Consider the following 72,089-nt stretch of genomic DNA (forward strand, 5'->3'; position numbering starts at 1 on the left):
ATACTACTACAAATATTTTTTTTTTCTCTAAACCCTTCTCCATTCTCCTTTCCAAAGCAAAATCTCAGAAAATTACCCATAATGTACTTTGGGTCAACAAGAGTGTATCATGCTACATTAGTTGCCAGCGATTAAACTGACACCATCTGGTCTGAAACAAATTATCTTTGATGTCAAAAGAGCAAAGACAGCAGAAATCATATTTAGTGTGCTGGAAACTTCTATGTGTCCATCCACAGAAGGCTGCTGAGGTTGAGAAAGCAGAATCCTAATAGAGTCACAAACAACTCACAGTCCTAGGATTATCTGGGAAGCCCAATCAATGAAGGGGAACACAGCTTGCCCTCTCAGGAGAAATCCCTGCCCTCTAGGTGAGAAGGGGGAAAGCTGCATCTCTCCTCTGACCCTTTGCACAGACAGCCCTCAAAGTGGGATTTGTGCCACACGGAGCTAAGTGGAGGCCTTAATCTCGAGAGTTAAAATGTGAGGCCTCCAGGATTTACATTGGGATTATGGTCAGGCTCTAACACCTCCGAGGCCCACTGGCTTTAGAGCAGTCTGGAGCAGGCTTTGTTTCCCTGTTTTGGGTGGTTGAAATGGTTTCAAACATCATTTAGTTGAATTTTTTTTTAAGTTGTTTTTTTTTTTTTTTTCTAGAGGGAGAGAGAGAAAGTGAGAGTACAAGCAGAGGGAGTGGCAGGCAGAGGGAGAAGCAGGCTCCCCACCGAGCAAGGAGCCTAATGTGGGACTCGGTTCCAGGACCCTGGGATCATGACCTGAGCCGAAGGCAGACGCTTAACCGACTGAGCCACGCAGGCGCCCCTGAATTTTTAATAAGTAACCACTTCTGCTGTTTATTGTGCATGTGCAGTGTCCCACTTTTGCATCAGAAATCTGACTTCCAAGAATTTCACTTTTGAGTGACCAGAATCATGTCTCACTCTGAGCAGTTGGTCAAACATGCTTGAACTCCCCGGTGGGACTCTGATGGCCTATGCCCCATCATTCACACTTAGGAGAGTGTCTGAGTCTTGTACATGGGCAGAAGTATACACCAAATCATAGATGAATGTGAAGTCCACAGATGGAGGTGAAGTACATATTAGACATTGCTCCTCCCAGTAGCCCATTTCATTTATTTATTTATTCATTCATTCATTCATTCATTCATTATTTTCAAAACATTTTTTTAATTTAAATTTTAGGTAGTTAACATACAGTGCAGTATTGTTTTCTGGAGTAGAATTCAGGGATCATTATTTACATACAACACGCAGCGCTTATCATAACAAGTGCCCTTCTTTTTTTTTTTTAAGATTTTATTTATTTGTTTGTCTCAGAGAAAGCGAGAGAGAGAGAGCGAGTACAGGCAGGGGTAGTGGCAGGCAGAGGGAGAAGCAGGCTCCCCGCTTAGCAGGGAGCTCGACACAGGACTCAATCCCAGAACCTTGGGATCATGACCTGAGCCAAAGGCAGACACTTAACAAGCCACCCAGGTGTCCCAAAAAGTGCCCTTCTTAATACCCATCATCCACCTAGCTCATCCCCCACCCTCCTCCCTCCATCAACCCTCAATTTGTTCTCTGTTGTTAAGAATCTCTTATGGTTGTTTCCCTCTCTCCTTTTTTTCTTTTCCCCCTTCTCATATGTTCATCTCTTTTCTTTCTTAAATTCCATATATGAGTAAGATCCTACAGTATTTGTCTTTCTAAGTGAAATAAGTTGGTCAGAGAAAGACAAACACCTCCAAGTAGCCCATCTTTAAAGGTCTTAGGACTGAACAGTCAATTTTAGCTATTGGTAATCACATTCCTCTCTTGTCTCACACTTAGCACAGTAGGAAATAACTGAGTTTTGATGATCAGCTACCCTCTTGACAATTATTTTATCTCTGTCTTAGGTATAGGTCCTTCTCCTGGTTAGTACTTGGATGGGAGACTTTTCTAAATTTTTATACACTTGGCTATACCAATTAAGACTGTCACAATAATCCTATGTAAGAACCTTTGCAAAACTTAATACCTCAAAAAAACAAGCATTACTATTTCTCACAAGTGTATGGGTTATCTGGGAAATTTTCCTCTCTGGGTTTGGATGACGTTGGTTGGCCTCACAGCTGACTCTGCAGTTAGCTGGTGGGTTGGCTGGGAAACATTGGTCTAGAATAGTCTTTCTCACATGACTAGTGAGTGCTTCATCTGAGATGACTAGGTTGACTGCTCTGCTCCATGTGTCTCATTCTAAGAAGACTAGCCTACAAAAAGGAGGAAGAAAGAGAGCAGAAATCTACAAGACCTAAACTTGGAGCTAGCCTTCCTTCATTTCCACTGCCTTCTGTTGACTAAGGCAAGCCACAAATTAGTTCAGTTTCAAGAGTTGGAGGGAAAGACTCCACCTTGTCGTAGAAGATATGGAACAAATTCATCGTAAAGGGTGTGGTTACCATACACCATATATGCTACTATTGGTAAAGTTATTCTCTCGTGTACTGGAAACCTTTACAATTATCTTTTATTTAGAGATTAAAAATATTTTTCAATACTGAACTTTTAGCTTATTTTGACTTTCAAGGTGACTCTCAAGAATGGGACTTACAAATTCCCAAGGCTCACAGTTTGTTAGACCCCAGAGTGGAGCATCCTGATACTGCTAAATAAGATTCAGATTATGCACAGTGGATCAGACTGCCAGGGCCTTAAGAGAGATAACTGCTAACCCAACCAACAGCTTCTAGCCTTCAGCTCCTCCATTTGAGCAGGAGTGCTCATAGTGATTTAAAGAAACAATACAACCTAACTTGGCCTTTTCTTCGTTCTTGGTCTTCTCTTTCAATGTTTGTATATATAAAATACAAATATAAAGTGTATTTAAATATACTTAATTATATATATTTAAATGTATTTATATATAAATAAACATAAGTATGAAATTATATTTATATTATAAATATTTACAATAAATATATATGTAAATTTTGAATGTTTAGGTGCCGTATTAAGGGGTGTTTGTGGAAGACTGCCTCCCATCTCTGACCTAGTTGAGAAGAGATGTAGAAATATTGTTTGTGAGTTATAAAATTTATAAGGCAAGTTTACAAAAACTGTATAAATGTATTTATATTAGACATCCTATATATCGATTCAGCTACACACACACAACACATGCATGTATACGTGTTTTGTTTGTATATATATGTTATATTTGCCATATATGTATGTGTGTATATATCCGTGTACATATATATTTACATGTATCATAAACACACCTCAGGAAATTACCTACAATGGTGGCAGATACTGCTAAATATAAGTTTTTGGCTGAGATTTTGCTGAGATAAAAGATTATCTGGGGGTCCCTGTTAGATGTCTGCCTTCGGCTCAGGTCACGATCCCGGAGTCCTGGGAATGAGCCCTGCATCGGGCTCCCTGCTCATCTGGGAGCCTGCTTCTCTCTCTCTCTCTCCTCCCTGCTCTTGCTCCCTCTTTCTCTCTCTCCCAAATAAATAAATAAAATCTTAAAAAAAAAGATTATTTGTAAGATTAAGTAAAAGTCAGCATGACAGTGGGTCCCAAGTCCTGAGAAGGTGAGCAGGGAAGCCCTATAAGCAAATAAGGCAAATATGACCCTAATCTGAATCTGGTACCTGGAATAGGTATTCAAGACTTGGGTCAATCCCTTTATCATCATACCCTTGCCCAATTAAGTAGATTAAAATTCCAAAGAGCAAAAAATAAAATAAGATTCCAAACAAGCCATCCAAGATGAAAAACATGTGTATGTCCCTCTACCTGGAAATTTCACAGGAAAGACCCTTTTTGCCTGTGAACCTGAAGCTGCTTTGATCTGTCCTGTCATCAGGAGGAAGGGCCTCCTCTTGATAGCTACAAGTAGGTTTTGTCAGAGGGCGGGGTAACAACCATCTCATAAAAATGTTCGTCATACCTCTGTCTTTGTTCTCCCCTATCCCCAGTAGCCATGGGTCAAAATTGGTGCAAAGAAATGGTAATTTTGGAAATCAGACTCCAAACAGGAGCCTTTGTGTTTCTCCATAGAGATCTATTATATGTGTGTTTATGTACTTTATGAAATGAAGAATTGAGAGCATGCAGTGTAATATGAGAAACTCACAAAATTTTGCTTCCTGCTGACTTGCTAGTTGGTGAAGCTGAGCTTTTTGGAAATTTAAAAAGCAAACTAATTTGCAAAATAGATAGCGAGGGCTTCTATCTGATTCTCAAGTATAATTTTCAATTTACAAGTCTTTCGTCAGTCCTCACTTTTCATCCGCCCTCTTCCCTTCAATGTTATTTGAACCACCGTGTTTCCATCAGCATGAAGATGCTAAAGAATTGCCAGAAGTCTTCCCTATGGGGTACAGAATCATCTATTCAGATATTTTAATGAACTTTTAATTGTCAGACAGCAGTCCCTGGCACCTGCCCTATGTCGTGTGGATTGGGGAAGTTCAATCAACTCAGGGTTGACTTGAAATAAGAATAGTAGCACCAGCAGTAGTAATGATACTAGTGCATAGTAGCCACCATGTTGATCACTTTATAGACATTGTCTCACTAAATCCTGTGACAGTCTGTAAGTCAGTCCTTTTAAAAGCTAAAGAAACTGAATCCAATTTTCAAAACCACACCTAACACATGGCAGAGGTAGGAATGAACTCAGAGCCATCTGACTCCAAAGTTCCTGCTCTTAGCTACTTCTCTGTATTGTTCCTAGAGAAACTGAAATCATGCTGACTTCCATATTGCACAAGGGCTAGGCTGAAGCCACTGGGCCAAGATGATCGGTGGCTTTACCTACAGATGCTCAAGCCTGGCTCATGAGGAACCCACAGTTCACAGGACAGGCCAAACGCTGATAAAGGAGATCCACACAGCCAACTTGCAGCAACATAATGCAGCCTAGTCCCTTTCTCAGCAGAAAGACACACGGGTGTGTCTGGTAACTCAAGATAGGCTGACCCTGAGCAGAAAGCATTTTAACAGCTCCCGGGGCAAAGGAGCAGAACAGAGTGACAGATGACACACAGCAGCTGGCATAGCTGCTTATCAGGAATGTGGCACAGAGAGGTCAGGTACTGCACTCCTAGCCTTGGGCAGTATCAGCACTTGATAATTATAAGTCACAACACCCCTGAGGTGTCAACTTCTAGTCGAGTTCATACATATTACCCATACATTTGTAAGAGTGAATCCTTGTTCTTTTACAGAATAACCGATCTTTTTTATTATTTTCAATTAAATGATTTCTGCATGCTTTCTGTTAGATTCAATATGTTTCAGCCACTGGCTTCTGTCTTTGAAGACTGTAGAATTTCGTGGGGAGATAGGCACATGAACAGCTACTGGACTCTATTTAAAAAACAATTGAGAAGTAACATAATTGAGTATTTTTTAAAAACCACATTGCTGAGTTATGATTTTCATGCAAATAGCTGTATATATTTAATGGGTACGACTCAATGAGTTTGGAGATAAGTAAACACCCAGAAAACCAGCGATCTATGCCATAAACTTATCCATTACCTCAAAAAGTTTCTACAAAGACTCATGAAATCAGGTCCATATTGATAAACTGCTGACCAAGTTTATTATTGTGTAACACGAGGTACCAACCATTACCCATGGTAGGCTTGCCTTTATTCATTTATCCAATATTTCTTCAGCCTCTATTAAATGTCACTGATTGCGTTCATCACTGGCAAATACTTACAGTCAATATAGGGTGGAGGAAGAGACATTTTAAAAATGCAGAAAATCTATGTTTAATTATAAATGTGATTGGTGCTACAAAGGAGGAGTTCAGGATGCTTATAGGGGAGTGCAATATAGGTGATCTAAGCCAGGCCTAACTGTGTGTCATTTAAATCAAGATTGAATGCGAATTTAGCCCTTATTCTGCAAGGAAGAAGGTGGGAATTTTTCAAGCAGAGGATTAGAATATGCCAAGTCCCTGAAGGAGAAAGTTGGGACGTCTGATGAGTGGGAATGTGGCTGGAGTAAGAACAGGAAGAAGGAAGAGAGGTGCCGCATGAGACGGTAGAGATGGGTCAGGGAAGACCTTGTCAACTGTAGTTTGCATTTCAGATTTTATTCTTTTTTTGTTTTTTTTTTTTGTTTTTTTTTTTGTTTTTTTTTTTCAGATTTTATTCTAAGAGCACTTAGAAGTTACGTGACAAATTTTAAGGTGGGATGTGACATAATAGCAACAAGCCAGGAATTCTTCTAAGTACTTTATATGTGTTAACTCTACAACCCTACCAGGTGGATAATTTTCTATCTTCCCCCTCTTTTATAGATGTTCAGCCTTACAAAATTTCAGTAACTGATGTTAGACAACCAGCATAAAGCTGAACTGGGATTAACACCGGGGGCAGTCTGGCTCCAGATTCCCAGAACCGTTACCTGACGCTGCCTCTAATGATTAGCTTTGTGTTTCGGAGGAGAGCGGATTGATAAGCGTGTTCCATACATCAGTTATATCAGTTGGCTACATGAGTGAATGAAAGTAGACTACGATTCCAAGAAGAAATCACTAGTCATCTATCTGCCTTGAGTATGTACTGCTGGAGGAGGCCTTTTGACAAATGTGAACATCTCTGGCAGAAGTACTTTCTGCACCTGTAAGACATTTTGCACTTATGAGGCTCTGCAAAAATAGGAAGCAGTCCATATTTCAGCAACTTCCATTAAGCTGTCATATACCTTCCCTGCATTTCTGGCCTTATAGCAAGCCTTGGATTAATATCTTCTTTACTTAGTGGAAGTTTCCCCACACCCGCCCAGCCATCCTGTAGTCTGCTCCTGATGGCACAGTCTAATTACCTTAATGTGAGATGCACAAGGTCAAACCCAGATCTTGGGCTCTTGGGTGGTTGTGAATCATTTAGCAGCTACAACCAACCTTTAATGATGGCTAGAGGGTATTGAAAGTTTGGACTTTTTCTTTCCCTCAAATGACATGTACAAGAGAGCAGTGATTACCTTCATATGCAAAGGTGTCTTTTTTGAAGTTCTAAAGAAAAGTCTGCCTCACCCAAATCCACAGTATGAGAAACAAGGGGAATACAGTGGAAAAAGCTATTCATAAATTTTGTTTTGTGTATTTTTTGCATATGGAAAATTCAGAGACTATAGATGTAGAACTCTACATTAAGTATATATTAATTAAGCGTTTTAAGCCATTGAAGGTGATTGTTTTTCAAAGTTTATTTTTTAAAATAAGTAATAGAGGGGCTCCTGGGTGGCTCAGTTGGTTGAGCTCCCAACTCTTGACTTCAGCTCAGGTCATGATCTCAGAGCATTGGGCTCTGCATTCAGTGGAGAGTTGGCTTGTCCCTCTCCCTCCTACTTTTCCCCTTCCCCTCTGCCCTCCCCCCTTGCATACCCTTAAGCTTGCTCTCTCTCAAATAAATAAATAAAATCTTAAAATAAAGTTATATTTTCATGTTATGCATGTAGCCATGATGAGAAATAAGGAATATAGAATAAAGTTTCAGAGCATGTGTTTGGTAATGACACAAACCTGGGTTTGAATCTATGCTCTCTTACAAGCTTTGGACCAGTCATTTCACCCGCCTGAGCTGTTTCCCATCTGCAACATGGGGGATATCATATGTACATCATGAAGTTTGTTGAGGGTTAAATAGGAAAATGTATTTAATTTCTTATGCCAGTACCTGACACCTGGCTAGCTACTGTTATCATTATTATTGATATTATATCAACAGTATATTGCTGTCATGATTATCATTTATAATGAGGAAACGTTTGGACCCTGTTCTCTCCCTCTAGCAGCCAGTTCAAGACAGTACCTGACCCCTGTCCAAGACTTTGGAAGGGATATGCCAAGCTTGAGCTATTAATGGTATTTGGTTATTTAATATTCACTGAGCACTGAGAAGGTACAGCATTCATGGGGGCAAATCTCTCCAGCTCTCAATAGAGCTGGGAGCTGAGAGCCGGCTGGGTATGTGGCTGGGAACAGCACAGCCAAAAAAGACCATCTGGCCCAGTGCATTCAGGGCTCCCAGGAAACCCATGGGGCCTCTGACTAAACCAAATAATTTGGCTTCTAATCAGTTTAACGTTAAAATTCTCCAAGCCCTCCTGTCTAAGATGCTAATTTCTCATAAAGAGGCCTGTGTTGTATAGGAGCCCGCATCAATCAGGCTGCTGCTTTTTCTTCTGCCCCATCTCACTCCTGGCAGCTGGATTGATCCACTGGAAAACAGAGACTTTTCCCTTATAATAAATCAAAATCCTAATTTGAATAAACACCACTGCCAAACCCTCACTTTAAGAGGCCTAAACACATTTGGTAGTTTATGGCTTTGCCACTCCAGTAATATTCCTAGAAGAGATACCAGATTTCCTTTTTTGTTAGGAAAGTGGGCTGGCTTTCTCTGGCCAACCGTTCCTTCTAGAACCACCCAGTCCTCGACGTCCAACCCTTCCAAAAATTGTTTGAAGGCCGAGGGTGTCCTGGATTCCAACATAACATCAGTGCAGAAGCTGTGTCCTCCAACATATTAATTAGTAACAGGATTCTATTCTAAGTCACAAAATGCATCCCGTAATTGCTTTCTTGAATACCTGCTTCAGCCAGGTAAATGGCATTCCAAGAAGTCTGATTGTGTCCACTTTCCCACAGCCAGTTAAGCAACACTTCCTGTTAAAATCCTGTGTTATAAATGTGACTTACAGTGCCTGGGGGAAACTTCAGATCAGACCCTCTGCCTCATTTTCCACTGAACTACTTTGAGTTCCTCAAGTATAGTGTTGGGTGTGTAAAAGCTGCTCAGTCAATGTTTGCTGAACAGAGTGCAATAATTACTACCTAAAGAATTATTTCTCGGTTTAAATGGATTTCTATTTGCAACCTCATGGTCAAGTGGTCTTACAGGAAGACCTCAAGAAGCAATTCTTCACAATTCAGAGAAGCAAATAGTCATTGTGTATACGACTGTGTGTGTTTTAGATATGTTGAAGGTTGGGGAGCAATACTCCCATGAAAAGAGGCAAATCTATATAATACAATTTCTATAAGATGGCGCCATGCAGTAATCATTACAGTTAGTAATAATAATAATAATAATAATAGCCACTGATTATATGATAGTTTACAGTCTACAAAGTGCTTTTGCCTGTGATTTCCCATTTGACCTCCATACCAAGTGCAGGGGGTTAAAAAAGGTCAAGAAGACTCTTATCCCCATTTTACTTGTAGGGAGACAGCTCCAGAGTTGGCTGTGAATGATTTACAATGACGGAATTGGCTCTGTGGACACCTGTCTTGTTACACTTGCTACCCTCTATTCCCATCTGCTCCCCGCACGCCACTTCCCAGAGGCTCAGGCAGGGACCCATGAGCCACTCCTACATTTTAAATCTTAATATATTGCAGGGCGCCTGGGTGGCTCAATTGATTGAGCATCTGGCTCTTGGTTCTGGCTCAGGTTATGATCTCATGGGTCAGGGGACGCAGTCGAGCCTCGAGTCGGTCTCTGAGCTCAGTGGGGAGTCTGCTTGCCTCCCTCCCCAGTTCTCTCTCTCTCAAATAAATAAATCTTTTAAAAAAATTAATACATTCCATAATTATTTGTTCAATAAACAGTCCTGTGAGTACTTAGATGCTAGGCATAAGGATGGGTTCTAGGGGAGGATAAAAAGCTAAATAAGAGAAAGATCACTGCTTTCTTTTTTTTTTTTAAAGATTTTATTTATTTGAGAGAGAAAGAATGAGACAGAGAGAGAGAGCATGAGAGGGGGGAGGGTCAGAGGGAGAAGCAGACTCCCTGCTGAGCAGGGAGCCTTATGCGGGACTCGATCCAGGGACTCCAGGATCATGACCTGAGCCGAAGGCAGTCGCTTAACCAACTGAGCCACCCAGGCACCCAAGATCACTGCTTTCTTGATACTTGAAACCTAACTGGGAAAGTCAAATTTGTAAATAAATATTTTTTTTGTGGAATGTGATAAATGCCTACAAAGTGTTGAATAAGCAAAGAAGGTAGAGGATCTAACTCTTCTGAGGGTGGAAGTCAGAGAAGCTTTGGAGAGAGGTGATCTTTGGCAAGGCCTTAGAGGATGAATAGGAGTTTGTATTTTCTTTCAGTTTTGTTGAGATACAACTGACATATAATATTGTATAAATTTAAGGTGTATAGCATAATGATTGGTATATATATATATATATACATATATATATATATATATATAGTGAAATGATCATCACAGTAAGTTAAGATAGACGCAAATTTTTTCTTATGATGAGAACTTTTAAGATCTACTGTCTTAGCAGCTTTCGAATTTACAATACAGGATTGTTAACTATGGTCACCATGCTGTATATCACATCCCTGGAATGTGTTTATCTTATAACTTGAAGTTTGTGGGATATGAGTTTTTAAGGAGGAGGAGAAGGGAAGGAAGGTATTTCAGATAGGGGAAGTGAGTCCTAGTGCAGAGCCATGAACCAGGATGGCCATCTGTGAACAGATGAGGAGCTTAGTGTGCTACGAGTATAGGATGCTTGGGAAGAGTGACAGTGGATGAAACTGGAAAATGAAATCAAGTCAGGTGACCCCATACTGAGAAGTCTGGTTTTTAATCCTGTGTGTAATGTATTTTCTCAGAACTAAATTTTTGGAAAGGCACAAGGTTTATGCACAAGTATTATACCTGTGTACTTGCTTAGTAAACTTTAAAATCCCTCCTCAGGACAGAGGCCAAGATTGTCCCAGATCAGGTGTGGTTAGGAAATGGGCCTTGAAGTTCATGGTGGGGATTGTCTGGGTACCATGGCTTTTCCCAGGTGGCTGCCTGAAGGAAAAGAACAGCTTCTGCAGACCCATTGGAGGAAAACATACCATCATAGCCAAAAAGGGGAAAGATAGCCAAGGATGGGTTTATTTATTATTATCTTGTTTAAACGGTGGTGATAGCAGATAGCAGAAGGGCTCCAAAGAAGAGCTGCATCTCAGGAGCATGAAGATGAGATTAGCTAGTTATCTTGTCCCCCACCTCTACCTGGTGATTCTCCTGACACCGATCATGGGTTGCATCGCCCTGAGAGTAGTGCTTCACTGTGTGTGTGTGTGTGTGTGTGTGTGTGTTAAAAGCAAAGAATTTCTTTACAAGGGGTTTTGGGGTGCTTGGTCAATCTTTGATCAATTTGTTTGAAAATGTGTTTTGCCAAAACATACAAACCTGCCAAAGGGCAGCATGCCACGCTTCTGCAGCAGTTTCCCCTTCTACTCTGTGGAGAGCTTTGCACTTACTAACATTCCAGTTCCTCACCACGGCCTACAAGACTTTGAGCCATGCCAGCCCAGCTTGTCCCTCTTCCCCCAGGCTTGCTCACAATGCTCAGGCACAGCGACTTCCTTTCTCTTCCTCAAGCACGTCAAGTTCTTCCTACCTCAGGCCTTTGCTCATGCTGGCCTCCCTTCACCTCTGCCCCTTTGCACGGCTGGCTCCTTCTTGACGTTCAGCCTCAGCCCGTAAGTCATCTACGCATAAAGGACCTATGTGACCAAGCTGTATGCCACACTGTGACCTCCCTCTAATGCAACCCCACTCAATACCATATCCTCTGGTTTGATTTTCTTCTTACCACTGCTAACTTTAAACAGAATGAAGAGCAATCTTATTTTAGTTAAAATATGAGTTTATTTGGGCATAACAGAGGAGTTGTAATTTGGGAAAAGCAAGCTATGGTGAACCATAGGAAAGTCCAAAGAGACAGACAATGGGAAAGTCAGCTTTTACTAGGTTGTAGGAGAAAATTAGGGAGGGTTATTCTGAACAAAAGTTCATTGGAGAGCAAGAGTTTGAGGTTGTGTGGCTTCTGGTTGGCCGCTGGTGGCAGGTCCTGCATTGTTGCTGGGGCAGGGAGGGATCTTTCTGCCCTTTTGTAAAGGCAAGAGAGGAAGTCCTATGTGAAAAGGGCCCTCCCTTGTTGAAATATTTCTCATCTTCCTCCTTCCTGTTGGTTTTGCAGGCCACGTGCATGAGGTCTCCCACTTCAGGGCTTTTTGACTCCATTTTAATTCTTAATTTATTTTAGTACCATTTATAGATATCTGAAAATTTCTCATTTAAGTCTTCATTTATTGGTCTGTTGCCTATATTCCCCATTAGAGAGTGCGTGTCATGGTCACTCTTGGATGCCCATGCCTACCACAGAGCCTAGCACATACTCGGCAGCCACTAAACGCTCATTAAATAAACTAGTGGATGAAAAAGCAAAGACAGTTTTAGGGTGACTTAAATTCTGCCCTACCTTAGCATTAGTATTTCAAATACCTAATTTCTATTTTACATCACTAAGCATGGAGGGAAATGCCATCTCTTCTTATGCTTACATCACGTTATTTCAATGTCCCCCAGCCAGGATGTGTGTAACTTGTAAATCAGTTTTCCTTTATTATCCCCAACCTCCTACCCTTCTTTCTCACCCCATACCCCATTCTCCACCCCATATCTCTCCAGTCTCTCAGTCTAGTCTGTTTTGGTACATGAAAGGAGAGGGATTTATACTTATCTTATGTACACTTATTTATGTTGGGCATTTTATATGCATTATCTCAACGCAATTTGCTGTAAATACCTTACAAATACTGTCAGACCCTACAAATTTGCATTATAACCTCCTCTTTTTTTGGAAGCTTCTTTTTCCCTTCTATTTTTCCATTTCCTGTTTATTTCCACCAACTCCTTAAAATACTTGTATACTCAACAGAACGAATCTAATTTTTAAAGGTCCCCTGATATGGGCCAGATATCTTTTCCTGGCATATTTTGATCATTGAATACTCCAAGTGAGTCCATTAACTTTTCATTTAAAATACAGAACCCATACCTTCTATGACACTGCATCAAAAGCAGAGATCTAGTTCATAGAAAGAGGAAACTTTTATGTTCTCAGTCTGTGCTATGTGCAGGCCGCAATGAGGATGTCACATTAGTTACCTAAACAATCGCAACAACCTTGTGATATAGGTGGCGGTATTCAGTATCCTCGTTTTATTATTAGAAATTTAACTCTACTTCATGATGTAGCCCAAGTCATGCAACTAGAAAAACATACTGGATTAGAACCAGGAGTGAATGAATCCAAGGCTAGAATTTAAATGTGCATATCTAGTGTTTAAAACAAAGCATATGAAAGAGTTAAATGCTTCATCATCTTATTAATGATTATTAAAGTCTGCTGGACAAGAGTACATTACTCTGGATAAGGTAATTCACTGAATACTGTTCTGTGCTAGGCCGTGCGCTAGCTGATATTATTCATAAATATGATAAATAGGGAGGGAAACAGACATAATACAAAGAGACAAAAGCAAAAGCACAAGCACATATCTGGTTGAAAGGGTAGCACTGAAGATGGAATAACTGGCATTGGGTGGAAGGTCAGGAAAGCTTTCCAGATGAGGGACCATCTGAGCAGGTTTGCCCCAAAAGAGAAAAATAATAAGTAAAATTTACTGAGAACTTACTCTGAGTAGTGCCTTATGCTAAGTGCTTTAATCCTCACAACTCATTTAATCCTCATGACTACCAAAATAAAGTGGGTATTATTAACCCATTTATCAGTGATGGAACAAAGACTTAAGTCAGTTGAATAGTTGAATAGCCTTCAACTGTGGACAGACAGCCACTTTGTCAATCAGGGTCCAATGAGACCACATTCATTATTCTCTATTATTTTATATTTCACATAAATATTTTAACTAGGTATGGAAGAACTGGAAGGCAAAAAGAGAACACTAAAATATAAAACACAGAACTGCACAAAGCAGCTGACACTCCTAGGACTTGGGAAGGTAATAGAAATCAGAAGCTTGGAGAAGTAAATCCCCATGGAACTAAAACTCTGTCCCATGAGGAGGAGGCACTGAGCAGTTGATGCTGGTTTCTTAGCCTGGGGTGGCCACCATGGAGCTGGTGGATATAGTAAGGGAATATAGTAAGCTGGTGCTTTGCTCTGAGTTTTGTGATGACACTGGTTCTGTGAGTGCTGGATAAACTGCAAATTGGAAATACTGCTGAAACTGGAACGAACTTCCAATGCCAGGTTGAAGAAACATTGCTGGTTGACACAGATCAGAAGATCAAGCAGGAATCTGACAAGCAGAAAGTCTTCTTTTCCTCCCTGTGGCTTTTGGTCTCGCTCCAGGGCCTCTGACCAGGGAGCAGCCCGCAAAGGAGAAGTGTGGTGAACACGATCCCTACCCCAGCATCATGAAGCCGAGTATAGAGAGCTGGGAGCTGAGAGACAAGGACTTAGCACAGCCACCTGGTCATCCTCTCATCATTGCCCTTCCACTGTTCACTCCCCTAGATGACTATTTCACTCTCTCTCCTCTTGCTTTAAACCCCCAATACCTCTTCCTCCATTGTCATACTCTGTTGATAATCCTGCTTCCTCCTTCACTTAGAAAAATGAAGCAACCAGAAGAGCACGCCACGCCGTCTCCATTGCATCTGCCCACCAACCCGCAGAGTTCTGTTCTTGTAGAATCTCGGGTTTGTAGATAAATTACCCATGCTCCCCTAGAGCCAGTCCCAACACTTGCACAATAGAATCATTCCCCTCCTGCTTATCCATGTATACCGCTCTAGAAATTCTCTCCTCTTTCTGAGTTAGTAATCCATGTGCTTACTTGTATTTCCCAGATTCCTTTCAGTTAGGTTGGGGTTAATTCTGGCCGGTGGACTCTGAGCAGAAATGGGATGTGTCAGTTTAAAGGCATTACAAGTGACAAGTTTAAGAAGTGGTTAAAAACCAGCGTGTCTCTCCTTCTCTCTCTCTCTCCCCCTTTACATCAGAGGCTAAATGTTCCACACGGTGCCATTATATGACCTTCATTACCACGGACACCTGTATAACTGTGTGGGGCTTACAAAACCACTACTTTTGTAACTGCAGCCCGGATTTCTCTCCTGAACTGTAGTCTCATAAACACTGCCTATTTGACATCTTTACTTTTTTTTTGTTTAATAACTTAACTTGTCTAATTCCAGATTCCCAATCCGGCCCCATCCCATCCTCTCACCTTTCCCCACTCTCTTTTTCTTTTCTTCCAGCTTTATTGAGGTATAAGTGACAAATAATAATTGTCTATAAGAGGTACAATTTGACTTTTTTTGACTGTGTGAAACAATTACCATGATCAAGCTAATTAATGTCTCCATCACTTCTGTAGTTACTGTGTGTGTGTGTGTGTGATGAGAACACTTCAGGCCTGTTCTCTTAGCAAATTTAAAGTATATAATACAGTATTTTTTAAAGATTTATTTATTTATTTATCTGACAAAGAGAGATAGAAAGAGACAGTGAGAGAGGGAACACAAGCAGGGGGAGTGGGAGAGGGAGAAGCAGGCTTCCTGCAGAGCAGGGAGCCCGATGCAGGGCTTGATCCCAGGACCCTGGGATCATGACCTGAGCTGAAGGCAGACGTTTAACGACTGAGCCACCCAGGAGCCCCATATAATACAATATTTTTAACCATAGTCACCATGCTGTACATTAGATCTCCAGAACGTATTCATCATGCAGAAACGGGGACTTTGGACCCTTTGACTAACATCTCCCCATTGACCCATTCCTCAGCTCCTGGCAACCACCATTCTACTCTCTGCTTTTATGAGTTCAACTTTTTTAGATCCCACACGTAAGTGGCCTCATGCAGTAGTTGTCCTTCTGTGTCCAGCTTATTTCACTTAGCATAATGCTCTCAAGGTTCATCCCTGTTGTTGCAAAAGGCAAGATTTCCTTTTATTAAGGTTGAATAATATTTCTGTGTCTGTGTGCGTGTGCATGCACCATATTTTCTTTATCCATTTATCTGTAAACAGACAACTTAGGGTGTTTCCATACCTTGGCTATTGATAGTGCTGCAGTGAACATGGGAGTGCAGATATCCCTTCAAGATACTGATTTCATTTCCTTTGGCTATATATCCAGAGGTGGGATCAGGGTTCCTGGATAATATAGTTACTCTATTTTTAACTTTTTGAGGATCTTCCATACTGTTTTCCACGATGGCTGCACCAGTTTGCATTTCTACCAACAGTGTGCAAGGGCTCCATTTCCTCTACATCCTCACCAACACTTTTTATCTCTTGTCTTTTTTGTAATAATCATTCAAACAGGTATGAAGTGATATTTCATTATGGTTTTGATTTCATTTCCCTGATGATTAGTGGCGTTGAGCACCTTTTTAAATACCTGTTGGCTATTTGTGTGTCTTCTTTTTTCTTTTTTTAATTTTATTTTATTTAAATTCAATTAATTAATATATAGTGTATGTTACATCATTACATCACATGCCCTTCTTAATGCCCATCACCCAGTTACCCCATCCCCCCCACCTCCCCTCTAGCAACCCTCAGTTTGTTTCCTATAGTTACATGTCTTCTTTTAAGTAATATTCAGGTGCTTTGGTCATTTTTAAATCACGTTATTTGGTTTTTGCTATTGAGCTATTTTAGTACCTTATATATTTTAGATATTAACCCTTTATCAGATGTATGATTTGCAAATATTTTATTTTATTCCATAGGTTGTCTCTTCATTCTACTGATTGTTTTCTTTGATGTGCAGGAGTTTTTAGTTTGATGTAATCCCACTTGTCTATTTTGCTATTACTGCCTGTACTTTGGGGGTAATATCTACAAAATTATTGACCAGGCTAATGTCAAGAAGCTCTTCCCCTATGTTTTCATTGAGTAGTTTTGGTGTTTTAGGTCTTACCTTTATGTCTTTAATCCATTATGAGTTGATTTTTGTACATAGTGTGGAATAGGGGTCCAGCTTCATTCTTCTGCATGTGGATCTCCAGTTTTCCCAACACCATTTATTGAAGAGACTGTCCTTTTCCAGTTGTGTGTTCTTGGCATCCTTGTCAAAGATCAGTTGGTTATAAATGCATGGATTTATTTTTGAGATCTCTATTGGTCTGTATGTCTGTTCTTATGCCAATACCATACTGTTTCAATTATTGTAGCTTTGTGATATATTTTGAAATCAGGGCGTGCGATGCCTACAGCTCTGTTCTTGCTCAAGATTGCTTTGGCTTTTCAGGCTCTTTTGTGGTTCCATAGGAATTTGAGAGTTGTTTTTTCTACTTCTATGAAAAATGCCATTGGAAATTTGGTAGGAATTGCATCGACTCTGTAGATAATGTTAGGTAGTATAACCATTTTAACAATATTAATGTTTGCAATCTCTGAACAGCTGGTATCTTTCCATTTATGTGTGTCTTCTTCAGATTCTTTCATCAGTGTCATATCATTTTCAGTGTGCAAACTTTTTCCCTTCTTGGTTAATTCTTTTCCTAAATATGTCATCTTACCTGTTCCAGCATTAACATTCCAAGCTCATCTAATCCTCAAGTCATTGCCCAACATTTGCTATTGCATTAGAGACACTGATACCTCAGTCGTTGGAGAAAGAAGTGAAGTGAAATACTTCAAGTTCTGTAATAATCAGTAAGATTGCATCAGGAAATGTGACTAATTTCATGATTTGACTGCACCTGAACAATACCTTTATGAAATATATTTTTCAAGGGAAAAGCAGTGCAGGTGTTTTTACTTCTCAGAGTTGATGCCTAGCATTTGAGTATTAATTTTTTTTCAGGACCTCCAGGGTTTTGTTATGCAGCCATTTCTTAATCCATGATAGAATCTTCTAGACTAATCTAAACATACCTAAAGCAATATTGTACTTCCTGGCCTTGTGTCTGACGTGTAGTTGATCAATAAATATTAGTAAAATGAGTTGAAAAATGAATTACATGAGTTAACAAATTAATGAAAAGTCTCAGGGTAGGGGATTGGTAGTATTCTTCAAAATCTATATATGGAAATGTCTCTGCTATTGTGCAAATGTTTATACCCAGGTAAAACATTCTCCATTGTTGTAGTATAAGGGGTAAATTCCAGAGTATTTAAAAGCTATCAAAATAATAATTATGATAAGAGGAAGGAGGAGGAGAGGAGAGGGTAAGGGAAAAGAAAGAAGGAGAAAGGTAGAGGAGGAAAACAATTATATGTCCTCATCAGCTGTGCTTGATCATAGTGCCTCCCTCAGAATTTTCTCTTTAGTCAACCTTAAAGATGATCTAATCTAAGACCCTAAAGAATCTTCTTTATAGCTTTGTGTTTGTAAAGGATTAAAGATTGAATGGAAAGAGAATCTGCTTCTTGTTTATGAATTCAGAGCTTACTGAGCCAAGGAAATCTGAACCATCCTTTCCCATTCCAAATTCATACAAGGTGCTGAACTCTGTGAGAAAGTGGAAACTAGAAAAGGACACTTCATCTTTCTAGGCCATTAATTATTCATAGAAAGTATTGCTCTGAAGAAATGTCAACACAGGGTACTTATATTTTTTTGACTATAGACTTCTCCCACATCAAAGACAAATATGGAGTGGAGAATGGGACAGTAACAGAAATTCTTGCTCATCATTTGCATGTATATGCCAGATAAAATCCATTCTTCATCTCTGAAAAAAATAAGAGAGGGGATGGAAAAGAAACAGGGTATTAGCTTATTAAGTGCCTACAGTCTCATGTGAAGAATGCAGCTCAACTTCAAACAAGAACCCAAAGTCACATCTGATCCTGATTCTTTTGTACAGGTTAACTCACCGTGGTTTATAATATCTTCAGTACAACTGGTGCCCTTTCTTCTTCCATAATACCCCAAAACCTCCTAAATTCTACAATCTAGGGAAATAACACTTGAAGGGACCATTGGACTGTGTACAACAACCACATGGCTTCAATAGCTTCAAATAGGATAATTATGTTTTTAGCAAATGGGTATCCCTTTGAAGGAAGGAAATATAGGGCAATTATGCTGAAACATTGTCTCCTAGGGCTTGATTGACACACCTGAAAAGGGTGCAATTCAGCTTGACATCTCCACTTCCTGGCCTTCATGGGTGACAAAGCACAAGTGTGTTTGTTTTTTGCAACTGTCAAGGGCTCCCACTGACTCTGACCCCCATCCTTTTCCTCACTGGGGTTTCATACGGATGACCAAGATGATTTCAGAAGTGCCCCTGATTCTCAGATCATCTTCCATCTCCTTTAGCCCAATCTGCTCCTTCAATGGGTTCTTTCCTCCAATAAAAGTTTGAGAGTGGAAAAGTATATTCTCATTACAGTCCTGATTGGTGTCATGAGAAATATTTTCCGCCATGATTTTAGTGATAAAAAGATGATGACTTAACCCAAACTCTCTCTTTTTCCTGATTTTGTTCTAAACAACATACATTAACATTTTAAAATAGAATTTAAACAGGTGTCCAGTAACAGAATGACAAATGTTAAGTGTGAAATCTGAAAGTTAGGAAACTGAGCCACATATGGTCACTTTTTTTTTTTTAAATATCCGCCTGCGCTGGACCATTAAGTGGTTTCATCATTGTCACATCAAGCAGGACTTGTAAAACTTGGGATGTGGGTATTCAAAGACATTTGTTTGGTGCCTTTAATGATTTCTGTAATTAGTCATTTAAACAGATTGCCCTGTGATCCAATGCAGGGAATGCAGGGAGACGAGCTGAGAAAATCATTTCCTAAAGGTACTTTAAACTAATTGAGGAAAATGAGGCTTATCTCTGAAGGAGTCTCTGGCCCATACTTCAGTGGTGGAGCTGGAGCTGGAGAGCCGCATTCTCCAAGAATCTATAAAATGTATATGCCAGGTGTTTTTTTGGACACCTGAGTGCTAAAGGCCTTTGATGGCTCTGCAAAATTTAACAGATAAGGAAATGGTGCCTCCATGCCAATGACAATTTAGAAACCAGAAGGAGGAAATGCACCTGGTTAGAACAAACTGTGGCTAGGAGAGAGAAACCAAGGAAGGGATCCTTCACAGGAGCAGGGGGAAAGGGTTGGGAGATCAGTGACTGCTTTCTTGAACTGGACAGCTGTACTTTGTTATTAAGTGTACTTGAAGTGACTAACTCAGCCTTTAAAGATAAAAGTAGGAGTGTTCAGAATGCGTCAGAATGGGACTTAACTATTTTAATGAGTCCATGCCTCACACACTAGGCAATGTTCTCAGTAGACGTCTTTATCTCAGCAAGCCTCAATTGCTCCATGAGAGAAAGAGCTGTTCAGTGCTCTCCAATAATTCTGCCACTCTGTTGCAGGAGTTGTGTTGAAGACTCAAAACCTTTTAAAAGTGGGGTTGATATAAATATCTGTGTTGGTGCATACATACATACGCACTTACTTCATATATAATAATCACTGAAAGTTAAGATTTACTGAGTGCTAACTAACCACATGCTATGCACAAGTCTGACATCTTTAAGTGTCCTAATGTATTAAATTCTCACATATCTGAATAGGGAGCTTTTACTGATCAGGAAACAGAAGGACAGAACATTTAAGTAACCCGCTCGAGGTCACAGAGCTAATAAAGGCAAGACCTAAGATTCAAACTCAGGCAATCTAACTACAAACGTGATGTTCAAAGTGCAAACATTCTCTCCTTCATGTCCTTCAACATTCCCGTTTCCCATCTGTAACCAAACATATGGAATGCATCAATTTTTTTTATGGGCCCTAACATCACCATAGAGTCCTAGATAAATCTTGACTGGGTGCTGGGTGACAAGCATATTAAGGATGGAGGGTGGCAATGAAGTTGGCCTGATTTCAGTACTCTGAAGAATAAAGTGTGTTTCTTTGAATGACGTGAAAGATGTGTTGATAGCCAGAGAGAATACAATGCCACAAAGTGAAGAATTCTACTATGCTATTCCAGGAATGTCAGTGGCCTGGAGTTCACAATCCTGGACTCCAGGGAAGAGGCAAAAAGAGAAGCTGACTTTCAAAATTGATACATGGTACCTAAAGTCTCTTGGTGTCATCTGTTCTTTCATCTTCAAATCCTTAAAATCCCCATTGCAGATTGTCTTGCACTTTACTCCAAAACATCTACCATCCAGAGTTTTCAATCTAGCTGACAAAAGAGGTCAAATTTCAGGGAAATAGCAGAAATGGCTAGGGACCATGGGGCAATTCATTGGTTGATATACAAATCCCCCTACCTTACGATTACCTGACATTCAGTGTATTCCTGACATAAAATAAAAGATAAATATGATTTTGAAAAGAAAGCAGAGAAATTACACAAGAACTTTTGTGTTTGCCAGGTCTTAAGGGCTCTGTCCTACACAAAATATGGAAAAGCAAAACCATTCAATGGCCTCTGAGACAGGAGAAATGATTTGGTGTGAACTATCCCTTCCATCTTGAGAGCCAGCTGAGGCATGGCACATTAGAAACCCGAGTGGCTGTAATTCTGGTTGCCTAAACGTGCTTACCGAGGTGGGGGACAAGTCTATTTGTCTCTACTGAGCAGGGTGAATCGTCAGCAGAATGCTAAGTAGCTATTTCAGCAGTGCCGATTGATTCACAGAGATGGCACAGATGTGACCGCCTAAGTCAAAGTCAATGTTTTCTTGGCCCTCAGAATTTCAGAAAAATACAAATGTAAATGAAAAATAATGGTAAGGCCCACACATAGCCCCAGAGTCATTGCCCCAATAATTATTTAATGCCTGCTAGGTTTCCAACACGCTGCTAGATGCTGACAATGACATAAAAATCATCAAAGACAACTTTTGTTCTCTACAATGCTAAAGTAGTAAAAATTATATAGTTTTAAAAATCAGAGTTGAAAGTTTCCTTTGCCACATATAAATAAAAATTAACAGGTAGGGGTACCTGGGTGGTATAGTTGGTTAAGCGTCCGACTCTTGGTTTCCCCTCAAGTCATGATCTCAGGACCATGAGATTGAGCCCCGAGTCAGGCTTCACACTCAGTGTGGAGTCTACTTGAGTTTCTCTCTCCCTCTCCCTCTGCCCCTCCCACTCGTGCTCTCTCTCAAATAAATAAATCTTAAAATATTAATCTTAACAGGTAAACATGAGTATACCTTCCATATAGTCTTCTCTTTGTCTAGAATGCCCTTTTCTTGATCTGTCTAGGGAAATTCCAGATACAAATCAGAGTCCAACATGACTGTCACTTCAATGACATGAAGCCTCAGTGGCCATGCCCACACAGCAATGCCCCTTTATACCCCATCTGCATGTTTGCAATTCAAGATATTACTGTAGGTATCTGGGTATGTGAATCCCCCACTCAGTGACCTCCTTTGGTTGAAGCTCTTTTATTTTTTTAATTTTTTTAAAAGATTTTATTTATTTATTTGACAGAGAGAGAGAGAGACAGCAAGAGAGGGAACACAAGCAGGGGGTGGTGGGAGAGGGAGAAGCGGGCTTCCCGCTGAGCAGAGAGTCCAATGGGGGGCTCGATCCTAGAACCCTGGGATCATGACCTGAGCCAAAGGCAGACACTTAACAACTGAGCCACCCAGGCGCCCCTGGTTGAAGTTCTTTTAGACTCCAGCTATTCTTTAGTATATCTCTGGGTATGTTTAAAAAAAAAATACAGACGTTTAGATTCCAAACCAGACCTATCAACTCAAGATTTCCAGGATGTAGGCCTGTACATCTTTATTTTACTTTAAGCTACAATCAGTGCTAGAAGCATGGAATTATACAATCAGTGACTCTGAATGAGAGAATCTTGCCTTGCCAACTGCACTTGCTCATCTCTCCTCCCTGATGTCCTCCATGTTTTTTAACTCACCCCTCACTTAGTACCCTCCAGCCACAAGGGCCTTCCTCATTTCCTCCCATGCACCAAATTCTTTCTTCTTGGTGCCCACCCATGCTCTTGGTTCTTCTAGAATGTACTTCCTCCTATAATTCATTTGGCTTTCACCTACTTATCTGTTCAGGTCTCAACTTGGATGCTGTTTCTTCAGAGAGGATCTCCACTGACTTCCCCCAATCTAAACCAGGCTCTCTTCTTTCATCACTTGCCACTATTTATAGTACATTCCTGGTGTTTATTGGTGGAATGCCTGTCTCCCCAACAAAAGGGAAGGAGCTCCCTGAACATAAAGACCATATTGACATAATTCACCAATGCTTAGTTCATAGCCTGCATTGACAAATTATTTTTGAATGAATAAATAAATGACATTGGTTAACTTACTAAACCTCTGTGAGCCTATGTCCTTATCTATACAATGATGGTATTAATTCCAACTTTCCAATGTTGACATTCAAATAGAATGACACATCTAAATAGCCTGGTACAATACCTGGACAATAGTTGGGACTCCATCAGTATTATTCAAGACCTGGGACTTCTTAATTCTTTGACTTAATTATTTTCCATGTAACTTGGGACAAGAACCCCAATGCTCTGTGCCTCCTTATTTTATTATTAGGTCACACTACATGAAAACACTCAAAAAGCAGCAATTTCATAATTTTTCATTTGTCTAGAGCTTTTATACAGACAAGTAAAATATCATTCAATAGTTTCAGCATATTAAAACATAATTTGTAAGCAAGAGAGAAAGAGGATATTTGTACCCCATTTGGTGGATAGTGATGTGGATAGGGAGCAAAAAGATAGTGCTCAAAATCATATTATAACATGGTGAGAGAGTCAAGTTATAGTGGCGTGTTAGGTCTCCAGAATCTCTTTTAACCTGGCTTGGCTCTTCTTCTTTTGCTTCTCATATTTTGGGAGAATTCCTAGGCACTGACTCCAATAAGACTTTCCCGAGTTCAATTTTACCCACTCATCCTTAGGATACCTTATTGAAGGGACATGAACTTTTTATTGCCTCTGGTTACAAACAGCTGTTACTTCAGCCCCAGTCAGGAACAGTCTATACACACATTCCTGTAATTGAACACAGCTACTGATGAGTTGATAACCCAATTGGCTGATGAATCTAAACGGATTTTCATCTTTGGCAGATGGAGCTAAATAAAGAAGGATAAAATGTGCATTGTACAGTATCACGAATTTCTCAAACTTCATCCTTTGGTTCTTTATTTCTTGTGTGCTGGAAATGGCAGAGCAGCATATAGTGGCCCATCAAATGCGAGAAGTCGATGTTGTGACTGAACTAGTCCCGGGGGTCTTCACAGAAAAAGCAGTCGGGGTCCTGGTCAGCTGGAGATTCCATCTGAATGGTGAGTGAGTGCAGAGTAAAGCTACTGCTGAGGACTTTAACAATCTCTCTCCGAACAACCTGGCTGTCACGGCTGGCTCCTGTTGAGAAAGAACCACGGTAAGATTGGCACTGATTGCACACACGTGGGCGACTGCTACATTTACGGCTTCAAGTACTTTGTCTTTGACCTGATGGGAGGGGCGTAGGCGGGACACTCAGAAGAAGCCATGTTGGCTCTGACAGTCAGCTCCGTTCACACGAACAAGACGGGGAATTTCGAGCGCGGCAAAGTACCTCTCACTATGGGAACTCTTCCTGCCCACAGTTCTCTCTGGGGTCTGGCACACTTAGAAGCTGAGCATGGAAGGGGAGATAAGGCCTGAAGAAAGCTAAGACACAGCTATTTATTTCTTATATGGCCCTTTCCACCAGTCCTCAGAGATCTCTGGGTTGCAGCCCTTGTATCTCATGAGCATTTATATCAAGGCTAGTGATAGGAACAGGGAAGCATTTAGAGCTCCCCACAGACTGTTCTTAGAACAGCAATCTCCCCGCCATCTTTTCTCTTGTCCCAAAAGGCATCAGGAGACTGTAAGTTTCCCTCCATAGTAAGCTGATTGCTTACTAGATTCTTTCATCTGCAGTGAAATATTGGTGTAGCAGATGCTATAAATTACCTGTAGCCAGATCTAAGCCTCTCAGCAAAGATGAGGATGTCAAAGAAAGCATAGTCCTCAAATGCCTGTCACCGTTGTTGCTGTAGCCTGCCTCTCTGTGACTTCTTGAGTTATTTTTTAGCTGCCTGACATATCATTTCTCCTGAGCTGTCTTCCTGAGGTGGTGAGGGATCCTCTCCCCTCCCCTTCTCCACTGCCCATTTCTCCACCCCAAGCACACATAATGGACAAATCACCTTCTACTTGAGAAAGTAGTTTTTAGAATAAACCCAACATCCTAAGAATTATCGCACATGATTACAGAATTTCTAACCATCCAGTGAGGGAACCACCATTAAACCCTGCTAGCACGTCTTTTAGCTTGTTAGAACCTTAAAGATGGGACCTATGTCTCCTTCATCTTTTTATCTTCAGTGATACACAGAGCATATTAGACACAGGAAATATTCAACAAAGATTTATTGTTGAATTCATCCCATTATTTAACTGATTGGGTACCAACTCAAACAGGTGAGGTCTGATTTTCAGAGTCTAAGACCTTGTAGTCTGGGTTGCATATAAACCATCTAGTCTACCCGATACCTTCTGCAGTCTGCCTGAAAGGGTGCCTTCAGTATCATTGTTGCTACGATAACATTGACAAGAGGTGCTTTCCTTTGGTAAAAGGAAACACTCCACAGTTGTTTTGATAGGCAATGGACACTATAGGCAGCTCTACAAAAAGGAGAGAAATTATTGAGTTTACAGGACAAGGACTGAATTTTGGCAGAGTGTTTACAGAACGCACTGACCTGCAGCAACATGAGCCGAGAGAATCACTTGGTTCATTGCTAGAGACCAGATGTGCAAGCTGTGCACAGACACCACTCCATCCACCGCCAAGATGCGCTCTTTCACATCATTGTAATTCAGGTTCTTTGGCACACCTGACAAGAGGAAAGGGAGGGAGGCCGTTTTTATTTAACTAAATACAGCTCATCCACATGGCTAAAAGGGGCCACAAAATCTGCTCCAGAATATCAATGTGCCCTCCCCCTTTCTGGTTTCTGACTTCAGATGTTTACAATTCAGATTCACCTGACTCTTTCAAAGGGTTTAACATCAAAGACTGTTTGCAGATGTTATGCAATAACCAACAATAGTAATCATTCTCTATTTTCGGTGTGTGTTATTAAACCAATTGAGCTTTTTCTAATGATCTTTGCATACACTCTAGAAAGCAAAATGAAGAAACATGGGACTTGGTATCAAGTAATTCTGGGTTAGCACTCTGACCACAACTACCATGAATTTACCCAAATCTTGGAACTTCTCTGATCCTCAGCACATCTTTGGTTAAAATAGGGACAGGAAGAGCAATAGGTATACTAAGTTCTTTGAGGAGCAAATGGGAAAATATCTGCTCTTTATACACTTGAAATGCTATGTAAATAGTGGTTATCCAACAGGTCACTTACTGAACTGTGTTAATAGTTGCTACTAACATTAGAATGCCATCTTATTACTCGGTTTATAGAATTTTTATTGATTTAGGTGCATTAGCCAGGGTTTATTGGTCCAGGTCATATAATGTCAGAGTTTGACATCATCCTTGCTTCTAAAGGAATGGTGTAGGGGCACAGAAGAAGGTATGGACCCTGTCAGCCAATCAACAGTTCTTTTGGGCTGAAGGAACTGGGGTTTCTCTAGCCTGAAGAAGTGATAGCTCAGGTTAGAAGGATCACTTTTCTCAAACATTGCAAAGATTGTCATTTGGAAGATGAGAGAATATGAAAGTGTAAGGGTCCTTGCTTTGGCTAAAGAGAAGGCAAGCCAATGGTGGGTTAGAATTATAAAACACATCAATTTAATACCAGTTTTTTTTTTTTTATCAACTCAACCAGCATAGCACTGATAAAGCCACTTGATGCAATAAGTAAATCCCTGCCAACTAACGACCCAAAGAGTATGCTGTAGAAGAGATTTCTAAGGATGACCACATTTTAACTTCTACTTCAATCATATATACACAACATGAACACCTGCTGTGTTTGTTAAAAATAAATATGCCTTAGCTCCATTCCCGTCCTCCCGAAGAAAATTTCTATGGATGAGGCTCTGAAATCGACATGCTTTCAAAGTGGCTCTCCACCTTGAATGCACGTTAATATCATCAGAGGAGATTTTAGGAATCCTGATTGCCAGGTTACATCCAAGACCAATTAAATCAGATCCTCTGGGGATAAGATGAAGCATCACTATTTTTATAGCTCATTTGGTGACTAACACACAGCCAGGTTTGAGAACCATTGCATTAACATTTACAAACCACTGGGCAGCTCTAGTTCTCACTCAAGCTTGGCTGCATGTTAAAAAAACATCAAAGCCAGCCCCCACCTGAGTCAATTAAATCAGAATCTCTGGGTATGGGGCCTGGGCATAAGTATTTTAAAAAGCTTCCCAAAGGATTGTAATGAGCAGCTAGTCAAGAACAACTTACTTAGAGGAATAGGGAATCCTTAACCCTCCTTTTCCAGGATTTAAGAACTTTGCTCATGGGGATTTCCTTCTTGGGGCTAATATTAAAATTCTCTACAGTTTTAGTTTAGTTTAATCCCACTTCATATTGTTTCATGGAGGTAACAAGGAGCTGGTTCATATTGTTTCATGGAGGTAACAAAAGCATGTTCTTTTACTCTGTGAGCTGCACAGGGCTCAGGGCACTAGAAACAATAGAGTTCTTAGATTAGCCATAGAATGTCATGGTCGACATTGTTATATTGTAATGATAATAACACACCTTTACTGAGAAACTACCATATGTCAGGGTTTATGCTAAGTACTGTATTCATAGTGATTAGCTTACTTAATAGTTATAAGAACTTTAAGAGCTAATTATCAATGTCACAATTCCTATTTAACTGGGAGAGAGGAAATTGGGAGTCAGGAGAGGTTAAGAACCATTGCTAAGGCCAAAGAAAGAAGGGGGACATCAGATTCTCAAGTCCATGCTCTGAGTGTGAAATGTTATACCAAGTCTTGGAACCCAAAATTGACTATTATGCCTAATGTGTCATCTCTGAGGAGTTTCATGTAACCCTCTGAAGACCTATTGTCCTCATCTAGGACCCTCGAGATGAAATCACAAGCCCACTACCCCCTTTCCTCTTGCCTCACTTATCTCTTTATTTTTATGGAGAACACAAATCCACTGTTACTTATTTTACTCTATAGAATAATGTTGACAAGCAAGAGGATATGTTCCCAGTGGCCTTCAGTGCTCCATCATATACTAGAAAATTTTTTTCCTGAGAGAGAGCCTGCAGACATATCAAAGCATCCAGGAAAATACCCATATTAGTGTTTAAAAAATAATTACCCAGGTTAATAAATATATGAAAAATCACTCAATATCTCTCATAATGAAGGAATTGCATATGGAATCAAAGACCTATAATATTTCACCTATCAGATTAGAAAAGAATCAACATCTTGATAATACTCAATGATGGTGAGGATGTGAGGAAATGGGCATTCTCACATGCTGTTGGTGGGAAAGAAATTGATATGGTATCTTTGGTAGAAATGGCAATATCTATCAAATTTTAAAATGCATATAACTTTTGAAACAGCAATACCACTTCTAGGAGTTATGCTACAGATATATAAGCACTAAAAATATGTATGTACAGAATGGTAATTACACTGTTATTTCTAATATCCATCAATAAGCAAGTACATGCATACAGTGGAATACTTTGTACCATGGAAAGGAATAGGGTGTATCTCTGTATGTGCTAATATGGAAAGACCTCCAAGTGAAGAAAATAAAGTGCAGAACAAAATATGTATCAATGCATAATTCTGTTTGTATAAAAAAAGATATATATACTCTATAGATACATATATATTTCAGGTACATATATATGTAAACGCATGGATATTTTTGGACAGATACATTTCAACTTATTAGTAGGTGTTACCCTTAAAGAATGGGATTGAGATTTCAAAGGTGGAAAAGTGGGGAGACTTTTTATAACTTTATACCTTTCCATATTTTTAGAAAACTTCATTAAGTACAAGTACTCTAACAGTTATAGTGTCCAACAGGACAAAACCCTTAAACGTGTACTCAGCAGTGAATGCTAAGGAAGTGTGGGCTTTTGTCAAGGCACCTGCGCTCTGAGACTGTGTTGCCCTTATGTCAAAATGTGCTAAACAAAAAAGAAAAGCTCAAGCCAAGGTCTGGATAGTTTTGATCATCTGAATGCTTGATGTGATGCAACCCTCTAGTTCTGATTGAATTTTCTAGGTGCCACTCTCAGTGCCCTCATGTAGTAACCCGTTAAGTGCTATGAAAAGACTATTCCAGTTGTTCTCAAAGTATGGTCCCTGAACCAGCAGCATCAGCATCTTGTTAGAAATTCAAATTCTTGGGCCTCACTCCAGACTGACTGGTTCAGGAATATGGGGGTAGCCCCAGCAGATCCCAAGTGATTCTGATGCACTGAAGCTGGAGCAGGGCTGGCCTGGTCTAACAAGGGTTTTAGGCAAGCCCTTCATAGGAGTTATAATGCTGCCTGAGAGAGAGATCATTCAATTTTTCTTAGGTATTTTCCATATATTTAGGGAGGAATTTATGTTTTTGCAATATCTCCCTCAATATCTATCCTTAGTATTTGTACATATTGTTTTTATACTGTGTCATACTATTATTTAATAGTTGCTGGAGGAAAAGAGAAGCCAGTTTTTTTTTATTTGTTCCCATACGAATAAAAATCATATTTGTTTTCACAATATTTCACAAAAATTCCTTACAAATCTGTATTTTCCTTAGAATGCAAATTAATGGTGAACATGTCTTGATGCCATTCCCTTCTGTGATTATAGGGAAGAGAAAACATTGATCCTGGAAATAATAATAAAATCACTCCTACCTTCCATGAGTAAGATGGAAAAGTCCTTTAAGATAGTGATGGTGCTGGCCAGAACCAGGATGGAAAAGACAAATGTGCAGATTGGGTCAGCCATTTTATAGTCTGGCTAGAAAATAAAGGGACTTCAGTTATCTGAATTCAGGCCCTCCATGCAAAAAGTCTAATAAAATAAGTAAATGTCCCTGCTTCTTTTTCACACTGTCACCCTTTCACCTCCCTGACACTTTACATCCAACTCAGAGCCAAGACTTCCTGAAGACTCAATCCTTCTTTTAAGCTTCGAACTATGTACAGGGTAAAATATCCTTGAGTGTTCTTTCCAAAGGCCTGATTTGACTTTTCTCAAATTAATAGAAGCACAGAGTATGTGATAAAAATATGCACAAGTTTATACAATATTAGATGGCTTTTCAGCCTTCCTCATGATGAGAAGAAAGGGTATCACCTGCCCAGAGGTTGCATATGACCAAGGTCCAGCTGGAGCTTGGTCTTGGCAGACTGGGGTTAGTTTCTTTCTTTCCCTCTTCAGGATGACACATATTCGAGGCAGGCATCTTTGATTAAGTCCTAAGAGTATGAGCTGAGGCCTCATTCTTGCACTGTCTCACCACCAGAGCCCTTAGCCTCAGGCTGGGGTACCTTGTCTTCTGCCCTTGATGAAGTTCTGTTCCACAGAAGAGTCCATGCCTCATTACCTCTGAGAAACTCTCAAACTTCACTAACCAGTACAAGTTTGAACAATTTTGCCTTAAACTTAAAGCTTTCAATGAATGCTTGTTCAATTGAATTCAGATATGTCTTTGTAATTTTTATATATGTGTTTTCATTTTTTAGTAAAAATGATAAGGAATCCCCACTAACTGGATGATCAAGGTGCAAATGAGAGCTAAATGCTCTTCTCCATTACCCCCCACCTATACCCCAACCCACTTCTGTTAGTTCTTGGTCTAACAGATCTGTAGTAAATGTTTGTTTAGGGTCAGAGGTTCATCTAGGATCCATCCAACTTCTTATTAACACCCTGATTTTGAGAGGAGAATTGTCTTTCCCCCATTGTGGGTGCTATTGGTGGGGCAGTCAATCAGGTGCTCTCCCTCCCCAGCCAAGCATCAGGTAAAAGACCCAACCTTAGGCTGTTGGACTCTTTCCCAGAAGTATGACTCTCCAGCAGAATGACAAGAAATGGGGAAAAAAAATTGGTTGAATCACATTCATTTCTGCATTGGTGCCTGGGACAGAATGTGGATAAGTTTCTAAAACTAAGATACCCAATGTTGCCCTTATTTCTACCTTGATTTCTGTCCAAGAGTACATCTAGTAAATTTCAGCCAATAAACATATTTTTGCTTAAGTAAGCTAGGCATCTTTTCTGTTGCATACAACCCAAGAAACCTAAGGTATCCATGGTGTTTACCTTAACTCCATGACAAAAGGAACTACTTTACAGAAAGACTGATAGCCCTACAGTTGAAGACAGAGCACTTAGGAATTTGGAAAGTCTAAGGTTTCAGGCTTTGAACATTTGTTTGCTTGTGTAAACCCTGCAAAGCAGTTGGTATGGGCAAATAGGCTGTCCACCCTCATTTAAGTTAATATTGACAGGTCAGCTTCTGTACTACCTAATCTATAAACTTACTATGACAATGAGTAAACTCAAACATTCTCACCTTAAAGTAGATAATAAGTGCGCTGGTTAACACACTGATGCTCTGTAATAGATCTCCAAGGGCATGTACAAAAGCCGCTCTGACACTGGCATTAGCTTGCATGTCTTTGTGATTGTGGCTGGAGTGTCTTTGGTGCAGAATCACACTTAGCCTGAAAGAGAGAAGGGTGTTCTTGGCACATGAGATTAGCCCTTGAAAACCTATGCAGCATAATGGAGAGTTGGCAAGAGCATGTATTATGCAGGGGTCACAGAGAGTTGAAATATTAAGGCTGTAAAATGTCCTATTTTGGACTAATTTTGAAAACACATGTACCATAGAATTTTAAATTTGTATAGAAGGATAGACAACAAAAGTTCACCTCAGTTTTCTCTTCCATCTACCCAGTGCTACTCTGGTTCACATGAAAACTGGCAAGCATCACTCCCTAGATGAAACAATTTGACAATGAGGAGAGGAAATATCATTTATTGAGAATCTACTGAATGTTAGGCATTAAGCTAGGCTTAAAGCTGAGCTTTGGTGGGAGCTAAATTAAATGTACTGGTTTCAAATGCAAAAAGCGGCATAAGGGGTAAAACAAAATAAGAAAATGTCACCAAGGTCGGATTTTTAAAAATATTTTATTTTACTTAATTTTGTGCATTTCTATGAGAACTTAAAAATCTGAATAATTTCTTAGTGGCCAATGATGATAGTCATGTGTTTGTATATATGTAGCTATTAACAAGAAAGTAAAATATATTAATGTATTTTATATGTGTGTAAATATGTATGTAATTTAACATGCAAATGTATATAGAAATGTACATATATAAACATATGTATATTTTATATGGTCCTAAGAATATGAGCTGTGGCCTCATTCTCTATATATAACATACAGCAAAATTTAACATCTCCTATCCAAGTCAAGGAGATAAGTATTAGGCACTATAAATTATGTACCTGATTTTATTTTGGAACAAAGGTTTTAAAAAAATGATTGTTTAGTACCACATATACCAGTCTATTTGCTGGTAAAGTATCTGTTAAATCTAAGGTCATCACCACAAAGTGGAATGACTGCTATCCAGCAAGATTTGATCATTACATAATGTTGTTTTAGATGGTTGCTGCTTGGGCAGAAATTCACCCTTAGTTAATAGTTACCACTTAAGAATCTTCAGACAGCCTGATATAGCTCACAGTTAAACATACTCTCTTTCTAGGTCTATTCATGTGTGCTTATCATATTGTCATTCATTCTTTTACTCATTTTATTAAAAAAAAAAACTTACATAGGGGCTCTTGTGTGCCAAGCACTGTTAAATGCTTGGGGTATAAAGGTGAGTGAAAGAGACATGGTCCCTCCCCCAAGTAGCTTTAAGTATGATGGAGATGGTAGAGATTTTAAAAAGACCCAGATAAATAAAAATTCTAATTTTAGTAAGTCTACTAAGAACTGGGTACTCTGGGTAATACAACAAGGAAGTCTGATTTAGTTAGACAAAGAAATTGAGTTGGATTCAAAAGGTTATGGTAGAGTTAAATTACAGGCTGGAGGGGTGAGAATGTTTTAGGCAGAGAAAACTTAGCATGCGACAGCCTTAAGGCTGTAGTAGTAATCTTTGTCCTAGGATCCCTTTGCAACATCTCTTAGAACCTCCTGTCCTGATTTTGGGTCTCCAAGGAATAGATTTATTCCCAAACTATCGTTCTGATATTTCTGATAACAGCATCTAGCAACACTTGAAACCTATAATCCTGGTTCTGGGAGAAAACATTATAGTCACTCAGTATCTTTATCCATAAATGACTACTTATTTGCACAGGGAAGTCACCACTTTTCAATTCCCTTGTCTTTGTCAGTATGAGAAACACCTGCAGCGTTGTCAAAGTTCAAAAGCAGTGCAGTAAAAAGAAAATTTGGATGGTATCTATTTAGAAAGTCAAACTTGATCATCAAGTTTCTAGATTTATGAGGTAGTTAGCTAGGTGTATCCTTCATATTCATGTAGCATCGACACAACCTATGTGACATATGACTCTCATGAAATTATTAATATTTTCATTTTCCCTGCTGTCTTGTGGACATATTGTTCTCCTTATGCAAAGGCAATGTTATTGACCCCCAGTCAGCAGTACATGTGCTCTGCCTTATTTGTCTCCTTGTGGTGATAGATTTGCATTGATCTCCACACACTTTTTCTCCTGGTTCCAATATGAAACACATTTTCAAGTTAGCTGGATAGAAATAGGAATCTACTCGGTAATAGCAGTCAAAATACCACTCTTCTAATTGTTTAGCTCAGAGACTTCAAGCAATGATTTGCACACTAAGAGGTAAGGAACTGAGGCAGGCATAAGGTAAGGAGATTAGAGTGACCTGAGGAGCTTTTTCAAAATGTACACATTCAGAATTTCCTCTAATACCAGGGATTCCATTGTGCCCTCTCTTAAAAGACACTCTTTAAAATTCGATTCTTGGGGCACCTGGGTGGTTCAGTCGTTGGGCGTCTGCCTTTGGCTCAGGTCATGATCCCAGGGTCCTGGGATCAAGCCCCGCATCGGGCTCCCTGCTCCGCGGGAAGCCTGCTTCTCCCTCTCCCGCTCCCCCTGCTTGTGTTCCCTCTCCCGCTGTGTCTCTGTCAAATAAATGAAATCTTAAAAAATAAATAAATAAAAATTAATTAATTAATTAATTAAATTCGATTCTTCTATCACTATCTTCTTCACTTTCATGTATAAGCTCACCTCATAGCATGTATCATGTCGTATTGCAAGATAGACGATGCATAGTATGGCTGAGTCTTTTTTTTTTTTTTTTTGCTGCTATAACAAGTTACCACAAAGCTTTTGTGGTTTAGAACAACATAAATTTATTATCTTATAGTTCTGGAGGTCAGAAGTCTAAAACGGGTGTGCAGTACTACATTCGTTATGGAGACTCTAGGAGAGAATTCATTGTCTTACCTCTTCCAGCTTCAGGAGGTCACGTACATTCCTTGGTGCCAGGATCCTTTCTCTATCTCAAAGCCAGCAATACAGCATCTTCCCTTCACTCTGACCTCAAGTGTCCCTCTTACAAGAATCTTTCTGGTTACATTGGGCCTGTCTGGATAACCCAGGATAATCTCCCCATCTCAAAATCCCATCCTTAACTTAATCACATTTGCAAAGTTCCTTTTGCTATATAGGTAAGTTAACATACTTAGAAGTTCCAAGGATTAGAATGTGGAACTCTTTGAGGGACCATTATTCTGTCTACCATAGATGATTAATAGGTAGGTAGGTAGGTAGATAGATAATACAGTTTTAAGCGGGGTTGCCCGGAATCAAGCTATCAAATGGGAAGGAGCCAAACAACCAAAAAGATCAAAGGCCTGGCCTCAAAACCCCCTTGTCACAAACAATCAGCTCATTTGGGTAAGAGAAGAGCAATATGGCAATGATCACGTGTCCAGTAGGACATCACATGTCTCATAAGAATGAATTAAGACTGCCTGGACAAGAGAATGGACCAACAGGTGGAATACTAAAGAGAGAGTTTAGGAGAGAGTTTAGCTAATGCAGCTTAAGAAGGAATTTTCATGCAGTCACAATGATGCAAAGATAAAATAGGCTGCTTTGGAGAGAAATAAATTCCCTGTTACTAGTTCTGTTAAAATATATGACACTAATGACTATTTTATAGGGATGTTGCAAAAAAGAATTCAAAAGTAGGAAGGGAACTGAAGTAAATAAAATTTAAGATCCTTTCCAACCCAGCCTTCCGGGAACCCATAATGTGTTCATGTAACAAAAACGAAGTAGGAATAAGTCATATCCCATATGGAACCATCAGTATGCATGAGAGAGCAGACTGGCTAGGAGCTTGATTCTGGGCCTAGTGGATCTAGATTCGGATCCTGGCTCTGCACTACCTCATTGGCAATTTATTCACTTTACCATCTTCACAAGTAGAGAAATTAAACAAAAACAAACAGCATCAACAAAAACCCCACCAGCTGCATCCACACAGGGTTAAAGACAAGCTTTACGGGCAGTGTGTGGGGTGACTTACATAATGTTGGCTGCCACAGCACAGCCTGAAACAATGATCATCACAGTCGCCTGGATCTGGTAATCAGGGTAGAGCAGGCGTTCACATGCCAGGTACACCAACACCCCAGTCACCACCCAGACGCACAAGATGGACAGCAGGGCACCAAGGATCTCTAGGGATTCAAGCACACAGACACCCATACACAAAGAATTTGTGAATCACCTTAACCTCCCGAGAGTCATAAGACATTAATGTTCCTTGATGTACCCCCCCTCCCCTCAAAGAGGCTTTAAACTAGTTCACTCAGTGATTCACAAAGCAAAAGTGTGGATGGGTTTTAGCACTAAGATGAGACACTTTAATGTTGCATTCATAAAACACCAGCATCTGAGTTCATTATGCTCCATATTACTAAGTAATTTCTAGCAAATTTTTAAAGCATATTAATTGCTCTCTGCCATTGCTGTTTTCCTCAGGGATTTTAATTTAAACAGGTGCTAAAATGATTGAAACTTATTAAGAGATGAAATAATGAGACACAAAGAGTAAAATGTGTTTAGAAATTCTTAATTTCGTCATTAAACATTTACAATTTGCCAGTACTGGTACCTTGTGTGGAATAAAATAGTAACAAGGGAAGGCTTCAGAGGGTACTTGATGAAGATGAGTTTCACTTGCCAGCCCAATGTATTATAAACACAGAGGCAAGCTCAGAGTTATATCAACACTCTGACAGCATTTTAAGAGCAACTATATGGAAAATAAGTATGAGTGGAGACATTTACATTAATATTTAAAGATAAGATAGTGTTCAGTCTGCAGGCCGAGTAAAGCACCTTTGCTCACTTAGGAGTTCCTTAACACCTCACCCTGATCTTTAACTTAACCTTGTAGGTAGGTACTAAAAGCCTAGGAGGGTCTAGAAATCTGGGACTCAGTGGCCAGGCACATTCGGTACTTTTGGCCTTCCCTCTTTTAAAGCAGAACAATGTAACATATGGTTTTCCTAGTGTGGGGCTATTGTTTCCCAGACTTTGGTCATTTACACACAGCCTTCATGATTGTAACCACATCTGCATGCCACCTGTCTCATTAGCCACTTAATATTTTTTAATAAATTTATTTTGTATAACTTAGCTTCTTCCTAAACAAAGCCATCCATGAAATTACATGTGTGACAAGCTAGTTCATTTTCACCTCTATGTCTCTAACAGGGCTGCCTCATATGGTAACCATCATCACATGTGACAGTTTCCATTTAAATTAAGTAAAATTAAAAATCCAGTTCTTCAGTAGCAGTAGCCACATTTAAAGTGCTCTATTAGGGCACCTGCGTGGTTCAGTCAGTTGAGCTTCCGACTCTTGATCTCAGCTCAGGTCCTGATCTCAGGGTCGTGAGTTCAAGCCCCACGCTGGGCTCCATGCTGGAGCCCAGCTTGGAGCCTACTTAAAAAAATTAATAAATTAAAAAATTAAAAAGAAAATAAAGTGCTCTATGGCCACATTATACTCTATATTATGGAACATTTCCCTTGAAGCAGAGAGTTCTAGTGAATAGCACTGGTCTTCTAGAGCATCAGTGCTCGTGGGCTTCCATCACCAGGATGAGAAAATACAAGCAGTATTCTAAGTTCTCTCTGTGTTTACAAAACTGCTTTGATATATAGTATCAGAAAGGGGAAAGTACATGTAAAAATATATACAGAAAAATGACAGGTGCTCAGCCAAAGATACATGTTTTCAGGCGTAGCACTGTTCAGGGACTGAAAAGCATCTTCAGATCACATTGTGACAAATTCTTTTCATTGATGTTTATTGCCTCACCTCTCACTCTCCCTCTCCTGCTCTCTGAATGTTAAAGAAAAGGCAATTCAAAACACTTGTGATGATAAATTGTTTGGTGTGAAATTAGAACTTCCTACCAGTCTAAGCTTGAAAAACCACAGCCCAAATTGTCAGTATATAAGTTGTGGTCTGTATCTAGAGGCAGCTTTCAATGAAGGCTGACCGTGTCAGCGTGCTGGCCACCCTTGCTCTGCCCTAAATTCTCCTTCCCATTCCATTCTCGACTTACCTGTGAGAAATTCTTTAATCTCTCCAGCTGTCCTGGGCTCTCTGCACCTTAGTTTGCAAAATGGTAGAAGCTTTATCCCATCCTCCCTCCCAGATGCAGAGTAGCTTAATGAATGGTCTCATGGCTATTACTGCACACTTGAGACCCTTGGGCTGGGGCGGTTGCTAAAGCAATACAGATGTTCTTGTTGTCCTATTGCAGTAGAGGTAGCGCAATTAATCTGGCTTTTTGCCAAATCAGCATTGAGAACACGTGTTCCCATGCATACATCCTTTATATTCTGTGCACCGATGTGCCTCTAAAGGATTTTCAAACAAGGCTTTGCTTTGTTTCTTCTGTTTTCATCCTTGGTCTGACTGCACAGCTACTTTGCCATTAATGCTCAGTGGGTGAACTGTACCTGCCCGGTGCCATCCAAATGTCAGCTGCTTCGAAGGGGGCTTCGATGACAACCACAAGGAAAAGAGACTGAGCAGGAAACTGGTCAGGTCAATTAAGAGATGGGCAGCGTCTGTGATGACAGCAAGACTCCCAGCAATGTGCCCACCTAGGGGATGCAGAACATTACGTGGGATTAGGGCCCCAGGATGCAACTAGTTTCACATGCATACTAACCACAATTGGTGAAAGATGCCACAGACTCACAAAACTTTATAAGAAAAGGTCTTAACATGGATTCAGTCTACCTCTTCTTCCCAATTTGACAAGAAACTGACACCCAGATAGTGTGTAGGATGTGAACACATAGAAATGGATTTCAGGGGAGCGGCCATTCCTCAAAGAGCAAAGGGGCAGAGACTGGAAAGTGTGGGACACATCTAGAGAACATCACAGTTAGACGGGGACATTAGATTTCACAAAGAATATGAAAAGATGAGGCTGGAGAGGTGTGGGCTAGATTTGAAGAGTCTTGCACTTAAGGCTGAGGACCTGGACTTCTGTCTGTAACCTAGGGGTTGCGCTCTGGCACACAACTGTGTCTGCATTTGACTTGTGATTTTACCATCGTTTTCACCACTGCCTTCTGCTCTACTAAGTTGTATTATCCATCTGAGTTCAAGATCCCTATTATGAGTAGTGGGGAGCCATAAAGGAAAGGGCTGGGGTCATTGACTATAATGACAACCCAATAGAGTATAGGAAGACAATGAATCATGGAACACTACATCAAAAACTAATGAAGTACTGTATGGTGACGAACATAACATAATACAAAAATTAAAAATTTAAAAATTAAAAAAAAAGCATAGGAAGAGAACCCAAGCCATGGCAGTCCTGCCTTGCCTTTCTTTCTATTTGGTTTGCCTTCTCTACCTCCTTCTAGTTCCCCTTAGAGAAAAGACCTCCAGCCTCCAAAATAGAAGTCAGAAGAAACTTCTTTCTCTTCCTTCCCAAACAGGGCTCCTTGTTGGGGTTCAATCTGGATTCCTCTTACTACTTTTCCCCCCAAAAAAGAGCTATTGCTGACCCATTGTCCTCCTGGCAGCTGTTTATTGCCTGTGAGGGAACAGGGACTATCAGTCGCCAGCCCCTCCATCATCAGACTCACCTTGTCTCAACTAATGATTTTTTAAAATTACATATATGGTGCATAATTGCAATAATCCCCACAGACCACTGGCTCTAGCTGTAGTTAATAACTGGTTTGTCAAAGTTTAATGGTCTGAAACAAAGTAGTCTTCAAGCTTGTTACTGAGCTGTCAGTGCAAAAAATCAGAATGATTCATTAGCCAAAAAGCAACATTTTGCTAACAAATCAGCTTTTCTTCCAATTATCCTCTAATGTTGCTCTATCTGACAAACTTGGGTCTGATAATAAAGCTGTGTTAATAATGCATTATTTCTTACACGAAGAATGGCGACATGCAGATTAGCAGCCATCTACCATCTCAGCAAAGAATGATGGTGACAGTTCCATGTGCTGGGCTCAAATTGTAGCCTAAGTCAAGGAAATGGAGTCCTATAGGGGTTCTTCAACAGGCTCAGCTGAATCAGGAGGCAACTGAGTGAGAAAAAGAACTTGCTTTGGAAGAAGCACATTTATATGGAGGCCCGGGAAGGGAGAACCAGTTTGCAACCATCCTTGCTACTTATAAGAATAGCCCAGAAAACTGTGAGCAATCATGCTGAATCCTATGGAGAAAACTGTGTGCAAGAGGTAGTTTCTGACTGAACTTACGTTTGCTTCTGAAAGCATGGGGTATTATTGACCATGAACGCAGCCATCCAGCCCGTATTTATTGAGCTCTTGCTGTGTGCGGTACAGGGATGGGGTATACAAAGATAAAAACAGAGTTAAACACATCACAGTCTCTGTCTTCAGTGATCTCCTTGTCAAGCATTCACGTACTGAAGACATGTGCGGTGGCTAGAGGCTCAGACAACCACTCTCCTTGGGAGCATTGAGGAAGTTTTCACAGAGGGAGGGGTAAGACTGAGCTAGAGGGGAAGGGTTTTTCAGGAAGAGTCAAGAGCAGGAACAAAAACAGAGAGAAATGAAGGAAGATGGTGCCATTGTGGAAAAGCAAGAGGAGCGGAGCATTGAAGGACTAACCAGAAATAAGAGTGGAGACATGGGTTGGGGACCCACTTGTGGGAAACTATGTCAGGCTAAAGAATTTGAATGTTATCCTTTGGGATAGGGGAGCCTACTATGATTTTGAGGCGAGGTTGTGACATACTCAAATCTGTATTGAAAAGAGAGATCTTTGCCGGCAATGTGGAGGCTGACCTGGAGCGAGGAGAAACTGGAGGTTAAGGTGCAACAGTAAGAGCCAAGGAAATATGAGGAAGGCATGAAGGAAGGCAGGAGCACTCATTTATGGATTACTGACAAGAAGGAGAAAGCAGTGTACTGATAACAAGATAGGAGAGGCACTAAGGACTAAATTCTGGAAATGCACTCTTCTTAGGGCTTGTGGGGTAAGAGGACATCGGCAGAGCCATTGGACCTGCATTTCATACTCACCTCAGGTGCGGAAGTGGATGTTAAGTACACATGACATGCTCTGTGGAGAACAGAGACATACCAACTGGAATGAAAGAAGCAAATATCTCTCCGACAACATTGGCCTGTGTCCCATTAGTGGATGTCACCACTCTCTGCTATTAATTCATATTTTTAAAAATCCTTTAACTATCTTATGAATAGCATTATTATGCTATATAATACTATATAATAGTATATTAATAATAATAATATACCATAATAGCATACTATAAAAACGAAATTATACTATCAAAGACTCAATGCATGGAGTTATTATTTAACAAGTATTTAAAACACATCACAGTTTGCATAGGTGTGTTTGGACACTTCTCTAGGAGAAGTTCTGTACTCTGAGGTACTTACTATCTTCCCCACGCCGCTCCCAGCCCTGTTTTCCTGTCTAGTAACCTCCTGCGTCCTCTGTCTGTGCTTCACACTTTAAATAGTTCTCCTTCAGGATGTCTCCATAGCCTTCTTTAATTCCTTCCACCAGTCTGCTCTGTGGCCAATTCTCTTTCAAAACACAGCCCTTTGACCTGGTTCTCCCCTGTTCTAAATGTCATTTATTCCGCAAGGCCTCCAGAATTAATCCAGATTCTCCAGTCAAGCCTCATGGTCTTTCTTGAATCCCAGCTACCATTCTAGTTCTCTTCTGCACTTGTCATGTTTTATCTTACATCACTGACTTTGGTAGATCTTTCAGAGGTCCAGCTGTAAGTCATAAATGCCTTACTCACACTGGCTTCAACAACAGCAACAAAATGATAATTTATTGGCCCAAACAACTGAGAACAAATCAGGGTGGGATTGGATCAAGTGCAGCCTAATTCTAAGGTTCAAAAAACGTTTGGGGGGCTCTGCTCTGTCTCTAACTATTGCTATTTATTGTCTTACTGAAGACAGACTACCTCACCCTTAGCAAGAAGGGTTGGACTTGGGAAGCTCCAGGTTTATATCATTTCAGCAGAGTATTTGTGGAGGATATCGAGCTTTCCTCCTCCCGCACCCCGAGCCTCTCTATGAAAAAGACCCAGAGACTGAATAATCTTGCTTGGCATCTCATGCCCAGCCTTGCCTCTGAGCATGAGTTTCTTGGTCCAGGAGGACCAGAACTGCAGCCAGCACAGAGTAGGAGGAAGCTTCTGGAATGCAGCAATCCTTGACCACTACAAATAGTGGCCACCAAATGCAGCTACACATCAAGAATCACTTGAATTTCTTTCTAAGAATACAGATTTCTTGTCCTATTGCTGACCCACCCACTTAAAATCTTCCCAAGCAAGGCTATTATTTTGTACCTCCTGGACCACAGTAGTTATCAGGTGCTGCTCATCAGGGCCTTCCCTCTGGAAGGCCTTTTTCATCTCCCTCTTAGCCACCTTTTGATTCCTACACAAACTTTAAGGCCTGTCTCAAATCCCATACGCTGTATGAGGACCTCCTGGATTCCCAAAAATGACCTGAGAATAAGAATCGCTTTCTCTGACCTGGTCAAGAATGGCTTTAGGTGAGGTCTGGTTGGGGTCTTGAATGATGATCAGGGTTTTGATGAGTGCAGGGAATGAGGAGAGGCATTTTCCATTCAAATAAAAAGACATAAGCAAAAGTTACAGAGACTTTAAGATACAATGGTTATTTTGCACAGGATGGATAAATAGCTGAAACAGAAGAATCATGTTGTGACATAGTAAAAGAAAGAGATTGATAGTCAGTTTGGCAGCCAGATGGTGGAATGACTTGAACGTCAAATTTTCCAGAATGCCAGAGAGTTCGAGTACGTTGATCTCTTTTCACTTGGGGTAGCCCAGTGAGCCCAAGCACAGAGGGAACCCCTGAACCACCCTCTCCCTGCTACAGCATGCTCGTGGGTCTATCCCAGTACTCAGTAAAGTGTCCTGTGCTTGCCATGATGGGGGAAACATTGTGAAGCACTGAACTAGGCAAAGAGGAACCATTGAAGAATTCTGAAGATGGATTTACATGATGAGAGCAATGTTTTTGGGAAATCAGTTCAAAATCAATGCAGCTCAAATTCAAAATGAGTGTCAGTATCCATTTAATTCCTGTACTGACAACATCACTTTCTTCTGGCTCTAAACTGAAGCCAGATTAGAATTTATAGACTAATTAATGATTAAGAATGAGAGAGAAGAGGGAGATTGATTGGCTCACTCCAAGTGAATAGTTTTTCATCCCCCCTCCCCTAAAAATATAAGTTATTTTGTAGCAACATGACAGGGCATAGGAAAGGTACAGGGAGAAAAGTGAGTTTTATGAATGGGAGACCATCTCATTTCAGACTGTTGATTAGACATCAGCTGGGGAGAAGATGCCCTCTGTTCTCAGCATCTACATGGATTCTGGGGAAAGCAGAGGAAGAAAGTAGTAGAGAAAACAAGCCAGTTTATACGTCTTGCTGAGCTGTGTTTACGTGCAGTGCTGCTAGGACTTTATCTGGAGAGCTATGAATTTCCAGAACATCACCTTTTTAAGCCACGTTTTGAATAGGTTCTGTTTTTTAAATTTTCCGTTTTATCCATCTCTTACATGAGCAATAGAATACTGTCCACGATCTTATGAATTTAACTAATAGAAAGACATATACCTCTGGCATAAATGTCAGTGGATTTTCAAACTGGAACTACTCAAAGTAAATTCCTTCCAACTTCATCAAACCATTAAGTCGGTTCCTTCAAAAGACTTACCCTGGGATGGTATCAATTATTTGTATAATCTTTGACTGGAAAATTATTTGTCAACCCTGGGTTTTTCTTGGACTGGATGAGTCTAAGTTCTTTTCCAGTTTTCAAAAGGTATAAAAGTCTAAGTGTGGATATATAGGCTATAAGACTCCAGAGGTTTAAGAAACCAATTAATTCCGATTGTTAGCTTTGATAGTGCAAAACCAAACCAAGCCAAAACAAAACAAAGGAAAAAAACCCAAAAAACAAAACAAAGACAAAAACATAGTAGGTTCTGTTTTCTTCCAGTCTTGGATTATTATTAATTTAGTCCACCTTTTGGGTAACAAAAAATGAAGCCAAAATATTGGTAAGAGTGTAACAGGTAATTGTGGTAATGGAGTAATAGTAGCTTATGATACTGTATGCCAGGTAGTTCCTAGTGTTCTTTTTTTTTTTTATTTTTGGGGGTAGAAATAATAAATAAGATACATTGCATATCAAAACTTTTAGACTAAGTTCATAGTTAAACATAATTTTATTGTTAATAAAAAGAAAGGATAAAAATAACCAGAGAAGGATATAACTCAAGATATTAAAATATGCAATAAGATTACAACCCTGAAGAAAGATGGAGGAAGCAACAAATATTTTTAAAGCTAAAACTGTGAATTAAAAACAGAGGAAAAATTTAGATAATAATATATTCAATATGTATATATATACACACTAGACACCTACCAAGTTAAATCAAGGAAAAGAAAATATATAAACAATATTAAAATGAGAAAGTAGCTAGAATAAAGAAGAGAATATTAATATGAAACTGTCATGTTCCAATGTATGAAAATAAATTGGAAAATTTCAATGAGATGGCTGACTTTGGAAAAACATAAATGACCAAAATTTACTAGAGAAGTAGAAATTTTGAGTACATCAAAAAATGAGGAAGAAGCTAATAAAAATATTTTTAAAATTGTTTCCAAGAATGTCTCCAAAGCTAGACAATTTGCCAGGGATTTCTTTTTAAAAAAGGAAGATATAATTACAGAGTTACATGAATCGTTTCCATTTTTTTAATTAAAAAAGAGGTATCATTAAGACTAAACTTTTCATTTTAATATGTATAACTCTAATTCAAAAACTTAGGAAAATAGCTCCAAACAGAAACTATCAAGTTCAATTATCAATAAAGATAAAAAATCCTAATGAAAATATGAGTGACCCAGATTGAGCAGTGCACTGAAAGAATGGTCCACCACAGTGAATTTGAGAGGCACAGCTTAGGAACATGAGCCCCTGAATTCAGACTGCCTGCCCACTTACAAGTACTCAAATAGAGTACTTTTTGCATTTCAGGTTCCTCATCTATATAGTGCAACTAATTATAAGAAGACCTACCTCTCAGGGATTTGGACGGGATTAAGTAAGGTAACATAATGACAAGCACTCATCACAGTTCCTGGCACATAATAAGCATTAAGTAGGTATCAGTTATTATTATCATAATGCCAGAAATGCAAAGATTGTATTATATTTGGAAATCTCTGAATATGAAACACATCAACAATGTGTCAAAAAAATTTTAATGGAGTATGTGTAAAGGAAAATATACTTGATAAAAATCAACAAGTATCCTTAATTATTTGTTACTCATTTAAGAACTAGGGAAAAGACCCACTTCATTCATAGAATGAAAATACTTAACCTCTCAGGAAACATTTCACTTAACAGTTAAAGAGTCGAACAGAAGACTTGATTTAGCACAAAGTATTATTTAACATGATAAAAATATGAAACATACAGAAGAGATACAATTACTGAAAAAGAAGAGAAATATGTTTTTTTGCACAAGAGAGTGTTATCTCCTAGGAGGGGGGAGGATGGATGAGAGAGGAACAAAGGAAATGGACTGAGATACATTTAGAAAGAAAATAATGCAAATACACTGATCAGTATAAAATGAATATGCAAAATGGAAAACATTCCAGAATACCAAAAGTAACCACCTAGAAAAGAGGACGTGCAAAAAGGAAGACCCCACTCACCTCTGGAAAGAATAAACCAAACACATCTAAATAACCCTGGCAAGAAATAGTCTGCCCCTGTATTAAAACAAATAACTAACATCACAAAACAAATGAGAGATGTAGAGTATTTGGATAAATGGAGAAACATACCATATTCCTAGAGGAGAAAACAGTATTTTAAAAAGATTTGTGTTTCCAAATTAACTTACATACCAGTAAAATCATAATCTGATTTTGGAGAGAACTGAACACAATGGTTCTCATGTATTAGAATAATAAACAGAAATAAATGCATTTTTCCTTTTTTCTGTTAAACAAGGAATAATGAGGAAAGAACAACAGATATTGTAACATATAAATCTATGTTAATTAAATATGTTACTAGTAACAGAGAAGAACAATACAGATCAGTGCAACACCTTAGAACCAAACCCTTATTCTTTTATAAAATATTGATAAATGATTAAAGAAACATCAAAAATCAATGGAAGGAATAATTAATTATTCCAGAAATAATGCTGAAAACTGTTAGTTATTTAGGAAAAGAAATTTTAGCCCTTAGAGCATATCTAATCCCACACTGATTTAAAATTAAATGCAAAAAATTGAACAACAAAATGATATTTATCTTCTCAGTAGATAGGGACCAAAGCACTAAAATAGTGAAAGAGCAATAAAAGAAGTTAGCTCAAAATGGAATGTTTGGTACAATTACATATATAAAATTTAAAACTTTTCTACATCAAACCAAAAATTAAAAAGTAAACAATAAACTAAGTACTTATAACAAATATAAAAAGTTCAATATCCTAACTATATAAAGAGCTCCCAGAGATCAATATAGAACATTATAAATTATCTAAAAAACAAATGAGCAGGAGACATTAAGAGGCAAGCAGGAAATGCATCAACAAAGGGAAATATAGATTACTAATAAGCATGCAAAAATATTCTAACAGTAACAAAAAAATGAATAATAAAATAAAGCATATTAACCTATACATTAACAAAGATTTTTAAAAGATTAAAATAAGTTCTGGTAAAGATTTGGAGAATTATTCTTACATACAGCAGGCAGACATATGAATTGTTTTAAGCTTTCTGGATAGCAGTTTGGCAATGTGCATCAAGAAGTAATAAAAATATTTATGTCCTTCAATCAATTTTCCCACTGTTAGGAATCTCTTTCAAGGGATTAACCAGAGAGGCAGGGAGACTTTTATTCATGAGTTTTCACTGCAGCATTGTCCATAGCAGGAAAAACAACAACTCCCTAAATTTCTAACAATAGGGAGATGGTTATGTAAATCACAGTGGAGCATATTATAGAATATTATTCAGGCATAAAAATGTTTTTGAAGAGTATTTGATGGCATGGTCAAAAGCATTCAGTATGCTCTCAGTTATGTTAAAAAAAACTGAGTTATGAATAGAAAAATATATTGTACAAAAATACTCCACAATGTTATTAGAGGTTATTACTCAAATGTGCGACGGTGATGAATTTTATTTTGTTTCCTAATATTTTCCACCTTATCTATAATGAGCATATTGTTACTCAGTACTTACAAAAAATATGAAATCTTTCTTTCAAAGGAGAACGTCTATAACCCTCCTTCAGTGATGTGGGGTTTTGTTTGCTTGTTTAATCAGAGAAGTCTCTTTTAAGTAATACTCACCCACAACCTCTGCAATCATGAAAACGAAGCATATTCCCGAAGCAGCACAGAGTTTCCACTTGGCATAGACTTGCTCATTTGCTCTGTTCTCTGTGGCCTTGGAGTTGTTGTGGCAGTGATAGATGGCTCCTGACTCCAGCTCCTCTGGCTTCTCTCCAGGACACTGATCTTTATTCAAGGATTTCTGCTGGAGTTCCACACTGGATGAGTTTGATAGAAGCAAGAAGTGAACATGGTTGCAAATACCTCACTGACAGCCCTGCCCATTCTCAGAACTGATATTAGGACATCTGCTAACTAGCTGGGAAGTTGCTGTTCACAGCTCCTTCCACAAAAAATATCAAGTGTAAGGAACAAGTAAGAAATTTCCTTCTGAATTCTCAACTACTAAAGGTTTTGCTTTTATTCTTATTCAGTCTCTACCAGCAGTGATTAAGAGATGTCAAAGGAACAGGAGAAGGGAAGCAGATACACTTTGATGCATTTCCTTCCAAATTACTGCACTTTGAAAAGATTTTGGACCCTGTGTTACAAATTTAAAGGGGGGGGGGAGGCAGGGCAATGTTGGATATGTGCGTAGGAGTCAGCTTGATGATTCAAATACTCAATATTAAATGCCAAAACTCTTCCTTTCTTCTCCACAGCAACACTGTTAATAGATCATAGCACTTTCTCCTGCTGAGTCCATGTGGACTCTCAGAAACCTTAACACAGCTTTGCAGACGATCTGTCTCAATCTATCAAAGCTGTATTGGGAGTCAAACTTACTTACACTTCCTGAAGCAGGCAGTACCTATCAGTTCCTCTCAAATGTAGAGCATTATTTAGAGCCATGTATACGGCTCTAGAATTTCATAGATAAAAAGATTGTAGGTAACAGTCAGTCCAATGCCATAGTTTCTTAGCGGAAGTAATCAAGGTTCAGAGAGGTTAAGTAATTGCCTGAGACCAAATAACCAGGAAACAGTGGAACTGGGATTCTAAACCTAGTGTTTTTTCCGCTGGGCTCCACCCCACCTCCCTACCTAAACTTCGGTACACCTGAAACCAATCTCTACTGATGCCAATATCAATGTCCATGGATCTTGAGCTGATCAGACTTTCATTTTTTAAATAAACTTATTAGAAGACATTAATAAGATTCTTAGAATTAGGAACTTAGCATTCATGACTTTGAAGGGTATAAGAAGAAAAATAAATTCACCTCCAATGAAGAGCTAGTTCATTTGTCTCATCCCCATCTGGAATTAAAGGTCTGAAGGTTTTGGTTTAGATGATGGTAATTATTATGACCCTACTTATCATTATATTTGGGTTTTTCCTGAATAAACTAAAGTATATATTCATTACAAAAAATCTAGAATTACAGAAAAGCACAAAGAAAAGGGAAAAATCACTGGTAACCTTACCTCCAAAAGACAGCTGTTACTGATATTTTGTCATTTAGCTTTGTAATATATAAACACACTTTCTTTACATAATCAGAGTCCATAATTAATTAGGGTGTTTTTGGTTACAAGTACTGAAAACAAAGCTCATGCTATTAAATGGGAATTATTGGTTCTGCAACTGAAAGCATCTAGATGTATCAGGCTTTAACCTGATTTAGGAAGACACCAGAGGCATCGCTCTGCATTCTCAAGTACATTTTAACCGCATGCTGGTTTTCCTCATGGTAGTGGAATGGTTGCCCAAGGTAATCACAGTTGTGCACCTGCCTTTTCTTATACAGGCAGAGAGAGTGTCCATTCTCAACTCCTAAACAAGGGTCCTGAGTTGTATGCTGATTTGGCCAAATGAGAACCAACCTTTATAGCCAGAGGAATATGGATGGGCTAATTGGCTTAGACCTTCTTATAATCAGAATGGCTAAACCCTACCATGCTGACTCCTGGAGCTGAGATTGGGGTAGATGCTACCCAAATCATATGGCTGCAACTCTGTGGAGAAGGGCTGGAATGGCTTATGGATGAAATGACAGTGTCACCATAGGATCCTACCAAAGATACAGCTTTGGAACCTGATTCTTAGCTATATGTATTGTTGACATTTTCTCAATTTATTAAATACTCTACACTATTATTTTAACATATAGAGAGCACTGTATTTAATATAAATATGTCATAAATAATGAACTGATTTCCTATTATTAAACAATTTATTCTTTTCCAATTATTTGCTCATATAAATGGGGCTGTTGATCTTTATAGTTAATCTTTACTCAGTATATTATTATCTTCTTAAAATGTAACCCTAAAAGGGGAATTGTCTGGTCAAGAGGTATCTACATTTTTAAGGATTTTGTATATATCACCAAATTGACTTTGGAATGTTTGTACTGCTGATATTAATAACACTCAGGATTTTGAACAGTTCCAACAGTTCTAAATAATCTCCTTGGCTGGAATGGGAACCATTTGGCAATAAGCACATAGAATATTTGTATCTATACATTTTTACCTTTGTGATGTGATACATACCCTGATAATAAAAAATATATCATGTAGCACTGTGGATCACCAATGGCCATCAACTCAGAGGAGCCTGAGAACTAAAAATATAGCATGATGGAGGTTTCCTCTTCCTTTGTGCTGAGAAGGCAACATGAGCAAGACAGGGTCACCGATCATTCTGGCACTGTTCATATGGCCACTGATTTGCTGAAGTCATATGAAGCTTTGCTTTATTTTATACTTTTCATGAATCTTGTGGCCAAAGAAAACCAGGTGGTAAGTGACCAGGAGAAAGAACTTATTCTGGAGCAGTGCAGAAGTCAAAGGCAGGAATCCTACTAAGGGCACAGCCTCCAGGGCAATGCCACAAGAAGAAAAGTGCAAGAAACCTGGCCAATTTTTACCTTTAAATACTGCTTTATTGTCCTAGACTCTAAGACTAACCAATATGGATATACTTTGAGCTGAGATTGCTCCTTGAAATACTAAGCAGGAGATCCAAAGGTGGGCTTCAGAGGCTCCATTGAAACTGCATGCAATGTGTTCATATATGTGTTTGTGTGTGTGTTATGGGGGGATGCAAGAACCCACAGTCTTCACTGGGCTCCTAAAAGTGTCTGTAATCCCCCCAAAACTTAAAACCAAAATTAAAGTACATTTCTCTTTACCTCATTAGAGCAAAGTGGTCTGGGTACCTATAGATGCAGAAGAGGCTCTTAATCTAAAAAATGATGTGAATCCTGAGAATTTTAAGAAGGTTCTAAAAAGCAAATGCTATGATGCATCAAAAAATGAATTATGAATAAATCTCCATAGATTCCCATGAATTCAAAGATGGTTGAAGTTCTGAAGAATAGGCATAATAAGCCAGAGCAGAGGAAGTTACTGTAGCATCAAAGAAAAAAAGGGGGAATAACAGGAGAAATAGGGAAATACTCAAAAATTTTCTTGCAATAGCCTACAACTTTGAGTTTATTTCTTAAAATACTAATTAGAGAATGGAGCTTTGTTTTGTGATCTTGGAGAAGTTTTTTTTTTTTTTCTTTTGTATTTTATTTTTGTTTGATGGTAGAAGTTAAACCCCTTTGTTTCTGTGTCTCTAAAGTAGAGCTGGTAAAACATTCACCCTCTTATTTCATATGTTGACTACATAAAATCACTTCTATTTTGCGCTTTCACATCACTTCTCTCAAGAACCTCAAATCACTATTCCTATGAGAAGAGGAGATGAAAGCTTAGGTCCCACTATGCATATCCAATACCTCAGGTATTCATTCATTCAAATCTGTACTGCATCCCTGCAATGTGCCTACACTTTCAGAGATGCTAATTGATCCATGGTATTTATGACTAAGTTCCTGACCTCAGAAGCTTATATATTAGCAGGGGGAGACAAATAGTAAGCCAGCCGATAGTCACAGAGGCTGTGTAGTATGATCATCAGTGATCAGGGAGTGAAGGTGGGACTACTTCAAACAGAGTGGAAATGGAAGGCACCTTTGTAGAGGTATCTCTACAGTGAGTTAAAGGATAATGGGAGTAGACCTACATGAAAGAGAAACATCACAAGTGGAGGGTATTGCTGGTGCAAAGGCACAAAGACAAGAAAGAGCTTATCCTGTCAAAAGCTTGCCTTGACAGAAAGGGAACTACGTAGGTGGCCACTGTGGGATGAAGAAAGTGATATTGGATGACATCAGAGAAGTAGGCAGAAGTTAGATCATGCAGAACTCTGTGAACCATTAAAAAGGGTTTCCTTTTCTTCAAAGTCTGAAAGAAGGAAGTTGGAAAGTTTTAAGCGGGGAAGTAGCATAATGTGGTTCACATTTCTAAAATGCTCACTTCGGGTGATGCTTGGAAGGCTTGAGCATAAAGAGACAAAACATGGAGACCATTTAGGAGGTCGCTGAAACAGAAATGCTGGCAAATTGGACCAGTGCAGTGACAAGGAAAAGGGGAAGAAGTAGCCATATTCGAGGGATGTTTGGGAGGTAGCATTAATGGGATTTACTAACCAATAGCATTATTTAGAGGGGAAGAGGGAAGGGTGGGACCCGAGGATTCCTCATGGATTTCTGGTTACAACAGCTAGGTGAAGATCATGCCAGTTTCCGAAATGGGCTGAGTAGATGACAGTACAGGGAGGAAGCTGAGAATTTGGGCTCTGACATCCCATTGCTAGGTCAAATCCCAGCTTTACCACTCAGTAATTGTATGACTGTAAGAAAACAACTTAACCTCTCTGTGCCTCAATTTCCTCACCTGCAAAATGGGGATAATGATAACACCTCTCTCACAGGGTAGCTTTGAGATTTTATCTAATTCATATGAACACGTCAGAGTGTGTTTGGAACAAGATAAATACACACAAAAAATGCGAATTTTTAAGTTAGTCTACCATTTTCACATTACATGATTATCATTGTTCTTCAGAAACAATAAAATAAGTTGTACTGTGAAATAACTTAAAGCTAGGGGCACCTGGGTGGCTCAGGCAGTTAAGCATGGGACTCTTGGTGTTGGCCTCTTGGTTTCTTACTCAGGTCATGATCTCGTGGTCCTGGGATCGAGCCCCAGTAGGGCTCTGCTATGTTGAAATGGTGACAATGGGCATCCTTGTCTTGTTCCTGATGTTAAGGGAAAGCTTTCAGGCCTTTACCACTAAGATTAATGTTAGCTTCATGTTTTCCATAGAAAATTTTTTATCAGGTTGAAAAAGTTCCCTTCTATTTCTTGTTTGGTGAATGTCACCATAATGCTGTTGTTTTGTTGAATGCTTTTTCTGCATCTAATGAGATAATCATATGGTGGGTTTTGTCCTTTATTTTATTAATGTGGTGTATTCCTTTGATTGTATTTCAAATGTTAAATCAAGTATGCATTACTGGGATAAATCTGACTTCACCATAGTTCATAATTTTTTTTTTTTTGTCTTGCTGTGTTCAGTTTGTTAGTATTGGGTGGAGGGATTTTTGAATCTGTATATATAAGGCATATTGACTTATAGTTTTATTTTCTTGTGATATCTTCTTATTTGGCTATCAGTGGAATATTAAAATATAGGATGAGTTGAAAAATGTTCATTCCTTTTTATTTTTTGGAAAAGTTTGTGAAGAATTGGTATTAATTCTACTTTATATGTTTGGTAAAAACCACCAGTGAAGACATCTGGGTTTGGGATTTTCTTTGCATGAAGTTTCCTTAGTACTATTATTATAGATCCACTCAGATTTTCTGTTTTCTCTTGAGTTAGTTTGGTAGTTTGTATCTTCCTATAACTTTAACATTTCATCTAATATTATATAATATATAATATAATAATATTATATAATATTATTATATATAATATATATTATATATTATGTATGCAATTTATCTTTAAATCAGTTAAGAGAAGAAAGGAGAGTAAATATGCTGTCTTTTTAAATTACCTTTACCTTTACTGATGCTGTTTGGTTTTTGTGTCTTGATTCAAGTTAATGTCTGGTGTCATTTATTTTCAGCCTGAAAATTTTCCTTTGCTAGTTCTTGAAAAGTGAGTCTGCTAGCAAAATTTTCTCAGTTTTTGCTCACCTGGGAATGTCTTCATTTCACCTTCATTTTAGAAGATAGTTTTGCTGGATATAAGATGATTGGTTGACAGTTCTTTTTTTTTCTTTTAGCTCTTTGAATATGTCATTCCACTGCCTTCCAGGTCCTTTTATTCTGCTAGAAGTCAGACTGTAATCTTACTGAGATGCTCTTGAACATGATGAATCTTTTTCTCTCTTGATGCTTTCAAGATTTTTTTCTGTGTGTTTTGCTTTCAGTATTTTCACTTTGATATGTCAGTGAAGTAGATCTGTTTTCCTTGATTCTTCTTAGAGTCTGTTGACCCACTGTAGATGTGTAGATTAATATTGTCACCAAATTTTGGAAAATTCTAACCATTATTTCTTTGAATATTTCTCTCCTCCTTTTTCTCCTCTCCTTCTGGTACTCCCATTACGTGTGTGTTAGGACATTTAATGATGTGCCACATTTCTTTGAGGTTCTGTTACTTTTTCCTCACTTTTTCCCCTGTGTTCTTTATGTTGCATATCTGTTGATCTATCTTCAAGTTCACTGATTCTTCTGTCAGTTCATATCTACTGCTGAGCCCCTTTAACAAATTTTTTAATTCTACTTAATGTACTTTCAACTTCAGAATTTCTATTTATCTCTTTTTTATACAATTTCTATCTCTTTACTGACATTATTTGATGAGACTGCCATCATACCTCTCTTTAATTTTTTTAAACATGATTTCATTTAAGTCTTTAATCATATTTATAATGACTACTCTGAAATCTCTGAATGCTAAGTCCAACACCTGGGCTCTTTTAAAGGCAGTTTCTATTACCTGCTCTTTTTACTAGGTATGGGTTATTTTTTGCTGTTTCTTTGCAGGTCTTATATTTAGCCTAAAATTGGATGTTTTAGATAATACATGGTAACAGTTCTGAATACTGATCCCCTATGGGCCTGTTGTTGCTGATGTTTACTTGTTTGCTCTATTATTTGTTTGGGAATGGCTTGTCTAATTAAGTGGAATCTCTTTCCTCTGATGTCCCCTACATGTGCAACTTCTGTTATTATTCCCAAGAGGGTGAAGCCTTAGCATACACAGAATCATCTTTACCTCCTCCACCCCAGCCCAGGGATGCTTAATCATGTTTGCTTTGATTGTCTCTTTCCATGGTCTCACTGTTAGGCTTCTGGCTGTTCTGCGTAAATGGGTATCACATCCAACTATTGACCTATTTAATCACTTATTGATTACTCTACTGTCTTCAACAGTGCCCTAAGGCATAAATTGCTCCACAATCTGATCCAATTAAAGCTGGACCTTGTGTTAGTCTGCTCAAGCTGCTATAACAAAATATCACAGACTGGGTAACTTAAACAACAGAAATTTATTTTCTCATGGTTCTGGAGGCTGAATGTTCATGATTAAGATGCTGGAAAATTCAGTTTCTGGCAAAAGCTCTCTTCCTGGTCTATAGATGGCTGCTTTTCTATATCCTCACACGGTGGAGAGAGATCTCTGGTGTCTCTTCCTCTTCTATGGGGACACCAGTTCTGCCATATCAGGGCTCCATCCTGATGACTTCATTTAACCTTAATCACCTTTTTTAAAGGTCCTATCTCCAGCACAGTCACATAAGAGTTTGGGCTTCCAAATATGAATTTGGGAGGGGGGGACACAAATATTCAGTCCATAGCAGGTTTCTTTAAGGGGGAAATATTAGAGGTCATGGGAAGAAGAATGAAGACTAACCAAAAGCTGGTACAAAGCCCCCAGACATGTGAGTAAAGCCATCTTGGAACTTTTGGCACAGCCCGGACACCAGCAGAATGCACCCCCATGAACAAACCTCACTGACCCAAGAATTGTGAATAATAAAATGACTGCTGTTTAAGCTACTACATTCCAAGACTAGTTTGTAGCCCAGCAGTAGATAAATGAAATACTCCTTTCGTGGAATTAGAGAATAAAGATTCCTTCAGGTTAAGTTTCTCAATAGCTAGTAACAATTTAAATTGAAAGCTGATTATAAGTAGAAAGAGAGAAGGAAGGAGAAAAGAGAAGGACTATCAGAGGGCAAAGTTGTCTGGGAAATAGAGAAAGAAGAAAACCCATGAGAAAGGAGATCGGAGAAGATGATAAAAGGAAGCAAATAAGTGAGGAAATCAAGGTCCATGTGACCTCAGGGAGAAATAGATTAAGGATTCAGGAGGCCACAAGGTGAAAGTGTGTGTGCAGGAGATGTGGAAGAGGAGTAAGCAGGCGCTAAATTCATGAACAGGAGGCATGGGTTCGGATCCCAACTCTGCCATAATCAGACAGCTGACCTTAAGAAAGGCACTTCTCTTTGGCATTCAGGTTCCTAACTGGTGAAATGAGGGATCAGCATAAATCATCTCTCCAAGATTTAACTGTTTTTATATGAAAAGAAAATAAAAATGAGTTTGATAGTTTCTATAATCACCATATCCTGAAAACCATACCCATTTAGGAAGTGAAAGAGACCTGTAACTCTGTATGGTTAGCTTTATTTGTATAACAGAGTTAATGGTCTATTTTAAGGAGAAGGGAAATAGTGTTATTTTAATAATGTAGAGATGCTCTATTAATAGTGTCTATAGTAAAAACAATTCTTTGTCTAAAATTTCTGCCTGACCTAACATGAGGTTTTGTTATTTATGGTCTTAATAAATCACATCTAATATTATTTTCTAAGAAAAATAATTGTTATAATGTGAGATAATAGATGTGCTAGATTCTATCATATATTTTTTAAGCAAAATTATAAAGATCCTATTAAAAATGTCCCTTTACAGTTGTTCGAACATTTGATGCTATCAAACACAATATTGCTACTTTTTAGAATATGAATTTGGTTCCATGAAACAAACATTACACATACTATTAATGGGTATGTGTTCTCTTAAGCTCTGCTCCTACATGAAATCATTTCAGATTTCCATTCATTCATCTGTACATACTAAGGATGTTTCTCTTTGTTCCTCATTCAGACTAAATTCCCCAAACACACCAAACTCTTATTCTTATATGTCTCTGTTTTTACCAGGCAATTATCTCAGTCTGGAAAATGTCCCCAACCTGTATTTTCTATGGAATTTTCCTAACCTTGCTCTAACTCCTTTTCATTTTTCACTTCTTACTCTATCACTTCTGAAATCCTTTCTCTGACCCCTAAAGTCTAGCTAAGGCTTAAGTTCCTTTGAGATCTTCTCATTAAACACCTCCAGAATGACACTTCTATGCTATTTTGTAATTGCCTATTTTCTGTGTGCATTCCACATTAGACTCAAAGTTTCAAGAGGACAGAGATCTGAAAGTAGGCATGTATTCTTCCTGTTATATATCCGAATGTGTTCAATCAATAGTAGTTCAATAAGGGGAAGATGAATGAATGTGATACTGTGCATGTAGTACTGTGGAGATAGTAAACGGACTAGAACTATGTAGCACATTAAACTCAGCTATATTCATTATAGTTGTGTACATTTGACTATGGTATTTTATGATTAAGAAAACAGCAGTTGTTTTAAAGATAAATGTAACCCCAATTCTGTCACAATCTTGAAAAGCCTTAATTTTTTTCTAAATATAATTTAGTAAAATGTACTTAGAACTTTAAAAATGGGAATAATTGAGGAAAAGAAAGGTAAAAAGATTAGATCATATATGCCTGTTTTCTGGAAGATAAACTACAGATGAAAAATATATTAATAAAATGTATCCTTTGTGCACTTAGGATATTTAAGGAATCAAATCCTGTATTTTTCAGGATATGAATTATACAGGTCAGTCAACAGCTTATCAGATTTTACAAAATGGCCCTGAGTTGCACAGCAAAAGTTTCAAATTTTGAAGAAGTAGGATCTAAGGATTTATTGAATAGTCAAGGCACAGAAAGTTGTGAAGCAGAAACAGATACCTGTTACCTGTCTAGGGTGAAGGCATACATCTTGGTGGCTCTGTCATTCACAAGGTAAGTTCTTTCAAGAAACTCCATGGTGGTCAGGATGAGAGCTTCTGCTGTTGTTTGTGGTTGTTGTGACTTCTGCTGTTTACCTCACTGCTCAGTTTGGGAAGCAAAGCAGCATTACAATCATTCACATACTTTCCAAAGAAAAAAATAAAAAGGCTTCTGTGATTTAGAATAACAAGCCTCCTACATCAAGGTTCTTGGTAGGTCTGCTAAAATTACAGCCTCCTCGGACAATCACCTGGTCTCATTCTCTCATCCACAGAAACTCCTTTCCTACAGACACCTGCAGGAAGGATCAGGTGAAGCGAGAGAGAGAGAGAGAGAGAGAGAGAGAGAGAGAGAGAGAGGAGAGAGACTGTGTGTGTGTGTGTGTGTGTGTGTGTGTGTGTGTGTGTGCTTCCGATGCTATCTGATTCCACTGTTTCCTGGGAGGTGGAGGACTCAAGGGTTTCCTGCTAATTGCTGATGTAGATGTTTGGTCTTCAGAACACACCTGGGTGAGCTGCAGACATCCTTCTGGGCACTAGTCTCATGATTTCCCTTTCTTTTCCTTTCCTTTTTTTTGTGGGGGGGAATCTCTCTCTCAACCTAAAAACATTTCTCCTGAGAGTTAGTTCTAAGATGACTTCTAAGTACTGTCAAGATTTACTTTCTCCTCTCCCAGGGCCATTTTGGGATTTCACTGCTGAAGGGAGGACATGGGTCATTAGTTGCTGAAGTCTGTAATCTGAAACAGTTCCTGGTATGGCAGCTTTGAAGCCCTTTTCACAGGCAGGAAAAGGGCAGACTCAGCTTCTAAATTACAGCCCTCGGTCATACCTACAAGAACTGGAATGATCTGTCTTCTCCCTGGCTAGGGTATCCTCTGCTGAGGATAAAAGACTCACCCAAGGAAACCCTATCAGGAAAACAAATCACAATTCAGGAATGGCATCTTCTGAGTTGATCCCAAAGGACATTCAACCCCCAAACTCCTAGGAATTCACATTTTACTTCATTATAAAGCATTTTGCTTTCCAAATAAGAGAAGGGACTATAGCCCGAGGGCAGCAGCTCTTTGTGGTGGGCATTTGTGGGGAGGCCAAAGAGCATCCAAGACCTGTACAGATGCACATGGGGGATTGGGGAGTACAGACTGGAGAAGAAGCCATAAATCTCCAACTACTGAGTACTCATTTCCTTCTCCCTCTGTCAACATTCACTTCCTAGTGAGAAAACTCAAGAGTGGTGTAGTCCTGGAATAGCCCAGTTGCCCAGCATCTTGGGAATCTGCCCATAGTACTGAGCCAAAGTCTGCCACAATGGCCTAAATAGGAGAGATATTGCCTCTGAAGAAGAAAATGGGATTCAAAGGCAATTTCAGCAGCAGTGAGAGGAGAAGTCACCTTTGGCTAACAGTGAGAGCATCAGGTGTCCTATGACATCTGTAGTGAGGCTGTACCTCATGTTTAAGATTTCAAACAGCCTCATCCATAACGTAAGTTCTAAGGTCTTTCCATATGACTCCATTGCCTAACCAATCGTTAACTTGGTTGTGACTGATGGAAATCAGAGAAATGGCTCTGGAAGGCCATTTTTCCTTGCAGGAGAAATTCTGGGTCTAGAGTTACTAGAATAATCCAAAGCATTTCCTTCTCATATATCGTTACTCTTAACTTTGCAAAATAATAGGTTATTCTGTGGATGCAAAGTAGGAAACCAGAAAAGAATTACTAATCCATCTGTGTGACATGTTGCAACACTTTGCAGCTTGAATCATTTGTGAATTGTTTCTAGTACATAGGAGAGAAATAGAATTCAAGTGAATGAATGTCAAAAAGGGAATTAGGCTGAAATCCATTAAGGATAAGTGCAAAGAAGAGAAGATAAGCAATATTCAGATGCAGGAAAGAGAATATATAGCTATAACTATTAACAGGAAAAAAACAATCTGGAAGTTTGAGATCTGCATGGTGAGTTTTGTCACTAACACATATGTAGATGCGCAGACATATTTACATCTGTTCATGATTCTGTGAGCACAGTGATACATACTAGGTTGTTAATGTGAATTGCCTGTGAGGCAAGAAGAGAGTGAGGATATATGGGAAGTGTAGGGAAGGACTGATACAGAAGAGGGTCAGGTGGAGATGAGAAAAGAGGGAATGGGGACCCCAGCAAAGAAGAAGAAAAACATGTATTCTGTGATCTCTGCTATTTATTTATAAGTTGAAATATGTAAAATTGCCATTTTTATAGACCTAATATAGTCTAAAATCAGCAATTTCCTATGATTTACTTAAATATATGTGCACGCATATATACAAACCTATAAAATGTGTATGTGTACATGTGTGATCATTTAAAAATAAAAAATGCATATTTTAAAAGTATTAAGAAATTACTTTCATCAAATTTTTGTGAATTTCCAAGTGCTACTCTTGAAAATAACTACTCTAGTATAAACCAAAACTTCCGGTGTAAGTAGCATAAGAGTAGTAAAGAGTAGATTACAGCAAAAAAAAACTTTTATGTTAAAAAAGTAAGTTTTGCTGCTATAAATTTAAATGTACATAAATTATGATTAAGAATTGCCTGCATGTCACATTGTGTGAAATATTCACCTGTTGATAACTTTATCACCTTATAAACTCATTTTAACTACACCATCATCCACTTCCCCCCAGTATTCTATCAGTACAATGTCTCTGAAGAATTTCCCATCCTCGCTGACTAACCTTTGGCCCACTCTGGCTTGCACTGCCCACCGAGGACCAATGGCCCTAATCAAACTGGCAAAATTCACAAAATATGCACTTGGAAAGCAACACAGATCAAAAAAAGAAAATCCTTTCTCTTTTTGACAGTCGTTTTGGTGGGCATTGTGCTGTTTTTTCCAGTTTCCAAGGCAACCAGCTTCTAAACCATCCTGAATTACAGGTTGTCCTCTCCTCCCACTCACCATCACAAGCTTGTAGCAACTGAAGGGGCAAAATGCAGTTTATAAGAGTTACCTCTGGGAATAAATATCCTGTCAGCCACAAGAACATCACTGACATGACCAAAGAACTGGTTCAGCTTCCCAGTGCTAGCTGTTGTTGGCAACAATTTCTTAATAGGATTTTACAAACAGTAACTAATACTCGTGCAAAAATAATTTACACAGGTGTCTTACACATCATTTGATATTTTACTTGCAGAAAGTGTGTGTTTGGAAAACCACCATGATCATCCCTAGACACTAAAGTACTGAGTTCTCAAGATTTGCATTCCCCAAATTTAAACTAATACTTCAGAAACACTTCATATTGCCATTGTTTGCATGTAACTGTCTTTTAAAAAGAGACGTGAAAGTGTGCTTGTTTTAAAATAATAATGTGGATTTTCATTCTGTTTGGCTATTTCTTGTTTGTGTGGAGAGGCAGTATAGTAAAGGGGCTTAGTGCATGGGCTTTCAAATCAGAGAGACTTAATTTCAGTTTCTGGTTTGACCATTTCCTCACATGTGTGACCTTCAACAAGTTAACCTGGCTTCTGTGGTTTTCAATTTCTCATCTGTAAAATGGTGCATTAATGGAATCCCTCTCTACAGAGTGCTCGTGAAGAGTAAAAGAGATAACGTGTATAAAAGTTTTAGCCTAGCGTCTGGCATATAATCAGTGTTATATAGAAGTGAGTTGCTGTGGATTTGGCCATGTCTAAGTAAAATGTCCCAGCTATCTCAGAGAAATTGACCCCAGTCTTAGCAGAAGGCTAAGAATTACCCATGAATGAAAGAATCCATCAAGGAAGTAGAAGTTATTGCAAAGAAGACCGGGGGCTTGAACCCGCCGTCAGTCAGCTATATGACTTCAGGTAAATCCCTCAAGCTCCCTAGGCCCAATGTTCTCAAATAATCTGTGATTTGTGATTTCTCAAATGGATTTTTGCCTGCCTCATTCTACTCGCTTAGCAGTTGAGTGCCATTCAGAATGTGTCCTCCATAAAGAGGACAAAACAGGAAGGAAATGAGAACTCAATCAGTATAATCACCTGCTGAAGATTCTGGACTTCTGTAGTCCCACACAGACTATAAAGATATTATTTCTAAGCTCAGTGGCATTTCCTTAGCAAGGTGGTTTTGTGGTTATTACTACAGTGTGAGTTTTTAAAAAGTTCCATCCAGGAATGTGAAAACAAAGACACTGAAAATTTAATTGGATTGTATTTTAAAGAACATTGTGAAAATTTCATTTTAATCTAAAGTAATCATGTGTAAAACACAAACCATTTCCTGATATTTCATACTTTATGTGAGAATGGACTGAGCCATCTGAGTTTTATTTTCTTCTTGATAAATTGGCACTATGTAACTCTTTCTTTTGCCATTTTTATTTTTAAAAAGATTGAGCTATAGAAATGTTTCAGTGCAAATGCAATTTATATTTGTTGAAAAAAACTTGACAAAATATTGATATGAAAACAATAAAAATACTTTATTAAGCCTGATTGATGCAAATAAATAATACAAAAATAAACTAGCACTGTTTTAGTAGGGGAAATATTGGGACTAGGTGGTTAAAATGTTTATGAAAGTGTATATTTTATTGATTAGTTTCCATGTCCCACAATTCCTTTCACAAGCACTCTGCAAACTTAAATTAATTAACCCTTAAATGCATTCTCCAAGAAAGATATGGTTGACTTAGTCTTACGAACTCCAAAGTAGTTATCTGCTGGCTTCACATTCTTACAACTATATATGTCTCTTTTCTTTATTTTTTTTTTACTTTGACAAGCAAGAGAGTGTTCTAAGGACCCAAGCCATGATTTTTAAGGCATTAGAATAAGAAATGTATAAGAAAGAATAAGAAAAGAAAAGTCATGATTATTTCAAAGCATTTGACAAAACACAACATCTATTTATGATTAAAACTTCTAAAAAATGTGGACATAGAGAGACTGTATTTCAACATAATAAAGACCATATATAATAAGCCCATTAGTGGTGAAAAGCTGAAAGCGATTCCTCTAAAATCAGGAACAAGACAAGTATGTTCATGTTGCCACTTTTATTCAACATAGTATTGGAAGTCCTCACCAGAGCAATCAGGCAAGAAAAAGAAATAAAAGGCATTTACATTGTAAAGGAAGAAGTAAAACTGTCACTATTTACAGAGGACATGATATTATATATAGAAAATCCTAAAGACTCCATCAAAAAACTGTTAGAACTGGGGCGCCTGTGTGGCTAAGTCGGTTAAGAGTCTGCCTTCACTCAGGTCATGATCTCAGGGTCTTGGGATTGAGCCCCGCATCAGCCTCTCTGCTCAGCTGGGAGTCTGCTTCTCCCTCTCACTCTCCCTCTGTGCTCTCTCTCTCTTTCTCAAATAAATAAATAACCTTTTTAAAAAACTGTTAGAACTAATAAATTCAATAAAGTTGTAAAATACAAAATCACTACACAAAAATCTGTTGATTCCTATATACCAATAATGAACTATCAGAAAAATAAATTAAAAAAACAATCCCATTTACAATTGCATCAACAAGAATAAAATACCTAGAAGTATATTTAACCAAGGAAGTGGAAGACCAGTATATTGAAAACTCTAAGACATTAATGAAAGAAATTGAAGAAGACACAAATAAATGAAAAAATATCCCATGCTCATGGATTGGAAGAGTTAATATTGCTAAAATGTCCATACCACCCACTGCAATCTATTCAACACAATCCCTATCAAAATTCTAACGGCATTTTTCACATAAATGGAACAAAAAAATCCTAAAATTTGTATGGAACCATTAAATACTCCAGGTAGCCAAAGTCATCTTGAGAAAGAAGAACAAAGCTGGAGGCATCACATTCATCTAATAGAGATTAGACTCTATCTAATATAGATTTCAAACTGCACTATAAATCTATAGTAATTAAAACAGTGTGGTATTGGCATAAAAACAGACACATAGATGAGAAGAACAGAATAGAGAGTCCAGAATTAAACCCACACATACATGTCAATTAATTTACAACAAAGGAGCCAAGAACATACAGTGGAGAAAAGACAGTCTCTTTAATTAATGATGCAGAGAAAACTGGACAGCCACATGCAAAAGAATGAAACTGGACCACTATCTGACATGATAGACAAAATTAACTCAAAATAGATTACAGACAAAAGACCTAAAGCCATAAAACTCCTAGAAGAACACAGAGCCCCTAAGCTCCTTGCCATAGGTATTGGTGATGATTTTTTGAATTTGACACCAAAAGCAAAAGTAATAAAAGTAAAAATAAACAAGTGAGACTACATCAAACTTAAAACCTACTGCACAGCAAAGAAAACCATCCAACAAAATGAAAAGACAACCTACTGAATGGGAGAAGATATTTGCAAATATGTATCTGATAAGGGAATAAAGAAATCATGCAACTCAGTAGCAAAAAAATAATAATAATAATCATTAAAAAATGGCAGAAGATCTGAACGGCATTTTTCCATAGAAGACATAGAGATAGCCAACAGGTACATGAAAAGATGTTCTACATCATCAATCATCAGGAAAATGCAAATCAAAGCCACAATGATGTATCACTTCACACCTATTAGGATGGTTGTTATTAAAAAGATTAGAAATATCAAGTGTTGGCAAGAATGTAGAGTAAAGGGAACTCTTCAGCACTGTTGGTGGGAATGCAAACTGGTGGAGCAACCATGGAAAAAAGTATGGAGGTTCCTCAAGAAATTTAAAATAGAACTATCCTATGATCTAGCAATTCTACTTTGGGTATTTATCTAAAGAAAGCAGGAATATTAATTCAAAAAAATATATGCAGCCCCATGTTCATTGTAGCCTTGCTTATGATAGCCAAGATATGAAAATACCTGTCCATCAATGGAAGAATGGATAAAGAAATTGTGATATATGTATACAATGAAATATTACTTAGCCATTACAAGGAAGGAAATCTTGCCATTTGTAACAGCATGGATGGTGCTCAAGAGCATTATGCTGAGTGAAATAAGTCAGACAGAGAAAGACAAATACAATATGATCTCATATGTGGAATCTAAAATATGTATATATATGTTTATATATATACAAAAATCTAAGTTCATGGATACAGAGGACAGATTGGTGGTTGCCAGAGGTGGGAAAAATGGATGAACTATTTTTATTTTTTAGTTTAAATAAATTTTTAAAAATTTTTCAAAAGAAATTACCCTTAAATATTCCACCAAATTGTTATCACCTGGTTTCTTGACAACTACAAAATATGTAATTTCTTTTGAAAAATGGCAAAGAAAAAGCAATGACATTAGCAATCATTTTGGCCTTCGTGTAACATCTAGGGATACCATTTAAGATGGTCAAGGAATTAGCTGTCTAATTAGATTGCAGATGAATTAAAGATAATTTAGGATGTTAATGGAAAAAATGGTAAATATCCTTATTCAGTCAGCTTGAAGTTATCATCCTTGGATGACAGAAAGTTAACCAGAAAAAAAAAAAGAAAAAAAATGTAATTGAAATACTTGAGAAAAAAATTATAATTTCAAATTTCTGTGAGGCAGAAGATTTTTATGTTCTTTTGGGGCTAGCAGAGGGAAAAAATACATCATTAGACTGCCTTTTGCAAGAGATATAAATAAATTTTAAATAAACAAATAAAATTAGAGCTTTAGCATGATTCATACTTCGATTTTATTTAGAAGTTATCAAGTGACTGCTATGTGCCAGGCATCTCACTAAGCTCTGGAGAACAGAAGATAAAAGGCACAGTCTCAGGAAGTTTAAATGTGTGTGTGTGTGTGTGTGTGTGTGTGTGTGTGTGTGTGTGTGTGTGAATTCATTTAGCTAGGCTCTGTGCCAAGCACTGATGGAATTGATGAACGCAAGTCTCTTCCCTAGAATGATTACAGATCAACAATTCACTGCAATAAACTGTCCTGCCAGATGGGAGACCAAGACTAACAGCTCTAATCCCAGTGGAAGGTACATGAAGGAGAACACTCAAGGCTCCCCGGGGAGGCTGCCCCAAGGTGGTGACCTTGCAGGATCTTGAGGATGCTGGTCCTTAAGAACTCTGCATTGAGAGGAGGATCCTGATGCATGGCTGGCCAGGGACCTTCGTTTCCAGAAGGGTCACTTCTCTGTCATTTCAGCTGGTCCTTTTCATTCAATTAGTTTTTCCTTCCCTTGCTGATTGCTTCTTGCCTCTAGTGGAGACTGTATACAAAGTGTCACCTAGAGATTGTTTCTGCCCATCCAGCCCACGGCTCTTGTGTCTAGCAGATTAAGTTTTACAAAAGGTTTTATAGAGACTTTGTGATTATCTCTTACCCATCTGCATTTTGTTTTCCCTGGTCCTATCTCTACTCTGTTAGAAGTGAAGGCATAGATCTTGGAACTACAGTATCTAATTGTCAAGGAAGGAACTTACTGAAGATGGCTCCTTAGAGTGGCTAATGAGTATTTGTCTCTGACACCACTTTAGGATGTCAGTCTATCTCTGTTTACATAGAAAATTTCAATCAAGCTAGGTTTTATTCTGTTTTTGGCTTCAAGACAACAATCCCATTGGTCTGTTTTGTCGAATCACCAAAATTTTATTTCTGTTGTTACTGCTTTTGGACATCTCTTGGATGTTTAATACTATTATCTGAGCATTTTTATTGTGGCTGACAAACACTTATATTGGTCTTTCTGGAAAATTACTTCCCTATTTGAATCTTTAAAAAAAAGGTAGACAAAAACATACTTTCTAATATTCCAGCTCCTTAGTCTATATATGCACAGAGCCTCACTAAAAACTGAAGCACTGTATTCCTTAATTAAAGAGAGAGAGAGAGCCCCTTGTCATTATCTGGAATGCTACCATTTAATTTTTATGAGTACAGTCTACTTTCCTTTAGTGAAAGGCCTTGAGGGGTCTTTTGTCTTAGGAGACGGATTTTCACAGCAAGTCCCCAGATGGATGCCAAGAAAGCAAAGACATAGCTCATCTTCTCCCCTGAATCTCAAAGTCTGGATTTATTTGACTTGAGGCTGACAAAACTGCCTCTCAGGAGATAGTCCAGAAGACAAAACAAAAGCCACCTGGAAGCTTTCCCCTGAAAGACTGAGCCATTGTTTTTCACATCAAACCCAAAATGCATCAAGGGACGGCAGGTGCGTTTTCTGCTTGGAAGCACAACCACAAGGCACTGCTAACTAATTCATCTCTTCTTTGGGTATTAACAGATTTGCATCTGGTGAATCTACATTTTAAAATGCAGTCAATCCAATGGTAGCAAGTCTCTCCGCCACCATCCACCATTGAATTTGCATCCAATGTACATGAGTGAGGTATCATATTGCCTTTTGCAATCCTAAATTCCCTACTCAGTCACTCAGATATTGGTCAAGGAGCAGGTAATGGGAGCTTGCATTTCCTTCAAAGGCAGCTAACTCCAAAAGAGAACAAAAATATGTATTTAATTGTCATGGACGAATATGTAATGCATTATTGAAAGTATTACATTTCGTAACAGATTACTTTAAGCTTTAAATACCTAGGGTAATAGTCCCCCTTACCCTTCAGAATTTAAAACTAAGATTTTTCTGTCAATCTTCAACAGAATTGTGATAATTCATCATTCACAGAATAAAAATTTTGTTTTAAACATTATCAATGCCCAGATTAAACTGCCACAAAAATAATATCCAAGGCACAGTGACATTGTCCTCATATTTTAAATGTTATTTATGCAACAAAAATCAATATGACAAAACAGTATGAACAATATTTGATAGAAGTTGGTTAGAGTGGGATTTGGCATAACTTGCATTTCCTAGTCACAAGTTAATTTCCAAGAAAGCTGGTAAGTAAGTAATGTCAGATGCCCCTTGGCCATTTTCTCCTGAAGGAAACAGAAGGAGAAATCGATTCTATGATTAATGTAATGTCCCAATGAATACTAATTCTTCATTACTTCTTAGAGTCATCATTATTATGGATGTTGCTGTCAGCAAATGAAGAATTGTTCTTTTTAATCTGCTTTATACTCATAGCCATTTCTACCCTAACTTATTAATAAAGACCAGCCCCCCAACTGAAGAGAAGTCTACTGATTAATCTTAAGATTTGAACACATTGGATTCATTGTCTGTTTGTATATATCCTTTCCACTGTTGACTGACCAGATTATAGGCCTTTGAGCATTCCACTCTAACCCCTGTGGTCATTAGCTCCTAATTCAAAGTCTTTGCCGGGTAAATGTGATTATTTAATTTCTACCCAATGGCTTAGACAATATGGGATACTTCCACATATTAAATTCTTCTCAGGATATTTCTCCTCAGAACTATCATATTTGACACCTGAATCAGTCCAACCACCCATTTTAACTGATACTACTGCTGAGTTGACTATGCTATCATGCTGAATGCACCCAGTTAGTAAATTTGGGGGCTGTAAAATCTAAGTCTGTTCCTTTTGCTGATTTTCAGTATGTCAATCAATACATGTTTGCTTCTTTCTGCCCCAATTTCCTAACCAGAAAATTTTGAATGACAGTACTGAGCCACCTCAGACTTGTGAGTAAAAATAATCCCCTTCATCCTTCAAAAGTAACAAAACTACTTCCAAGTATTTAATATTGTCAAATAGTCACATTAAAATTTGAGAAGTCATTTATGGATAAAATAAGTAAAATGTACCATGAGGTAAATACCACATAAAGAAAATTTTAAACATATTTTTAGTTTAAAAAGTAAGATATGTACACAGCAAAACACATTGAAAATTAAAAAAGATAGACAATGGGCAATATGTCCTCCACCTAAGATCCTAGGCTAAGATCCAGGGAATAAATCAGTTTTAAGAATATCCTGAATATCTTCATGGAAGATATGTATATTTAGGAATAATTTATGAGGCTGTCAACAGTTAATTACTTACGTGTCATTTTTAATTATTAATAGACTATATTTTCTACAACAGTTTTAGATTTGCCAAAAAATTAAGTGGAAGGTACAGAGATTTCTCACATACCCCATGTCCCCACCCATGCATAACCTCCTCAGTTACTAACATCCTGCACCAGAGTGGTCCATTTGTTACAACTGATGAACCTACGTGGACCCATCGTTATCACCCAGAGTCCATGGTTTACATTAGGGTTCACTCTTGGTGCTGTATATTCCATGGCTTGAGTGTATAATGACATGTATCTACCATTTTGGCATCCTGCTTAGTAGTTTCACTGCCCTAAAATTCACTCACAAACAGTTTCTTAAACCAAACTTGTCCAGTTTTTATGAGGCTGCTGTTTAGTGAATGTTAAGGTAAGCATCGATAATGAAGCTATTTTCTTAACTTTTGCTTTTGCTGGGAGACTCCCAGGCCTGTCCTTTACCTACTGGAGCAAGAAGATTTGATGGTTGTGGCTGCTGGTCCATAACTGCCCCATGAGTCAGCAGCGCTACACTTCCACGTCTACCTCATGACTTGTTTACTAGCAAATTAAACAGGCTACAATTCACAGAAGTTGCTCTCACTGGGAAAGAAGTGAAGAAGAAAGCAAGAAGGCCTAAGAGAGAACTCAGCTCCATTGCTCAATCCAACAATTGGCACATCAACCCATACTCCTCTTCCTCCCAGGCCTTGACAAAATTCCCACTTCTAATAGCTAAGCTATAAGTGTATGCTAAGCTCTAGTTATTTAGACAGACATAATTCCTGCTGTCTGGGAGTTTATAATCTAAAGGAGGACTGCCTTTGAAAAGCAATCCACTTGGTACTGGGTGACATATCACAGTAATCACAAACTAGCAAACATGTCACAGGACTGCCCACATATTTATACTTAAAGTATATAACATTCATTCACAAAACCTGAGCAGAGAGTGAGGATAAAAGGGACTATCACCAGCCCAGTTACCTTCAAATGCCAACACTATAGAAATTAGAAACTCCTATCTTAGGCCCTCGAGTTATTAGATCTGGCTCCATCAGTCAAAAACAACATTACACTTCACACATTATCTTAAAGTTTCTCGCGACTTTAAAAAGAAAATCTCACTCTCCAGGGCCTGAAATTACAGACACTAAAGATTTTAACATTGTTCTGAACAGTAAGACAACTTAAAATGAAACATTTACTTTGTCATATGAATCCAGATATTTTCCTGCCTTTCAGGGAAATGTCACAAGAAGGTGAATCTTTTCTGGCTTAGTCTAATTGTGAAAGTAATGACAGTACCCAAGAAATAATCTCTCTTCCAACACCCTAAGGGTAAAATTATCCTCATCGCTCTACACTACATATCTCTTTTACAGAGAGTTTCAGTTCTTGTTCTTCAGCATAATGTTTACAAACACTCAGCAACTTATTATTCAGTAGATGAGAAGAAATAGGAAGGCTACCAAAAAAAAAAGTAATTTAAGACATTAAGTAATGTGAAAAGACTAATTAGAAGTGTGACTTGCCCATCATTTTCCCTAAGAACTTCCACATGAGACTTCTTTCTCCTAGGCTTCAAAAATAAATGTGGTACAGATGATAAACAGGCTTTAGAGTTATTTATCTAAACTGAACACCTGAGAATGTAATAGTGGCTTTAATGTAATCAACAAAAAAACAGAGGACAGGTCCAGCGGCCTCTCTTCTGGAGAGCAGCGTGTGTATAATCGATTGTGGAGAGTTTCCACTGAACTAGTTGCCTTGTTTTTTAAAATTGGCACTCAAACAAGTAAGCTTCCCCCACCTGGAAATGGCCCTCTTAGACACCTCCCCAATACTGCCACATCTTCCTGGAACACTTCCTCTCACTCTGGCTGAGCACACGGGTGTAACCTTCTCATCTTAAGGTTTCAGCTCAGATATCACCACCTCAGGGAGCCCTTCTCAGATCTTCCTGTGAAAAGCAGTGTGATTTCAGCCACATCCAGTTTCCCTCCACCTTGCATTCTTCATTTCCTTCAGAGACCTTATCACTATCTGTGTTACCCGCACTATGTGTTTGTTTCTGGTCTCATCCACTCCTGTGAGATGTAAGCTCTTAATGAGAATGAGTCCCGCTGTTTCATGCTGTTCTATCCTCAGTTCTGGGTGTAGAGTGTGTGGTATGTCATGGGTGAATAATACACATTTTCAGGGCGCCTGGGTGCCTCAGTCGTTAAGCGTCTGCCTTCAGCTCAGGTCATGATCCTGGGGTCCTGGGATCGAGGCCCCCATCAGGCTTCCTGCTCGGTGGGAAGCCTGCTTCTCCCTCTCCCAATCCCCCTGCTTGTGTTCCCTCTCTCGCTGTGTCTCTCTCTCTCAAATAAATAAATAAAATCTTTAAAAAATAAAGAATAATACACATTTTCTTAATCCGTGAATGAAGGAATGAATGGCTGAATGGATGGACGGATGGAAACTGGTGAGAAATACTGCATAGGGATTCAGGGTAAACCATTTAAAGTCATGGAGAATTAGGTATCACTCTATTTGCCGGGGGGGGGGTCATCATAACTGTGCTGAACCTTTCTGAACCTTCTGTTTTCTTGCCTGTAAAATAGGAGTAATTAGATTTTTCTTATAGTTATAAAGATTAACTGCAGTAATTTATGGAAGATTCATTTCACATATAAACCTAATAGTTACTGCTTAATAAATAAAGGATATCCATGTTAATACTCCATATATAAAGCTAGCCTGTAATCAGGCAATTCTGCCTGATCAAATATGAAAAAAAAATCACAAAGTACTTTTAGATCTAGTTGTCAAGTCAACTTATAAGGAGGAGAAAAACTATAACAGACTGGACTTTTTGCCCTTTAAAAAAATCTGGAGTTGGCAGGGCACTAAGCTTGAAATTGCATTGCTAACTGGCATGTCTTAGTTTTATCTATGCTTCCTTGAAGGGGAAAGAAAAGACAGCAAGAGAGGGGAGATCATGCAAGCTGACACATTATGGAAGCAAAAAAGACAACTCTGACACGTACTAGTTAAAATATCACACAACTAGATGCTATTTTAATTTTATCTTCATAAAATACAGAAGTTTTATTGCTTATTTCTCTTACTAAACTTTCAGAATATACTTTATTCTAGTGCTATTTAAGCTTCTAGGTACATTTGGACAGTATATATGCATTTAAAAATATATGTGGAGAGAACCAATTTATTATAGGACATGAGGAGTTCTGCATTATTTCTCATTGGTGCAAAACTAATTGGCTTTTCCCAGTCATTGCACAAATATTTATTTTTCCATTTTATCAGCCTTATAATTGCTGCTAAAATTAGAAGAAGGCACAACCACCTGGTAAGTTTTTTTGCATTTCTGAGCATCCTAGCCATGTTGGTTTCCCAAGCCTCAAGAGCCATTGCTGGGAGTGGTCCCCTACTCTCCACAATGCCACCCATTGATGTGACCGGTTTCTCATGCACATCTCCATTCATAACAACATTTGGTGAATTTTTTCCTTGAGCTGAAAAGAAATTCCTAAATATTCATGTTTCCAAAGGCTCCAGAAGTAGGAATGAAAATTGATGGTATAAACTCCTGGTTTCTCCACTGACCACACTGGACACACACATATCTGAGCTGGTGTCTCTTCAGGTGAAGTGAAGAAGGAGCAATGCAAAAAGTATGAGAGAATGGAAAAATTAAAAAGAACTGAAACCCATAAGACAAAGTTACATTTCGAGTTTTGAGGACTAGATTCAAATAATCTCAATAAATGTAACAAAGAACTTTCTTAAACACCCAGATTTCTTTTCTGCTAAAAATCCTACATATATGCTGATATAACCAACTGAGGGGTCTCCTGGCCCCTGAGATACTTGGCCTATAGAAATCCAAAGTCTTCCCTTTATTTTGGCAATTTTCTTGAGGACCAGAAAGGACGGAAGGAGTAGGAAGATGTCTGACTCCAGCTTTTCCTTCCATGTCTACTATCTTCACTTAGCAACATATTAAACCAGAAAAGACTCTCCTCCATTTTTCACAGAAAAAAATCTATGCACACAGTGCATTAATGAACGTAGAAGATTTACCAAAGATGGAGGCCAGGGGTGAAGGAGGAAGTTAAATTGCATCCATGTGAAATTACATAATGGGACCATAGGCATCGGCATTCCAAAAAGATACTTCATTCCTTGTACTAATGGGTTTAAAGATTTTCACCTGTCTTTCACTCACCTGGTCTCAGTCTGCCCATCTTGCTGAGTTCTGTCACTTCATTCTTTTTCTGTTCTTTTCTCTTCTTCCTCTTGGAATCAGGGCAAGGTTTAAATTTAAATCAGGTTTAAATTC

The 72,089-nt window shown here is 38.6% G+C and overlaps 1 protein-coding gene across 1 annotated transcript; it reads right to left on the reverse strand.

Annotated features, from left to right (window-relative positions):
- Window positions 1-24,055: 24,055 nt before the first annotated feature.
- SLC30A8 (solute carrier family 30 member 8) lies at window positions 24,056-56,861 on the reverse strand. Its single transcript, XM_028122507.1, has 8 exons — window positions 56,791-56,861; window positions 46,844-47,043; window positions 37,865-38,011; window positions 35,409-35,562; window positions 31,364-31,514; window positions 29,697-29,802; window positions 25,572-25,706; window positions 24,056-24,201 (listed from the first exon to the last, which is right to left on the reverse strand). Exons 1-8 carry the CDS (start codon window positions 56,859-56,861, stop codon window positions 24,056-24,058), a joined length of 1,110 nt encoding a protein of 369 aa, XP_027978308.1.
- Window positions 56,862-72,089: the final 15,228 nt, after the last annotated feature.

Source organism: Eumetopias jubatus, unplaced genomic scaffold (assembly GCF_037043125.1).
Source record: "Eumetopias jubatus isolate StellerSeaLion01/CBP00866 unplaced genomic scaffold, mEumJub1_p1.0 scaffold_4, whole genome shotgun sequence".
Taxonomy (NCBI): domain Eukaryota; kingdom Metazoa; phylum Chordata; class Mammalia; order Carnivora; family Otariidae; genus Eumetopias; species Eumetopias jubatus.

Coding starts and splice junctions, on each gene's coding strand:
- SLC30A8 (XM_028122507.1), bottom strand. CDS start 56,861: ATGGAGTTTCTTGAAAGAACTTACCTTGTGAATGACAGAGCCACCAAG. Junction 31,515..35,408: donor GCTGTGGCAGCCAACATTAT/GTAAGTCACCCC, acceptor TCTCTCTTTCAG/GCTAAGTGTGATTCTGCACC. Junction 25,707..29,696: donor TTCCATCTTACTCATGGAAG/GTAGGAGTGATT, acceptor TCCTCTTGTCAG/GTGTGCCAAAGAACCTGAAT.